General features: G+C 37.2%; 1 protein-coding gene across 1 annotated transcript; it reads right to left on the reverse strand.

The window, feature by feature from the left end:
• Nucleotides 1-30,619: 30,619 nt before the first annotated feature.
• LOC115452227 (protein tiptop) lies at nucleotides 30,620-37,222 on the reverse strand. Its single transcript, XM_030180699.2, has 2 exons — nucleotides 36,827-37,222; nucleotides 30,620-35,029 (listed from the first exon to the last, which is right to left on the reverse strand). Exons 1-2 carry the CDS (start codon nucleotides 36,850-36,852, stop codon nucleotides 32,026-32,028), a joined length of 3,030 nt encoding a protein of 1,009 aa, XP_030036559.2. The 5' UTR covers nucleotides 36,853-37,222; the 3' UTR covers nucleotides 30,620-32,025.
• Nucleotides 37,223-72,089: the final 34,867 nt, after the last annotated feature.

Consider the following 72,089-nt stretch of genomic DNA (forward strand, 5'->3'; position numbering starts at 1 on the left):
GCAATTACTTTAATGCATCATTATAAGTATTTTTATGCGAATAACAGCAATATATTATACGTTTAAATATATATATTCAAAATACTTATCGAAAACCAAACTTATAAGAACTTAAAAATAACCTTATTAAGACTATTTCTTTGCTCCAAAACAAATTCTCAGTCGCTACCTCTCATAACTCACGCACAGACATCTGTCGGATCGAATTATTGAGTAAACACGTAACATAATCGCGAGATCGTTTCATTTAGACACAAAATGCAAGGGCATCGAAGAAATATTACGCGTGCCATTTCTAATAAACACTGCCATGCGATAGTAATGGGATTTTGTATCAAAAAGACATATTTTTTTTACCAGTTTGTAAAGGTAACAGCTGCTTCGGTTGCAAAGCCCCGATATTTGCTTATATGTGTAAATTGATTCAATAGAACTAATGAAAATACAAATGATCCTTTTACTGAGTATTTTCATCAGTTTTTACAAAATATGGTTTCATTGTATTGATACTATTTAAATAATATGTGAAAGTTTAGGTAAAATCCAAGTGAATGCTGCAATTAGGACAACAGTTTGTATTCGTTGTCTGTAATCTGTATGATTAACAAGGCAATTCGCTTGCTTGATAATTAATAAGAAGTTTTCTTACTAAGTACCGCATGTTATTGTATACCACTTGTCACCCTCTAACATTAAATGTTGACTCCACCATCACATATGGTAAATAGTTGAGAAGCTCTCAAGTGCCTACACCTGAATCCAATCGTAATATCGTAAAAAAGAAATAAAAATTATTTTTATAAGTTCTCACCGCCTTAGTGCTATGTAACCGTGCGAGGATATTTTTCCAAAAATTGGCAATGCAGTCGAACCACAGACTTATTTACATAACAAAATACAATGACAGACACAATTTATTAGTGCACAAAGCGCGCAAATACGTCAAAAAGTAAAAAATCCAGTTTCACAGAACGCATATTGCTCTTGTGCGCGTCTAATGTCATGTTGTTACTGACAAATTGATTTATGTAGTTAGGGGAAGCGCACTTGGCCCGCCAGCCGGCAACTTCGCAATCGGACGGATCTCGCGCGCGCCCGCCGCATGCTTTTTACGAATATTGGTGAAATTTTAGTTTACACTTATACAGTTTTCGTGCTAATCTTACTGATCTATAATCAATTTTTATTTCGGGATAATAAATTAGTAATAATATACTAAGTCATAATAACTTAAATTGCTAAAATTTAAGTATAATTATTTATAAGTATGTCGTGAAGTAAACAATATTTAAAAAAAACTAACCTAGGCTACTTTTTCATATTAGTATTTTTTCTAACATAGACAGTTACAGTGAATAAAAGACTTATCAAAATCAATCCAGCTGTTAGGTATTATAAAAGAAACAGACGAAAAAAAAACAAAAAATATTTGGCACATTAATTATCTTACAAAATAATCATGAAATAAAACTATTTTACGGATTTTATCGCGTTTTTATATTATAACTTTCTCACAACGTCTCGAAGACTGCAGCCTTCGTGTACAAGACGGAATAAGACGTTGATCATCCGAAAAGTCAAAGTTACAATATCTACCTACATTGTACAATTATACGATATTATTAAATTTTGGCTGTTGGTGGTCCGATTTACCCAGAATGAGCTCACAGTGTCTACCAGACTTCACGGCACTGTGAGCTCATTCTGCGTAGATCGGACCATTGGAATTGTCGACATCCATGAGCAACGGTGATCACCAAACATCAGGTGGGCCAATAGGTTTGTTGTCTTGGTTGCCCCTACATACTCCTTCGGGGATAAATGCGTAATGTTGTGTGTGTGTGTGTGTACTTTCGTAGGAAATAAAATAAAATCTGACACTGGACGCTACTTTGTGACATATTTAGATTTTCTTCATAATATAGTCTACCCATACCAAGATAAAAATAAAAGTTTACCTCTCCATCCAAAAAAATCAATCCTATATCATTTAATTGTCCGTCTCCTATTTTATTCCCGAACAATTGACACCTCAAAATTTTACGGCCCAAGACACCATAAAGTTGGTGTTCAATAAAAACGCTGGATTTAGTGCACGTCTTCCAATAGCGTGACATTTGGTTTATGGCCCTGGACCATACGGATTGCGTCACCAATCGGAGATTCTGTCAGTCATAAAGTAGACAAATAATGTGTTTTTTTTTTTTATTTATAGGATGCGGCGTTGTTCTTAGACTGTTTATGTCGTAAATAAACTGATAGATAAGTTTTTTTTTGTGAATTAATTATGGATTTTTAACTTTGCCGCATTGTAATGGAATGAGATCTGAGTATCGCACACAGGTTTAAATCGAGCATCAAAATCATTGCCCTCTAAGTTCTTGTAAATTCGCATCATGTACAGGTACGAAAGTAACTGAATGGACAAATTTAAATCGCCTTTAAACTTTTCTGTTCTTATCAACTATTGATTTTTCTCCACTAACGTAAACTTCAAAAGACGTCATTTATTTGATATAAAAAAAAACTAACATTTCGGTTGAAGTTAATGCGTAAAAGCGTATTGAATTTGATCGACTACTTTTGTTGTTGACTGTACATGCTCGCCTCGTCGCAACCACGACGGTGGCATAAAATCAGTAAAAATACCTTCCCGAACTTCCAATTACAAAATCTGCATAGCTAAAAAGGACATTATGTTTCCTTTTCTGTTTAATTTAGGTTATATAATGAGGCTGGCACACTCTTCTGGATTAAAAGCCTCTAAACTTATATATTAAAAAGGATTAAAAAAAAACTGCGTGGAACTGCACTGAGCTCGAGAGTCGCGTCACTAAATTAATTTCTAATTTACATAATTACCAGTAATAACATTAGCTAAATAGAATGTTGAACCGTAGAACAATAGCTACACACGTAATTCTTCAAATGACGGGAATGCAGTTTCAACTTTAGGCAGTTCATGGACAGGAGTGATTTTTTATCCACCTACTCTTTACCTTCCACTATAAAAAAAGAAAAAATGACCAACCGTTCCATTTTCAAAAATCATAAATACAGAGTAAAGGACTTAACCCTCCACCGTTACATGGAAACCTAATGAAAAATGTTACAGTATTTCAATATTTCAATAACCAATTTCTGATGCATTCGTTTCATTTAAAATTACATATAACACGACGTACGGTGCCGTAACATTGTCCGAATTATGCCACTAATACAAAAAACAATGGCTCGGTCGGTTTGACCCCGTCTGCCCAATATCCAACCTTACACCCCATATTTAAAGTCGAAATTAATAATCTTCATCCAACATGCATCGGATGAATAAGTTTTTACAATTAAAAAATGACTTATTTTATCGATTTCCATTCAAATTAATTTATATTTTAATTCAATTAATATAGAGTCGATTTTCCATTGCGCGGATGTTAACGTATAACCTTGCAAAATTGAAAAGGTTATCCACGAAAATGTTAATATAATAGTTGCTTCAGTACTAAGGGGTTTTGTTAGCGTGAAAACATAAATCAATTTTATAGCCCCATCTAAATCAAACGTGTTTTAATGGGCGGCCCGCGTCATATCATAGCAGAGTATGATAATTTACTGCTACTATGTGACGAATGTTAGAAATAAAGGTCCCTCTGCTCGCCCCCCGGGCCCTGGCCCCCCTGGCCGTGTCCCCCAGTGGTAGGGATTAGTTTTATGCCCTACACCGACGTCGTAAATATGTCAACGCGGCTGGAAGGGCGTTTGGAGATAATTTTTGGATTCTTAGTTACGCTGTTTGATTGTGGCGCGGGAAGGTTGAGGAACTTTTTAATAAAATCGAAGATCTTGACTTATGTTTGGAGGTCTGACTTCGAATTCCGGGAAGGGTAGTCAGTTTTCGATTCTATTTAGGTTAATTTGTGACATTTAGGCCGCATTGTGGATGGTCTTGATGCATCTCTGCCTACCTCTACGGGTTACGGGTGTAAGCATGACAGATGGCTGTTATGAATTTTACAATTAATTTTATTTCTCTACTAAGCTATAGTTTATTGGATTTATGGACTACTGAATACATACGTACAAAAGCTCAATCCTTAATCTTGGTTGGTTTATGCTCTGATGAAACTTGTGATCAACGTGCCGTCATATATAATGTAGTGGCGAACCTATACTAAATGAACAAATTCGGGGCAACTTGTACGTCTCATGCACAATTTGTTTTAAAACTCGAAACCAAATCTTTATACCAGTGTCCAGTACACTAATATCAACAAATTGATAATTTACTGGATTTTTCTTCCATTAATATAAATAAAGGTCAAGAGGCATTAAGTTGACGTCTTCATAGTTTACACACCTGTCATTTTAACCAAGAATTTGACAGTAAAACCATCAAGAGGAATCGTGGATTCGATCCTACTCCTATGGCGATTATTTCTGACTTTCCAACTAACGTATGTATTGTTAACGTATTACAGCATCATAGATTTAAGATACTTCCCCGAGCAAATGGCCTTGAGCATTTCCATACGTTTTCAGCGCACAATTTACAGCGGGCATATGCTAAGTTTTACGAATAAATTATTTAAAAAATCAATTTCAGTTCTTTTTTGGAAACGAACACAATATGCTTTACGAAATTGTCTATTTACTAGTGTTGGTTGCAAATTAAATATCCAAATTATAAAAATATTTAACTACCGAAATTAAAACAACATATTGTAGAAATATGAAGCGTAATGTTTATCAATATTTTTTATAAATTTCGAATAGATAGCTTCCGAAAATTCAACTAGCGCGCCGTTTTGCTGTGGGGCACACCTTTATATGTAACGTCACAGGATAACAAGTGCATTACCACGCACTGGTTATTGTGATTTATTCTCTTGGGTAGCGTTGCATATTATGTTTATAGAGAGATGCGCTGCAAGCCTTATAGGAAAGAAAAAAAGGAGAAAGAAAAGATTTGATGGCGTTTCGCTTCTGGATATCTCACCCGATTTCGGCATATAGATGGGAAGTGGACCACCGGGGCTAGTATTAACTGACGAGTGATTATCATTCCCCGTCAGTCGACACAATTATGCCGGCTTGTTTGAAACAGTGCAGTAAGCAACAGTTACGTGGCCACTATAACAGTATTACACTTTGAAAACGGCGTACTGTGGTTGCTATCTGGACGTATACATCCTACCACCAGTAAAGCAAGGTATCCATGAAGCATAGTGACAAGTACCATCAGAAGCCAGTTCAGTCGTTCACCTCCCACCAATTTTAAAGGTCACAGTAGAAATATGGTATTCTACACATAATTTAAGTCTCTCATATTATTAAAATTTGCCGAATTCGTGACTTTTTTATTGTTAGACATAAATCCTCACCACTTAGCACGATATTTCCAAATTTATAGTCTTTCGAATCCATAAAGGAAACTAATTTACGTAAAATGATAAATATTTGTTTCAAAGTTGAAGTTAAGTTAATTCTTCGTCGAAACTTTAATGATATCATTTCATTTTTTAAAATGTTGAATACCTAGTATACTGAATAGAAAATGGGAAATTTTGAGTATTGTAAAATTCTGGAAGAATACTGGAGGGTAACTTAGGGATTTGCTGCCTTTGAGATTTTTTTATGATAGCTAGTTTGATTATAGGTTTTAAAACTTACCATGTTTTAAACACCTTTCTCACTTCCTTCAAACTGTCACAGAAGTACGTAAATAAATTCAAAATTCAAAACGCTTTTACCCATTAACTACAATCAAAATATTGTTTTTCTGTATCTAAAATAAAGTAAATACTTTGAAGTCTATTTTAGTGAAGAAATAAACTATTTTTCATACGGACACAATAGTTTAAAGGCGTTTTGAAATTTTGATTTACTACTTTTGTAGCCTGTACAAGTCAGTATACCAAATCCTTAAAAATTATGACGTGAAATGATATAATTCCTATGCAACCATAGAATGTTAAAGATTATTTTTCACTCCTAGATACCACCGTTTCGGAAAGTAGTTGAGATATACATACGTGATAAAGAATTAAGTTTATGTACATCAACAATGTCCTTCAAACTGGAAGATATAATTAAATCCATTTTTGGCGACAAAAGGTATCAACATAGAACTTTCCTATACCATACCACGTTTTCCTCCAACATAATTATCAATTTAATTTCTTCAATAACAGTGCTTGTTACATTTTTTTTCCACTTGGAACCGAACCCACTCATCGGCGGAGATGAGAGGCTTTTACCACCTTATCTAGAGCGATAAGGGCGTCACTGTCTCATGTTAAATATTTAGGGCGAGTCAAAAAAGTTATGACCGACGTCGTGTAGCTCACAATCTATTTTAGGTTCTGTATGTTTTATTAGGTTTTTTGCTGTCCCTCGTGTGCATATATTATACTTGAAAAGTCCGAGGTTTGTTATCCAGCGAAATCCCAGCTCTATCAGATGTTTGTGGAGGAGTTATGGCTTGTTTTGATTTTAAAATTAGCGCATGGACTACTGGAAATTACCGTATGTTATTATATATCTTATTCTATAACCTATCAATATGCTAGCAACGAGTCCTGAGTTATTTTGGCCACATCGCCCGGAGACAGGCAGATTACTTCAACAAATTGCTGGTTGTAGGGAAAGAAGAACACGTGGGTGATCACTTACTAGCTGATCTGATCAAATAAAAAGTATAACGGGACTACCTATAACCAGTGGAGGAAAGCCGCGGACAGAAGGGTTTGAAATAGCTCGTCATCGACTCCATCAAGATGTTTCAAGACGGGCACGACTTTCAGTGTTGAAGAATATGATCAAGAAGAAAATAACATATCTTACAGCATTTGACATAAGGGACAGTGTCCTAATCAGTAAGACGACCAAAACTTTAAACTTTTTTTTCACTTAGGGGGTGAGTGGAACGGTAATGTTGGCTTCACCTTCACTTCACCGGTCTCTTGGCCCAATGTCGACACTCGAGAGTACATCATCCGAGCGAGCATTGGACCGAGTCCCTAACCCAATGTAGACAGAAATCTGCGAACTCGCCTCTAAAACTAAAGGTATAAAGTATAATGTAATTCTAAGTCAGGTTTGGGTCCGATCTATCGACGACGGACCCCAAAGCCCAATGACCTCATTCGTCCGTTTTTCGTGTACCACATAATAATATAGAAACACATAAAATTTATGTGAACACATAAATTTCATTAATTACCTTCGTTTCGATGATTTATGGCCGCTGCCACGTTGTATATTTAACGTATGTTGTAATTTTATGAAAATAATAACTTACATTATAACGGATTAATTAGTTTGATTGGACATTGTTTTTTGTAACATATGTTTTGGATGTTCTGGATGTTTCGCTGGCCTCTCGTCTGTTTAGTCGTGTTTGTAGTGTTAGATTCGTTGAGTAAAATGTTTTATAAGATCTCTTTTCTAGTACTTAGTAGTGGAGTTTTGGGTTTCTGGTTAAAATGTAAGAGCATTCTTATGTTCCGGTTTGAACGACATTAATTTCCTTGTAACACTATTTTAATGTTTATTTAACCGTTAAATAATATTCATAACTTAACATACCACCCCCTAAAGATTTCCAAAATATCCTATTGAAAATGATATGTATCCAACCTCTTCCTGCAACCTTTATAAGGCGGTCTTCACTTACCATATGGACATCAAATGCGCATGACTCGAATTTCTACATATTCAAAAACGTTGACTTTGTTTTCGAGTTATGATAATATAATTATTAATTTTGACGCAAAACAGGCCCTATTTATGAGTGGAAAAGAACCCAAATTGGCAGATTTAGGTCGATACAGTAAATCCACTTGATGAGGACAAAAAAACAACTATAATTTATCATTGCGATAAATACAACCATGTATGGCGAGTCGTATTAAAATTAGACCGTTCTGTCTTTATATGCCTTTATTGATTGATTTAATTACTCCAAAAATAAAAACAATTAAATCTCAGTAAACAGGAATTGCACAAGAGCGCAATTTAAACTGGTTGTTGCGTCATGTGTTTTTACAAGTCGATGACGACGAGCGAGATGCTCGTCTGATGAGTGATCTATAAACAATATAACTTTACCTAGAACTTTGATTTAAGAATACTCGATATGTGGATGGAAGAGCCGGTAGGGGTCGACCGCACCGAAACTTCGAATGTCAGATACCTTACATTCTTAGTAAAGGCCAGGTCAAGAGTACTCTGAACCGGCGGGAATGCATGAAAAGATTGATGAAGGTGGAGGAAGAGAGAGAAGAATGCCAGAATCGTGTACTGACAATCCACAGTCTCTGCCAACCCCTATGGAATAGAGGCGTGATACTATGTATTTACGATATGCATACGTGTTCTGAAGTGGAGAGCGCGTCTTGGCAAACATAGCGTGGGACGCTTTCATGCCAGATGGCGGGACGACTTACACAAGAGGGCCGGCAGCGACTGGATGCATAATGTAGCAGACCAGACTCTGTGGCATACCTTGGCAGAGGCCTATGTCCAGCAATAGACTGCAACGAGCTGATGATGATGATGATATAGATAGCATCCGTCATTTGGAATTATTTAAGTCTTATAACGCCAATAGTAGCTAGTATTCACACTGGCTACAAACTTCAAACCAGAACATAACTATATTAGAACACCATTCAGCACCAATTATATGAAAGTAGTAAAGGAAACCCGTGCTCAGCAGCTGAACATACGAGACTGATATTATATTAACACTATAATATTAACAAAAATATATTCCAAAACAGCCCGCGTAAAACAGTTGAAGCAACAGCCCTTAACAAAAACGTAGTAAATAACATCCAAGAGCCGACATCACCAAGCAGCCATAATTCACCACCCTCGACCCCGGCCCGACCCCCCGGCCCCCCAACGGCCCCCAACCTTCATATTTCCATCACACGTTGGCAACACACAAGCTTTCTTTCATTATCGCTACGGTGCATCGAGGAGGGTGATTCATATACAATAAATCAATTGGGTGGGTAATAGGCCAAATATTGGGTGTTTGGACTCGAATGTGCTTTTGGGAATTAGATTCGGTTTTAGGTTAGATGAGTATTTTTGAGCCTGCGTAGTCTTTTCGCAAGTTAAAAGTAGCCTAATGCCAACCGATCAAAGCTTGGTTTTATCCAAATGTCTTCACAAAATCTCACATATTGGGGAGCAAGTCTGCAGTCTGCAGTGGCGAAAGGTGAGGTTTTCCAAAAAGGAACCCGACTTATATGCATAAATGCGGTCGTCAAATCGTTCTGTTAATAATTAGACTCAACATCAATTCCAATTACAGGGACCCTTCACTACTGATAGACTGCTACTAGTACAAATGAGGACTTTACCATCGCTTCTTCAATACCTAATCCTTTGCTTTAAAACAGAGATTTTTCTAAAATTGAGAATGTTTAGTGCAGAAAGGTAACACGTGACGTAACTTCCATCCCGACCTATAAAAAATTCGCACCAATTACTCACAAAACCAGAAAGTTATCTATCAATAAAACCAATAATTTCATCGTAATTAATCAAAAATACTGTTATTAAATTAATACCCAAGCCGCTGGCGACACGACATTTGTCGCCGTCAGTGTCACGACACCGATGACAGATGTCGTCTGTCGCGGCGACCTTTGCGTTTAATTTGACAACAAAATTGTAAACATTGGAAAATGTCCCCGATAATTAGTATTGGTTATGCAATGGATGTAATCGCGGAATTAATTGCATGTTCTAGGCCTGTTAAATTACAGGTTTAAAGTAAATTATTCAATAAAGAAAAAAAATGTAACCAATTTATTCAATTGTAAGCAGCTTGTGTAGCGTATCAAACGTTTTGAATCCTTTTATTCTTAGCTGTGGACTTATTTTGAAATTTAAAATAATTAAAACATGATTTTATTAACATTTTATGTAAATTTTTCAATAGATATTAGTACCTTCGTTTTAAAAATCTCCCACAGATTTCTCTTTGTAAATCAAAGTGACAGTGTTCCACTGATTATCACCACTTTTTTGATCTAATTTGACGTCTACTCACAGGCTGCAAGCCGCTTGATAGACCCTACCAGTATGTCTACTCTTCCGAATAGCAATACAACACAATAAATATATCGATTGTATACACTTTCGAAAGACATTGAAACTATAAATATCTAGACTATTGGAGACTTTTTAATCTCTCGTAGTAATACTCATTACATCATTACATTTAAGTAAAATATGTAAGTTTTATAGAAGATAATGTTATTGATTTGTTGTCAAACCCTTAATAATCATATCCCTTTATCTTAGCCATATTTTTAACCACAAAACAGTATACTAGCAATTACTTGCATTCTCGCACATTCAAAACAAAACGGCATCCCATATAAAAAGCTAAGTAAGTACCAAATTGACATTTTATTCAATGGCCCGTCCGATTGACTGACGCGCGTCACAGATACCATCGCGCCGACAACTGACGAAGGATCGCCGATCGACAATTGCAGATACGCGTCAGTTTGATCGACGTCAGACGTCAGGGATTTTATTTAATTTCAGAGACGCGGTTGATTGAAAGCGGCTCAGAAGAGCCATTGGTATTGCTTAACGAATTGTAAGGGTTTAATTTTTGGGAGTCAATTAGGGTTTTTAGGTTTGCTTTCGAAATGTTTCACAGATTTATTTTTGACAGATGTCGATTTTCTCCAATCGAATTGATATTATTAACGAACATTTTAATGGACAGAAGATGTTCTAGAAGGAAGAGTATAACTATACAGGGATGTCATGTCATTTCCGGACAGCCTTGCCATATCTCAGCTATCAATGATCGGAACTGTTCTAGAATGATAACCTATATAACGATGTCATGTCAGTTCTAGGCAGCAACTGCGTTCCCATATCTCAGCCTCTCAATGATGATTCGGATAGCAATCACAGTACACAAGATGTTCATACCCGCCGAAGCGGCCTGTGTGTCGCGTTCCGGGATCAGCCTGTGTATATCCAGTTCAAACAGGCCGGCATAATTATGTCGATTAGTAAGGGGTAATCATCTCTTGTCAGTGTCAGTGCGTTTTGCTGTGCCCGTTTAAAAAAAACAAGACAATGTCATATGTCTTTGATTTTAAGGTTTATAATCAAATAGCAAGGCAGTATAAATATATTTAACAAAGTTCTTCATAATCCCGCTGTAAACACCAATATAAAGGACTTGAAAATATATGTGACAATATTTTTTAAATATTTTTAAATAATTGCTACCCAAAATCCATGTCACACTTATTGCATAAAGAATTTGCTAAACCAAGACGACTCTAAGATTGTATCAATCGATATTATCAATTGATAAAATCGTTTTAAATGCCAAATGTGTATTAAAAACGTTTTACTTATACCCTGATAATAGTCTAGATTAATTTATTATTAGATATCGTGTAATTTTGGCAGGCATTTGGGTGCAGCGGTCTACGAGAGGTTACAAGTTTGACCGCTCAAATACTTAAGTGATTGTACGTACATATTTACCTTGGATTTAGTTGTGGAATCAAAATCCCTCATAGCCATGGTATGAAATGACTTGCATTATAGACGTCCCACAGTGCAGTTATTCTTACATTTATTACTCACTACTGTGCTACACCCTTATTTATATGCTGTTGAGTGTTTTATTTTGTGTAAAAGATACCAACACCATACTATCCATAAGTTGAAATAATTTTATTAAGCATCGAGATAGGGAGCCAAACTAATTACCAACGATGACATCACACCAAATATTACTATTCTAAAAAACATCAAAACGCGTTCCTTTTTCAAAAACTGGCCAGTCACGTCAACACCATTTGAAAAAAGAACAAACAGTTCCAAAAAGTCCATTCACAGCGCCTTCTGACATTTGTCAATCATCCCCCCTCGGCTGTCAGATGTCAATGACAATTAATGGCGTCCCATACAAAGTTTTATGGAGTTTATTGCTGTGTATTGTGTGTAATGATTAATGTAATCACTAATGCAAATCCCCGGGTTTCGGGCACGGCTCGTATTGTAGTTTTGTATAAAAATTGATTTATTGATGTAGTTTCTGTAGTTAACGACCGTGGGCGGAATGCGTGCTTTTTGCGAATTTTGGGATGTTCTATTTTGTAATTGTGCCGAGTGTAGATCTTTTCGATAATTAGGTTTCTGTGGACGTTCCAAATTGTGTAAAAAATTGGAAATGCAAGTATATGTTTGAATTTTTCTTTTCCAAAACGAGTAAACGAGATAGTACCTCGTTTGTGCAAAAACCGTGACATTGTAAACTCATAATTGAAAATTACATAGCACTGCGTTTAGTTCTTCATCCATGGCATTTGTAATCTTACTATACCGACCTAAACCCAACGCTTACATAAAGCAGCAGCACAAATAGACAATGCAACAGTACCCAAACGGACTCTCACATGAAAGCCCTTTCATTATCGAAATCACATATCGATTGTACTTACCATGAATTGCACTGTGCAGTGTGATTTTATTCTGCCAGTATAAAAATCTAACCAAACCATTTACGATACCTTAGAAACAATAAAAACATAAAAGTCCTCATTAAGTATTTCTTTATAAATAATTCCACTGAAAGTCACACCGTATTCCTTATAATAGGTAAGACTGGAAAAATGTAGAGAAATTAAATTAACAAACGTCTAGTGATGATAATTAGTATCGATTTCAAGATATGGCGACTGAGTTGCTCCATTTAAGATTCGATTCAAGTTAGGAGAGTATAGCGGTATTAATAAAAAGTTTACTACATAACAGGCGACATAATCGGAGTTAGGAGAGCGGTATTTCAAAATTAAAATTTTTACAAAATAAAAGGCGACATTATTCGAGAATTTTTTCATTGAAGGAAATGGTTCGTTCTTACTACTTAATGACGAGAACAACATTGAATTATAACATTAAATGATATAGTTCTACGCTTCACACCCTGATATACGAGGATATTTGATATTCTACCAAAAGATCCTCAATAACTTGAAATGCAATGAACATAGCTTGGCCAAATAAGTAAAAAAGTTGGTAATAGTTACACAGCGTACACACTTGTATATATAAAAGGGGCATTATAGAAACTGTAGATTCGTGCATCGCCCCATCTCTTTAGATAGAAAACAATTTTAAAATATTGTATCAAGTTAAAATAATAAATCCGCCATATGCTTATACATTGCGTTCGGCCTCACCGTCACAATTTCATTAGGAGCGAGATCGCGCGTCACGTCAATGTCACGTCAGTGTCACGTCGCGTCACTTCGCGTCACGTCGCGTGTCGCGCGTCACTTACCGCCCCCGTTGGAGTGACAATTCGTTAATTGTAATATAAGGTAACGCCGACATTGTGCGGTTAGTGATAAGAGAAATATTAATGTTTTTGTATGAAAAGTGATAAGCGTGGGTGGATTGTGATTGTGAGGTTTCGGGTTTGATTAACAGGGAAATGGAGTGCGTGGGTTAATGAGGAAATTGTTAGAGTATATGTTTTGTTTGGAATATTATAACCCTTTATTATGTAGTGAACTGAAATGGTTTGAGAAAGTGGAATCACTGCAATAGTACTTAAACTTTTAAAGGAACATGCTGTTTTTGTTTTAGAAGAAAATAGATTTCGCTACAAAAATTAAGTAATTATTGTTCGAACACAATTTTTTGTAATGGTATTCTTATGTTAACCCAAATCCTAAACATTACTATAAAATCATTTCGTCCTTTTTATGTAACGATTTTTGCAGACCTAGTACTAAGTAGTAATTTCTAAACACTGAAATTTAGGCCAAATAATCATTGGTTTTCACACTGTCACCCTTCACTGTCATTTCATTTGACGCGCGACATTCCGTCAATGTCGCGTCATGTCGCGCGCCATCCATCATACGCCCCTCACCTGCCACGGCCAGACACATTGTTAATTGTACATTACTTCGAGGTATTGTTTTAACGGACTTTCAGTATCAGGTAATTCATTCTGGTAATAAGTATTGAGAAATAAAATAAAAATCTTTATTATGACAGGACGAAATATAAAAAATATGTAATTAAGGCGATACCTCAAGGTCCATTTTCATACTTTTTGTTTCGCCTTTAATCTGGGTAACTAAACAAGTATTGGCAAGTAAAGAATTTAAATTCACGTCTAGTTAGTGATTAGTTCTCGCAGTTGAAAGAAAAATGTAAAAATAATTAATAATCATGGATATTTCTGCCTTTAAAATTTCGTCATATTAAATTGTTGACATGTGAATACATTTTGAATCCTATTCCGATTTTGATTTATGGTATTTTGTTTCTCACAGTTCGCTTGAAGGGTGAAGCATGGTGGCAAATACTGAGAAGTGATCGTTTTGCAAAATCCTTGCTCTTCTGAAACTCGTTGAGTGACTGTGCTGAATTTTTCTGTTTCAAACAGGCCGGCATAATTGCGTTGACTGGCGAGGGGGAACCATCTCACGTCAGTCAATACTCTATCTGGACTCTACTCGTCTTATCATAAAATGCTGTAGAGTCACTTTGTCATGCCTGCATGAAAAAATCAATGTTTCCGCTTCTTTCTGTCATTATTTTTATTAAATAATCTATTTGTCAAAAACTTTCGTTACCAGTGTCTATAAATTACTGTCGATTCTGGCTCATTGGATTTGAAATGATTTTTGTGTCACTATGACTTTCTTTCTATTCATTTTTTATAGTTGTGTGATCCATAACGTTTAATGAAATGAGGATTAAATAATATATATGAAGGTTATTTGAGGTACCTAGTAACATCTGATTCTTACTCAATTATACTAGACTTATACCTCTTTCACAATATGTGAAAACGCTACTCGTCATGTAAATGTAAACCGACCAAATACAAAAATCAAACTCTATGCTACCAAATATACGGTAATCAAATTAATGCTATCTACATTAGCTATTTAATTCTATAACTGACAAATAAAATTTACTTATAACTTGTAAAATATGCCTTAACCATATGAAAATAAAGCTCTACAATAAGTTCTAAAATGTACTATATAAATAAACTAGAACAATGACAAACATGTTTACATTACAAAAATATGTAAATATAGTTATTTTTTTGCTGAGTCTCACTCCCGCTGACTTGTCGCGACTATTTCAGTTTTTCGTGATGTATCGCCCTCTTTACTGCTTTGGATTGATGAATAAAAACACTGAGAGCTGGGATTAGGTAAATATAATTGGAGAGGCGACAGGATATTTTTTCCTTTTCCAAATGATTCGAAACAGGTTAAGTATATTTTCGCTTAAAATTTACAATATCATATCAAATGTACAATTGGAACGTCGGTGGGGGTAAAGTGCTGTTTGATACCTAGCTCACCCTGCGATAGAGTTGTTTGGTTATAAACAATAACCCAACTATATTATACTAGTTTTGGTTGCAGGTCTATTTCGGCTCTATCGCGAAACAGGCTTAAAGTGGGGAGAGAATCGAGAAATAGGCCTGGAGCTGTGCCTAGCGGACTTTGTCTTTTATTAGTTCGCCGTCCTGTCAATTCCAGCACCCGCGAAGAGTCAATTCCTGATGTAAATTGTTTGTAGCAGACAAATATAAGTCTGCTCTTTAGGTAAGTGTTTTGAGAATCAATCATTTGGAGGTAAACACCTACATACAAGCCAGAATCAATGTAATACTAAATAATATGAATTATTAGACACTCCTTGCACTCCAGTGTGGAGTCGACGTAACATACTTCGTCAATCATGTTACAAGAATAATTTGGCTTAGCTTTTAACCTAACCTGCCTAACCGACTTTAATCTCATCTGAAGAGTCCAATTTGAAGCAAGTACTATCTGGTATATTGCAACAAGATACCCGAGTCCGTCTTGTATGCGCCCAAGAAGGCCACCACGGATTTTGGTTGGTATGCTGGTTTACATAGTATTGGGGACAAGATCCAATGCTTCCTCGGATGATGCTACACTCTCGAGTGTCGACATTGGCCCGTAAGACCGATGAAACCAACAAAACCAATCCACTCATAACTCAGTGGTGGTAGCAACAACACGTTTTTTCCCCGCGAAAAGAAATTATTACTTTTAGTTAAAGTACTGAAAGTGTTGCACCATTTGTGATGTTTAATTCTCGTTTATTTTTCAACGCAAACCATGACCTAAACCTCTTTAACCATCAAACCAATACGTAACATCTACTCTATTCAATTCTTTGGCCTCTACAAGAGCGGGCGAGCGCGGGTGCGTGGCGGGCGCGGAGGAGCGCACAGATGCGCCCGCGCAGCCGCCACTGTGACGAGACTTGACGGACATAAATCAATTGTCAAAAGATGCTGCGCGGTAATCTCGCGAGAGTAATGGCGCAAGATAGCGACGTGTGGACGTGCCTTGCCCTACATTCGATTATAAGTATATATTATTGTATCTCAAAAGTATGGAAGACCTCATAAATTAGTTTAAAAAGACTAAATATGTTCTTAAAATGGTAATTCGATTACACAGAGACGTTGACAAATTCGGTCAACTTGAAATTTAACTCAAAGAAAATGAATAATTCGGCTGTAAGATTTTAAAATTATGGTTCCTTTTTTATTTTATGAACGTTCCATAGGTTCTGAACATGTTATTCGTAGAACAGCTGGACACGAAGCGAACTATGTGGGCCTTTGTATATTTTGTATATCATTATTATCCAGTGAACATAAAATGAAGACACCGGATTTAAACTCAATGGCATACAAGTAATTATAAAAGGGTACAATTAATTATAGTCTACTGTTTCAGTTACTCATATTTAATTTACTATGAGGACACATTCTAAAAGACAATATGAGACAAAATTATGAGACTGTCATCAGATAATTGAAAAATCAGCCCTATGTCACTCGTAAATAAAGATCTGGTAGATTAATAAACGATAAAAAATGGATAATTGACATCTCAACTAGAAAATCTAAGCTACTGATTTACGGTCAAGGACCTTAATTTCTTATATCACCTTTTTGCGTATGGATTAGGTTTTTTTAAGTTTGCGTCATTCGTTCTATTTATAGTTTTTTATAACAAAATTAAGAGACAAGCTTGGCTAACTTCCTAAATACTTAATATCACTCAGAATTTCAAATTAAAAGTACTAGATAATAATAGATAAATGCTACGATATTGGACAACAAGTCGCATAAGGTTCATTAAAATACTGAATTCTGTATTCAAGCTTTGAAATCGGAACATAGTAGTAGGGCTTGTACACTGTTGAAAGCAGTTAACATAGTAATCTTTTAACTGCCTAAATAGTCGTATATGATACTAGGTGTTGTTTGCGACTTCGCCCGTGTGAAAAGCCTTCCTTGCTACAAAAAAACTTACCTAAAACACTGTTCGGTGCCAGCGCCATCTATTTCAAACATAAATAAAAAATTCCATTATTTTACATAGAAACAAATTACTGAGATAAAAGTTAGCCCATATGTTAATCCAGGATATCACCTACTCTTGTGCCAAATTCCATCCTAATACATTCAGTTGTTTTTGCGTTTAGTTCTAACAAACATACAAACATCCAAAAGTCTTACACACTTAGTATACGTATTTATAATATTAATAAGATAATATATACTTTTATATTACAAAGTTACGTGCGTATTGTTTATCACTTATCCTTCGCTTTACCGATGTAGGAAAACTCCGTGAGGAAACGTAAATACCTGAGAATTTTCCATAAGAATTTCGGAAGGTTCAATGAACAATATATAATACAAGGCTCTTTTTTCATGGGGAAATAATGCTTTCATCACTTGGAGCGTAAGTGGAAGGATTTTTTTTCCCCTATGGTTCGATATACAGTCATTCTCTATTACAGTTCTTTGATTCGCATAGGCTGAGGGGGGGGTGAGATTCCGCTACTTGATACATAGTTTGCCCCGAGTGGAATGGTTACGTTGGTTTTACCGATCTTACGGCACGTATATAAAACAGGCCTGGTATTATTATTGCAGTAATTACTAGGGATTGTAAATCACTACATAGTATAAAACAAAGTCGCTTTCTCTGTCCCTATGTATGCTTAAATCTTTAAAACTACGCAACGGATTTTGATGCGGTTTTTTTAATACATAGAGTGATTCAAGAGGAAGGTTTATATGTATAATAATAACATCCATTAAATAGTGGAGAAATACTGTTATTTTGTTATGTTATACCCGTGCGAAGCCATAGCGGGCCGCTATGTTTTTATATACAACGTTCACAGTTTTTCTGTAGCGTATTTAGTATCAGCATTGCACCCGTGCGAAGCCGGGGCGGGTCGCTGTAAATGTATACATCCGAAATCTCCAACCTATATTTGAGTTATTCTTCAGACTGTCGTATCCATATTTCTCAACCTACAATTATCAACCGAGCACCGCTTAATAAGTCCAAGTGGCGGCACAAAAACCGTTCTGCTCGTGGGAGCCGATCGATTGTCACATGCCCTACACGTGGGGTGGCGCTTTATGGCAATTGTGGTCTCTAATGGAGAATATGTTGATTTGAAAGTTATTAGTTATAAGGTCGTAGAGCCATTGTAGCTCTTTTTTTGTACAGCGAAGAGGCCAAGATGATTTTTTTTATTAGGCGTTCCTGCAATCGTCTTCGGAAACCTGGGATACTGGAAGCCTCCGCTTTAGCGACAGCAGAGGAGAGTTGGGAGGAAATAATTAGAGGAGGGAGTGTGAAGGAAGGATAGGAACTCTCTTTAGGATGAGCGGAGAGGAAAAGTAGGGGAAATGTTCGCGGAGCCCTTATAGGCCTTGATGTGAATTATCAACCATGAAGTATACATTGAACTGTGTGCCTAGGGCCGCGACAAATGTCCCCCCGTGCATGAGCGTGCATTTGGTCTACATAGAAATATTGTTTTTTGCGGTCTTTGCGGCGATAAATTATATTCATTTTTGTTCTCGCCGTTTCGAAGACTGCAGCCTTCATGGTCACGAGAGGCACTATGAAGTAATTTTATTATTTAAAGAAGACAGAAAGGAAGAAAGAAGTTTATTGTTAGAACAAAGATAAAAAATTTAAAACACAAAACCCTACATAACAAACAATTATTGTACCAACAATGGGCCTCCCATTCAGCTATATACTCCAATACCACGTATTTAATACTGCAGCGCTGGTTTTCAATGAGATGCCCGTGTGACGTACAGACATCAAATCGGTATACGGTAGTAGTATTTCAAACATTCACGTAAACTAACAAATTAATATACTTTTCAAACTGATACGCTTATTTGAAATTTAAACGATAATCCTAACAAATTAAATACTCGGTTAATATCCATTAGAATAATCAATTATTTGAAAATTAATACCAAAGGAGTTTGGCCGCTGCGCGCTGAGTTTACTTTTAGCCAAGCCACGCTTGGTAGATCAAGTCATAAGCGTATGCGGTTATAATAGATTGATAACAGCTGACCCTTTAATAATTGGGATTTATTATTTGCTCGTAACGAGTGAACTATGCGCAAAGCCAAAATTAAGGGTAAATTACAGAATTTTATTGTTATTCAAATTTATTATTGCTTTAAAACTAACTCCCTTTTTGACGGGCTATTTTTTAAAACGTAGCTAATCCAAAATAGCTTTAAATCTTAGCATTGAAGTTAGGCGCAACTGGTGCTCTCTACCAAACATATTCCTACATGGAGACGGGGTTACCGTCATTTAAGACGCAAATTCCAATCGCAGACGATTTTAGGCAAATGTTAAACATTTTGAAACATAACCCAGTAACCATGGAAGCAGCAAATTTCTTACAAACTTAAAAACATCGCCATAATATTTAAAAAAGTAGTAAACTCCACAAGCGGTGTTACCCGCTCCCGCTACCTCTCCCACCATATTCCCCTGTCCCACCGCACCCCAGTCCGTGCACACGTCAGTCAGCAGCCATCAATCACTCGCCGGCGACTGCCACTCATATTTCAGGGGTCGCCAACACGCACTCAACGACGGATTACAAACATTTGGACTCTACCTTATGGGAGTTTTTCACGATACTCTATTAAAATGAGGAAATAAATCACTTGAGTGGTCACTTAATTAAATATTTCTAGTACAATATTTGGGGTGTAAGTATTGAGTTAGGTTTGATGCCAGGTTGGGACATATTTATCCGTATGAGTATCGATTATTCTCGTATTGCGTGGGCGATTTCTGCTTTGAGGTCTAGGGTTCGAATCACGAGTTAAGCAAAGTGATAACCAGTTTTCTTGTCAATATCAGCCCGTCGTCCGGAATATATGCTAGATATAGCAACAGGATCGCCAGCTATCACATCGAAATGTCCTAGCTGTGACTAGGGCACCCACTTGCGATGTGCGCTCCTTCCGCTCCTCGTCTACCTATCCCTTAGTGGATAAAGGTGTGATGAGTAGTTCGTTTTGTGAATATCGATTTGAAAAAACACCTCACTTACTTTAGATATATTGAGGCACTGAACCAACTGCCTCGTCGGAGTTCACCTTAGTCCCGGAGACCAAGTATCGTTGATGTACGCTGTTGAAAATCCCACGAGGAAAAGCGCCCTACATTCATAATTTCTTGTTATTGAACGCGGAAGTATGTCAAGGTCATCCTAACTAAGTTACCTTTAAAATAAGTTCATTATAAAGTTAATATTGAAAATAATGGATTAAGTAACAACGATGTAAGTGTGTCGGGATCAGCCTATATATATGAGGTTCCAACAGGCCGGCATAATTGTGTCGACTGCCGAGGGGTAATCATCTCTCGTCAGTCGACATTCTTGGACCCTACTCCAGTTACTAACAAGTGCAGTTGGCTCACTATGCCATGTGTGAAAAAAAACATGAATATATTATGCCTAATATAGTTCTTAGAGGTCTCTTGCTATTTCTCTGTGTAGGTATCGCTTTGTCTAATGTCACCGCCGACCAATATAGCATGGTTCTTTGTCCAATAAAAAGCTACATCCAATGTAATTTTGACAATTAACATCTGACGATGTAATGCAAAACTTAGTTATTCACAATTCAGTGTTGTTGCTCAAGTTTATCCATAAAATTCTGCTCAAAATGCTTGACATCGTGAGCCAGTTCCTCACTACAATGCGCTATAAAAAAAAAGTTTGCCCTTTTCTCTGCTACATAAAAAATCGCACTGAAAAAAAAGTTAGTCCACTTGATTTGTACCCAAAAAAAAACAAAATGGTTTAAATCATATTACGATGTTACCTATATTATAAACAACAAATTGTTACCTAGTCTAGGATTCAAAGCCTCGAGCGCCTTCTTGGTCAGAATTACCACCGCATCTACCTTACGATACAAAATACAAGCTTCGTTCTGCTAAAACTGACTCACAAGTTATTGATTATATGACGCAACACGAAATAAATGAACGCGGCGTGACGTCACGCGTCAGGCATCAATCACGCGTCAATCAGTCGACGCGACGCGGCGCGACGTCCATAATGAATTTGTGTATTAATGCTCGGTAATTATTGTAATGTTTTGTTGCTTATAACTTCATTTTTATATATGTGTCTTGTATCTTAGTTTAAATAGCTTGTATGTAACCATAATTATATTGTTTACTAGTTTTGCTCGCGGCTTCGCCTGCTTTAAAAGGCTTTCCTGGGATAAAAGTAACATGTCCTTTCCCAGGGCATCTATATCCATACCAAACTGAATCGAAATAGGCTGAGTGATTCAGCTGTGAGAGCTCAATATACAGACAGATTTACTCTCGCATTTATAATAAGCAAATATAAACAAATCAATGTTTAAACGCTTTCTACATTAGATACATTATTTAATAAATATTTTCATTGTAAGATGTAAATTTGTAAGTTAATTTGTTACACTTGTAAGTACTGGGCCGAATATTCAAAAATAACATATAAAAAGCTAACCTATCCCTCAGTAATATGGGCTACTTTTCGTTTTTTGATTCTTCCAGCAAACTTAGCACATGCAAAAATAGTACATTACTCTCCTCGCCTAATTGATTTATTTCACATCGCTTTTTTTTATAATTAATACAAAGCCAGTGATATTTATAACCCGGGACGTCAAAAAATATAGATGAAAAGTATGACGCAACGAGTAATGAAGGAAACGTGACGTCACGCGTCACACATCAATCACGCGTCAACCGCGCAGGACACCTCGATAATGAATTTGTGTATATATATCTTTAACTATAGGGGAAACGACCATAGTATTTTTTATTGCAATTGGAAGAGCAAACCCCTTGTCTGATGGTAAGCGATACGACCGCTCAAACAGTACCTAGCACTAAAGACAGTTAAAAACCCGCTATTGGTTTCTTGTGTATAATAATATCAGCCCTGTATTATACTGTCCCACTGTTGGGCACGGGCCTCCTCTACTACTGAGAGGGATTAGGCCTTAATCCACCACGCTGGCCTAGTGCGGATTGGTAGACTTCACACACCCTCGAAAATTCCTATAGAGAATTTCTCAGGTATGCAAGTTTCCTCACAATGTTTTCCTTCACCGTTAAAGCAAGCGATAATTCACAAAGAATATACACATAATTTTTTAGAAAAGTCAGAGATGTGTGCCCTTGGGATTTGAACCTGCGGACATTCGTCTCGGCAGTCCGTTCCACAACCAACTAGCCTATCGCTGCTTTTTGGTTTCTTGTATGAGGTAAAGTAATTCTCTATTTACTTATTTTTTACAATTTATGTTGCCACTTTAAGTGTTGTAAATAAACTTGACGATTTACATCTGTGAAAAAGATCTTAATGCTATTTAAATAAGGTTATAAATATTGATATTATCAATATTTCAAAGTAACAAAAACTATTACAAAATGATTAACCTTCCTCAGTTAAAAAAGTAACCTCGTTACGTGACGAGTATCCGTCAATATTCTGATGACATTTACATTGTTATAAGTAAATGAAGAAAAAAATCTTTTGGCCAAAAGCAAAGAACAAACCGTTAAGTATTTATTTATCAGTATTTTCATTTAAAAAGGTAATAATAAAAATATGGTTAATAAATATTAATTCAATGTTATTACTCAGGTATATTGTAGCTTGATATTAATTAAATAACTTCTTCAGGATTGGTTCTAAAATTAGTGTTGATCCAAAATTGGAGTCTACAATCTATCCAAACAGCAAAGCACTACAGTTTTACCGAAAACAATGACGCCGTTCGAAAATACGAGCGGCCATTTCATGCAACCCGTCAACGTCGCGGTGGATTGATAGACATGAATATATCTGGACGGGTCTTGCGGGCCCACCCCACCCGCGGAAGTGCGCGTCCGTCTGTCATCCGTCATCGTCAAACCGAGCACAGTGGTGCGTGAACCGCGGACAACGTTGGTATCGATTTAAAATTGAAATCGTAGCGATTTTATCGTGGTGTGACGCTTTGGCTGTACAGAGTCGGTTTTAGTTTTATGTTGAATTATTTTTTTAAAGTTTTAGCGTGCCTGGTACAGATTCAACTATTTTTTTAATCGTAATATTATTTAAATCATTGAATATAATTCGTCACATTGATGTATTTTTAACGTATTACAAAACTTTATAATAGATACACTGTAATACACCCATTAAATAAAAAGACATTCGCCTCGTGTAAGCAGATTTATTAAGCATATTTTAGGCTGTTTGAACATCTGGCAAAGAAAAACTAATTTAATTCCGACCTCAATATTTTACTGTGAATCATTGGCATAGTGTAGAAGTCGAAATTTGTTGAACATAATAGAATATTTTAGTAATTACTTATATTTGCAAATGCGACCTGGTTACGACAGGTATAAGAAAAAATCGAATGATCCAGATAAAACTTTTAGGCATTTTAGATTCATACATTAAACCGAAAAGAAAGTCATTTCTATTAATGATTTAACTACACGCCATTAGTCCAGTTATAGTAAGTGTGTATTTTCAAAAAAAAAACAATTTCCTCCCTTCTGCAATACAAAAAAATTTATGACCGAAATTTATTGCACTTGGCCAAATCGCATAATTTGATAAATGACGGTGTCAATTTCACACATTTTTTTCCCGCGTCTTTGTCCATGCAGGAGCAGTGTGCGCCCGATAATGGACACATGTCCCGTCATCCATCAGGCCGACAGATGCCGCCGAGTGGCCGTTTGTTGCGACAAGCTATGAGTGCGATACAGATTCCACGCGGAGTTGATAGTGGCTATTAGTGGCTTCAATAAAAAAATGCTGACAATGTTTCGATTTTCTGTGACGTCACAGGCAAATTGATGTCATTAAGTCATTATGATACATCTTACCAACTTTGTACGAAGCAATTGAAGCAATGAAAGAAAAATTAAAAGATAAAAAAAAGGTTTTTTTTACTAAGAAAAACAGCAACCCCCACTTCATACAACTTGTTACACCAAATGAAACAGTAAAAACGTCTCCCAATCTCGAATGGGAGACAAACGACCGGCCGCCGACTCGCATCACTCCACTTATTACCGCGACCTGAACTAAATCATTTATTGTTCACAATCTTGGCTATTTACTCAACGACCGGGGTCGCGGCGAGCCATCACTCAGCGCCGCCGTTGACGGGTTGCTTTCTATAGTTTTTGGGAAATGTTAGTGTTTGGTCCAGTGACTTATGAGCCTAATGAAGCGTTGAGTTTCACTTGAAAGTCATTGCATTATTTTTAAAAGAGGTTTTTTATCTATTTCTGGATTAAAATTAAAATTTAATATCATTTCGGGCACAAAATAATTACATATTTTTGATCCGACAATTGAAACTAAAGTTTCTTTGTTGTTCCTAATACTCTCGAAACAAGGATTATATATTTGGGGATCAGGAATTATATGACTGTTCCATACATTACAAACTCAATATAAAACAAAATAACAGTTTCATAAATTATATTTAATACGAATAGTTCATTTTCGTTAATGTATAACTCTATAAACTATGTTAAAGACTTATTATAATTTATATTATAAAGTAGCAGTACTGTGTAAACGAGAAAGGTCCTAATTATACAAAATATAACGCGATATCAACGTATTTCTATATACAAATGGCTAGAACAATTAGCAATTCATAACACATGAACCAATAAAAAAAATATTATGAGTATGGCATACACTGCATCTAATTAATGATATCACTTCCAGATACAGTATGGATTAGGAAAAGTCCCGTACCATTACAAATTATTATGCCGGCTCGAATCCATAAGAGAAATCATTGCGTTGTTACTTTTTCAAGTAAAAATTAAGGCTTCATAGATCCCCAAGTCTGGCAATACAGCAAGCGATAGCTTCATTATATCATTATATCATAAATATATAGTTGCAAAAGTTCACGTCTACCCAGAGCCTTAATATCTTCACTGGCACGCCAGAGCTTAACGCTTCTCACAGAATACAGGAACAAGGTCAAGAGCAACTTTAAGTTACCGCACTAGTTAACTTTAACGGAAAATTCATAGTTTGATGTTGAATTAAGTGGCTTATTTAACCCACAAGTTTACACAACATAACTAGTAACCATAGATGGAAGTACGTTATAGCCAGTGTAACTAAAGGACATAACACAACATCTCATGTCTCAGGACGGCTTAGTGGAATACCAAACAATACTTTGTAATTCAAGGTGTTGGATGGTGTTTCTACTGTTTATGGGCGGTCGTATCGCTTACCATCAGGCGATAGACCAGCTCGTCTCGTCATTCAAAGCAAAAAAAACTCACTAAGTTCTGTACAGCACAGTTTTGTACCCGAAGCAGATAAGACTACCTACTACTAATTATGTATTTACAATATCTATAAATTAAATAAATCAATCCAGAATAAAACTGCTCGCATAAAACTCAGCGTGATATAGACAAAGCGGTAGTACTGACACGTGACCTACCAGTGACCATTAGTGATTGATATTTAAATTGTACGAAGCAGGGTCAGGTCGCTAGTAAAGTAATATTCGACCGTGCGGGTCAAGGACACTGCATCGGTATTTTAAGGTTATAAATTCCATTTTGTCGTATATCAAAGCGCCCACGTCAAAATTCCGAGTTATGTGATATTTTATTAATAATAAATATTAATATTTGGTACCATTTGAACACTATTAAAATTTAGTACCAATTAAATAACTTAATTATGTAAATGCGTTGTTTTGGTACGTTAAAAATCAAATGGAACTAAAGTGATCAATTTTGCGTCAAGCTCGATCGTTAACACAAAATCAATACTCATAAAGATATTTATTTTATTTAATATTATGGATTTTTAAATAATAGAGCAGATCAATTTGTATTATCCGATGAGATCCTTTATTTTTAGATCTTATTTTAACAACCGGCTAAGGCATAAATATTTTAAAACTTTATAAGTAGTACATAAAAATAAATAGTTTGACATTTATGTCAGTGCTATAATGTAGTTACAGTGTCAATTATAGTAACAATGCATCGAATAACATTTTAAAATCAAATGCGAAAACATAACTGGCAATATATAACCTCAAAAATAAAAACTATAATTAAAATAAATAAAAACAACAAGGTACTATTTCGTTCTGCCATAAAAAGATGATGGAGTGGAAGTAAATCAAACTATCCATCTAGGGTGGGTCGTAAATCGCGGGAACGGCCTCCCCCGGTTGTGGTCACCATTAATTTGATGGTATAAAACAAACCGTCACTTTAATTAGTCGCCATTATTAGATGCAATGACAGAACGTTGGCGGCTTTGGCCGTTTGTCTTGTTCAAATGTTGCGCGGGTTGCGAAATACCACATGTCATCATTTTGTATTTGGACGTCGCGTTTTTATTTTAATATTATTGTGTACACGTTACTTTTTTATAGGATTAAAATGCACGCACGGACGTATATAGTGCAATGTTACATAAGACTTTTTATTTTATTTTTTTAATCTTAATTCTACAAATAAAATAAATGGATAAGTTTTCTCAGCTAAAATCCTTGCAACACACTCCTAAGAGATTTATCATACGTTACTCTATTTGTCAAGTCAAATATTCAAACACCATTACTATGAATATATTCCATAATTCGTTTTTATTATTATAATATCAAATATATTACTAAAGTCGTAATTTCGGCATATAAAAGGCGACATTGTGTAACGTTCCACTTTGAATGCGTGCGTAAGATGTATGTATTCAGTAGCCTTTTATGTTAATTATGTATGTTATGCGCACGTGTTTGTATATTAATATGACGGGTTTATTAATAAAGGTACGTTTTAAAGTTCGAAAATATAAATCTTATATTACTTTTTAAGGGCACAAATATACTAAAATACTAAGCCAAATGAAACGTACACGTATATATATTCAATCATATCAGCATTTTAAATTATCATTTTGATTTTAGAATCTAATGTTTAAATAAACTTAGAAATTAAAAATAGAATAGCAGAATAGTTTATGTATAAATATATTCTAAAAGCCATGTTTAGTTTAGAAATAATTTAAAAATATCTGGGTGCACGTCTGAAATATCTTCCCGTGAATTTCCATTACCTGTAGCGACGAGCGCTTTACAAGAGTTTGACTGACGACCCGTCCTTCACTCCTTCCCTCACCCGCATTCGACTATAACCCTTCGCACCCATCCATCGATGCTTTTCAACCGCAGGCGTTTCCCTTACACATACCAACTCATCAATGTACACTGTTCTATCAAACTGTCGATGTAAACGTACATTGGTAGGAAAAGCGCGTAAACGACGACAGATGACGTCATTAGAATGATTAAGGGCAGGTTTTAGGGAGTTAAGACGTGTCTTTAGGCATTGAGGCACTGATTTAAGCTGCGGTGGTGAGGTATTGGGATCATGGTTTGTAAGCCCTTTGTTGTTCTTCATATTGACGCTGCGTGTGCTGTGGCCATATCTGCAGATCTAATAGGAAGTTCTATATGTACTTCTGTATAATGTATTGAGAAATACGGAGATTTTTTTATGGATTTGTGAGTCCATAACTCAGTCGTTGAGTCTTAAAGTACGTTCCATAGATGAATTTAAGTTTTTAAAGTAATCGTTTATTTACTGCATATTTGATAATGATTTTACACAAATGTATGTTGCCATGTCGATTTAACGATGGTGGTACTCGATACTGATACCTTAATGATTAGATTAAATTCTCCATTTTCCCAAATATTATAAAAGAAACTTTATTGAAATAAAGCTCTCGGATATCATCTTTTGCAAAACAATCCCATCTAACCATGATGTTTGGAAGAAATCGCCCAGAGCATACCCTGATCTATTTAATACTCTAATTTCTATTCTATTTCTTTAATAATACCTCATTAGATTAAGTTTTGCCTTCTTGATTAAGTCTTGAACTATGAGTTTGAAACCCTGGTCTGGTAAAACTTAGTGTATTTTTTAATCCATTTACCAGCGGAATGTTTGCCGGCAAACATTCTGATGAAAAATGGTTTAATACCTACAATTTGGCCATGGGATGCCTTTAGAGAAGCTGATGTCACTGGTGGCCATTTCTAAAAATTAAGCATAATTATTTCCTTAACATGCTTGAAAATGATGTTCCGCCAACCCCGCAGGGAGGCAGGATACTGCATCTAATTAGGATGAAAATCAAACCATCGAGTTTTGCATGTAGCATGCAGTTCTTCCTAAATCAAGGAAGGTTTGCTAAGTTTCCTGATGGTAGGATATATTTTATATCCGCCCGGATAGCGACCACCGTACACAAGGTGGTGTAAGCCGCCATAGTAACCCACGTCGATGTGTCACGTTCCGGAATCAGCCTGTATATCCGGTCCGAACAGGCCGGCATAATTGTGTCGACTGCTGAATCATCTTTCATCAGTAGAGATTCTATCGGACCCCACTCCACTTACCATCAGGTGCATTGACTTACTTTGTCGTGCACAAAAAAAGGGAATTACATGCTTTAGCTTCCACTTACCATTTATTTTTGGCAAATATTATGTCTATGTGTCATGTTGCTCTGATACCATAGTAGTGAGATTACTAGGTAATTTCCTTGTATGGTAGTCACTCGGGTGTCCCCAGTAGGTGTATACCACTCAGCAATGCGAATATTGTAATTTATATATATTTGTAGTCAAAGTCACTAGTGATTTGTCAGTGTGCAATGCCATAAAAAACACAGTATAATATATTATATAATAAGAACCTATTTTGTTTGAAGTCGGTTATATTGTTTTGAGTGCTGTTAGTAGTGTTTAGGCGTTTACTATCAATTGAACGGATTGATGATCGTTTATGTCATCCCTTGTTCAGTGACCCAAAGAAACGCTTGTGATATTTATATCTGCCGGGATAGCGATCCGCAGAGGTAAAACCCGCCAAAGTGACCCTGGAAACTGTATTGCAGGGATCATGTGAATATCTAGTTGCAAATATAACCTTATAGCTGGCGATGGATCTCTCATCTGAGACTCCACCTGGAGGACCCTTCGCTTACCATTGGGTTCACTGTCATTTTCTCGTGCACTTGGAAAAAGTTCGATATAGGCTCGTCCCCTATCACATCATGGGACGGAACACACTTGGCGAAAACTGGGTGCCCTGGTTGCGCCTCTGCATACCCCTTCGGGGATAAATGCGTGATGTGTGTGTGTAAAAAAAGTCACAACCAGAGATTGACCCAACTACCTCTGCCATAAAATGCGCCTTTCTCGATCCAGAATTATAGGTGTTGCAGAATTAGATGTAAGGATTAAACACAAACAATACTCAATGTTTGTATTACAGGCTCTAGATTAGTATATTATGGTTTAAGATGTATTGTTTGTATATGCTTTATTTGAGTGGTATTTTGCTGCACGGGAATTGAATCACCATTGCAATATGAACAATAGTCGGTTATAGTTAAGACTTAATTTAATTTAAAAGGTCTGTTGTACAAATAGTATATTTTATTTATCAGTAATAGTTTTAAACAGCTAATGTAGATAGTACTCATTTTATTACCATTTGGCAACAAGACTACAGTGACTGTGTTTGGTCGACTTAAGATTCATGTGACAATGTCAGAACTTATGAAATAGGCTCTAATAGTCTAAATAGAGCTGCTATTTAGCTATTTGGCGACTTATTGTTTTTCAGTTTAATAAAGAATAGCTATGTATAATAATGTCTTGTTTATTTTTTCAGTTAAAATGCATAAAGATGTATTTTCAACTGCACAGTTTTGCAATTCTAGTATTTTTCCAATTCTTACCACCAGGCTAGGTCTTTAGTGATTTCAATCGAATTTTTGGTAAGAGCCATTTTATATGTATTTGCAACAATTGTAAATCAATGTAGATATTTGATGTAATGTGGCATGCAGTATATGGGAGTGTTATTAGATATAAAGGGTTCAAATAAATAAAAGAAGCGTTTAAAGTATGTAACATATATATTTCTTTGAGCTTTTAATTGCATTTTGAAATACAACATAAAATATTAAATAAGATTATTAAATTTGGTAAAATCAATATTTCAACACCATTTTTTATTTTCCTTAAGAATGAGCAAAAAGTCCCTCATCGGAGCTAGCGTATACATAATATTTGTCCTGTCTCAACATTCATTCGTTAAAATGATATTTTTCATCATTTAAAATTTTTGTTGTTCATTTTATTTCTTAAATTAATATTCGTAACATCATTTTAAAATAAATATTTGAGAATATTAACTAAACATTTTTCAAAATAACAAAATGAATATTCGAATTTCAAAATTCAGCGTTTTATTAAAATACATCGTGAAAGGTTACTAAAAATGATGTTACAAATATTGAGTTCACAATCATTTCACGAGTTTCATGATATTTGAAACTTACTTTAGAGACAGTTTATGTTATTATTATTATTTTTCATTATCATTAAATATAAAAGAGTTTTTCACTCGCAAGTACCGTATATACATCATCGTATATCTGTTGTTACAAATTGGAAGATATTTCAGTATATTAAACGTATACTTCATTAAGTCGTTCATTTTCAAAGAAAAAGAGACTGTATAACATATTATCACTTTTTTTTAAATATAAGGTTGGTTGTACAACCGATTAATGCGCTGTTACAATGGTATACATAGGTTCACAGACGTAGTCGCCTAAAATTATGTACTTAACACTAAATAATAAATAGCATCGTCCACGCCTGTAGCGATCTACAGCGAAATTTACACTAAGGAGATTTATAATATTGCATCCTATGTCATAGTCGTATGTACAACGAGAGCCGAAACGTACGAGATTGGATCTCCGAGATTATAGGCATCGACGGATCTCTGAACAAATACAATAGACAGTACCTTCAAAATATACATAAACTAAAACACCACATTACACACTAATTCAGATTTACATAAAAATAATAATTAAGTAACGCGAAAGTGTTGGATATTGCAACGATTTAGTCGAAACGCAAATACTGAGGCGACTCGGGCGCAGCCGCGCGAACACTCCACGACCAATCGAACATTACGTTTTAATTGATTTTCAAACGTCTTGTAGAATCATTAGCAAAATAATAATATATACATTTTACAAAGAGATCGAATCGCAATTTCAGGACTTAACGTGTTTTGTTATATTTACAAATATCGAAATGGAATTACAAGGTAGTGTGGAAGAGGAGAGCGGCGGGGAGGAGCGCCCGAGCCTCCGGGGCCCAGAGCCCCGAGCGACCCACAGGCCAGGGGCCCGGGCGACTCCGCCGCCCGCCGCCGATCACCTATAGGCAATGTTTCACAAAATATTCACTTAACCCTACAATGAACGTAAAACGTTTGGCGTATACTTAAATAGCTACTCATCAATTACTCTATCCGAACTATGCGGTGTTCACTAATCGTACGATTACCTAAATAATAAAATTGGCAAAGAGTTTCAAAATACTTAGCGTCGCCGCGGCGACCTAACCCTAGCAAGGTTTAACGTAGCAGGATATGGTATGATCACAAGTGCCGGCCGCGAGGACCCTTACACGTACTTGCTGGAGAGCTGCTTGGCCAGTTCCGTGTACTTGAGGAACTTGGAGTGTGGGCTCTCGTCGAACGGCTGCGAGGGACTGCGCGGGTCCTGGGGCGAAGGAGCGGCCGAGGCAGCTTTGTGAGCGCCCGGGGAAGCCGCGCCAACCGACCCCGAGGCGGCCTTCAGAGGCACTGGCTCCGGCAAGGCGCCGTCCTTCACGAAGTGCATCTTGGATAAGTGATGCCGATACGCGCCCTTTGATATAAAAGGCGTGTCGCAGAGCGCACATTTCATGACAGAGTCAGTGACCACGGCGTCGTTGCACGCCCAGCTGAAGGTTAGGATGCTGGGCGGTCCGGCTGGCGACTGTGCCGGCGCGGGCGCTCGGGACGGAGTAGTCTCCGTCTTGTCGCACAGCTTCTGCAGCGCAGCCAGTGGGTGGCTGCCACCTCGGCGGGATGAGCTCGGTTCACTAGAAGACCCACCTCCGGCTAGGCTATCAAACATAGAAGACAATGCACCCAAGCTAGAAGCTGGCTTCCTCTCTGCGCCTGGAGTGTTTCCTGAGCGATCACTACCAGGGCTCCGGGGACTAGCGGCTGGACTGGGGCCCTCACTTTCACGCTTGGGCATCACTGGTTTTATGTCTTCGTCAGCAGTGCTGCTAGGACGAGGCGGTTCCTCTTCATCATCTACCTCAGTCTTGACACGCACAGGTTGGTTGCTCAAGTCCACACCGTTTTCGCGCTGGTCTTCCTCTTCAACTTCTCTCTTTATCCGGACCTCGGGACGGTCTTCGGATGCGGGAGTTTGAGAGCCACGCGTATCCGGCGTGGTGCGCGGAGTCATGTGATACGCGTCCAGCTTTCTGTCGGGAGTGAGAGATTCAACTCTGCTGCCACCCCGCTCGGACATGGAGCTAGATTCACTGCCGCTGCGCTCGCGGCGCCCGTATCCCTGCTGATGATGGTAGTTCCTCAACATGCTCATGGTTTGCGGGTCTACCAGCGGTTTAGTGTAGTCTACGCTCTCATCTATGCCTAATCTCTTGAGAATACTAGAGCCAATTGGGGCGTGAGAGGCGCCCCCCGGCATGCCCGGCACCGAATGTCGCGACCGAGTATCGAAACTTTTTTCTATCAATTGTTCTATGGCGTTGAGAACCGAAGGCGACGAGCTTTTGTCGTTACTCGCGTTGGGATCTTTGGAACTCGGGGAAGAATCGTTCACGGAGGAGGGGGAGCGGTGATGAGCGGAGCCCGGGGAGGGAAGCTCTTCGTTGATGCTCTTACGACCGTCACGGCTAGTAGGGGTAACGTGGCCAGGCACATCAGGGGGAATAATATTGTTGGAAAGCAATGCACTTTTCAGGAAGTTTCTCTGACTGTTGGACATGGGCGCCCCGATGCACTGTCGGATGTGCTCGACAAATACGGCAGTCTCTATTTTATCGCCACATTTCTCGCAGGTTATCCGACTGCCAGCGCCAAAGTCTCTGATGGGCTTGCTCATTGGCACACCATTACCCTCCCCGTTCTTAAATTCATGTTGTGCTCGCTCTATTTCCAGAAGCTTTCTGACCGGCAGTGACTTCTTTCGTTTCTCGCGTGTCTGACGTCTCCTGCCTCCACTTTCAGTAATCGAGCGCATAATGTGCTCTTTGTAGTGAGAATTCTTAACCATATGATTGCTCAATTCTTTCAAGGAACTAAATGCTTGGTCACAAACCTTGCAAGTAAGCACGGCGCTAACATGGCTACTGGTGCCGGTGTTAGGCGGCGCCGGGTTGTTAGCGCCCGGTGCGCTTGCGTTGGAACTTTTTCCTTCCTCTGAAGACTTCCACGAGATTATCTGTTCCTGAGATATTATATTGGTGTAGTGCTGCGTGCGCTGCATGTGGCTGGTCATCTCCGCTAGCGATCGGAAACTCTCCGCGCACCACATACATTTTAATATTTGCCTAGTCTGTTCCGCGCCTTTGCCTAACCACACGTCCTGGCCTCTTACTAACTTTCTAGGTATAGGCATGTTTTCCTTTATCAACATGTTCAAATCGTTCTGATTTGGTTTGGATGAACCGCTGGAGGAAGACGAGTTGTGCGAAGGTGCGGATGGGGAACTAGTGGGAGGTTGTAATGAAGGGGGGATAGGAGCCCCTCCTGGCGGCGGCACCGGAACGTTAACGCCGCAATGCTTTGCTTCTTTCATGTGAACAGTCAGATCAGCTATAGAATTAAAACTCTTCTTACACCAGACGCATTTAAGCACTTCTTTCGTTTGGTCGGCGCCTTTGTTAAGCCAATGTGATTGCCAGGCAGAGTGGCGCGCAGCTGCGTTAGGAGCTAGCCCTGCGCCCAGCGCAGCCGACTGCACTGAACGGAACAACTCCTCTCCACCTAACCTACTGAGCTCGCTCATTTTTTCTAAGGCTTTAGTAGCATCGCTGGGCGTCGGCGCACCATGCTTAAGTTTACCGTTCCAGTCGGCGGGGACGCCGCCCTTCGGAGACAAGCTGGCTGCGACAGCAGCTGCGAAGTAGGGCAGATGCGGCGCCACAGGCGTCGACCACGGGGACGGCGTCGGTTTAAACTCCGCCGTCCTAGAGCTTTTCCTACTCGGCACCGGGGACGGTGAGTCCTCCGGCCCTCTCTTTCTCGTCCCGACCGACAAATCAAGAGGACCATTCTCGTTTTTACTGAGATTGACGGCATCGTCAGGGTCGTCGTCGTCGTGTGGCGAATCGCCACGTTTAGTGCTGAAGTCGAGTGCGTCAGTACGTTCGTCGGCGAGGTCCTCCTGACAGGACATGAGCAGACGTTGCTGCGCCGCAGCAGCAGCGGCTCCGAGGTACGCGGCGACAGCAGCGGAGTGCGGCGGCAGCAGGGCGGCTGGCAGCGCGGCCGTCAGCGCCGCTGGTAGAGATAGTGCCGCGCTGCGTCCCGAGTACACAGAGTCGTTGGAGGGACAACGCGGCGCGCCCGACGACTCCCGTGACAGACATCTCGGGCTCTCCCTGTAGACAAACGAAACAAAGTATTAATTAAATTAAATATTTAAAATGGTGTAATTTGTTGTATGCTACGTTGCAGGTAGCATTTGCGACATACAATTGTTTGTTGGGGTACCTCTGGAAATTCTAGTATTAAGGATCATAGCTTTATATACATTTATTTAAAGTAGAACGAAGTACTTTTTTCCGATAAGGATTTTAACTTCAATGTTTAACATGTTTAGTGCATTTCAAGTATATATAATTATTGAAAAATCATTTTCCTTCGTTTATATAATACTACCTGATGAACCATTTAGGATAAGTATGTACCTATTACCAAGTATGTACTTGGGTCACCATTCTACAAGACTATCACAGATCGGCGAGTAAGCACGTGGGTCTGATCGTAAATGTTTGATAATATAAAATTCATGATTTCCCATTTAAGTGTAGAAAAAAAGATAACATTTTAAGGGTTGCTGTAATTTCTATTTCTGGATTATGCCCTCGTGACGCTATCACAACAGACCCAGAGGATAGGCCTTATTTCAATATCAAAACTCAACGGAGCCTCAAACCGGTCGACAACCGGTTATCAGATATTGATGTATACGCCATTGCAGGAGTTTTTTTGTTTTATTTATAACTAGCTCTTGCTCTTGGTTCCGCCTGCATGAAAATCCTTAATTAGAACCTTGGAATTGTATTCAACGGTTTAAAGATTCACTACTAAACATCGGAACATCGTCTTAAACTTTCTAATTTATAACAATAGTAGGATTAACACTACACTACAATAAAATAGGCACGAACGTAAATTTCTATAAATTTGGGTACCTGTAAATACTGCGACTTCTAACTGACCAGTTAATCATCAATAATAAGAAAAATTATATCTAGGCATCGAACAGCTTGTTCAAGATTAAAACCATAAAGATTTTCACATTAGATGTGATCGATACCCACAAAAACAGGACATGTGGCTAATCATCAAAATGTATCAGAAAAAAATCAAAACAGCAAAAGACACAGCGATGGCTAATTTAATAAATTACGAGAGAGAGAAATGAGCACTAGCTAGTCTCGCATAGACAAACAAACGACCAAACGAGTTCAAAGAAACATTAACAACACCAATAAAACATACGAGCCAGCGTTTTATTGCGAACGGAGTGGATTATAATACTAAATCAATAATACAAAAACAATTATTCAAGGAATCAAGATAATAATCTTGTGATAAAGTGTATTCGTACAATGACACACCGGCCATCATCAAAACTATTATTTACGACGCGATAAACCACATAAAGAAAAACTTGTTTTCGACGGAACAGTGAAAGACTTAAGACGTATTAAAGAAAATTAATATAAATTGTAATAACCCACTTTCCGTAACGTATGTCATTTTGATGAGATTTTTTGAGTCGAAAAAAAACTTCTTTCGCGTGATAATGATGTTCAATGTTCTTCTAAAATAACAATGCACTAACAATCTGATTAGCATTTTGTTGATGTAGCCAATAATTTAAGATGTTTTTTTTATTTTATTAGATACCGACCGAACAATTTATTACCTTGGTCGGTATCCAATTGTTGAATTGGAACAGATTTGATGTTTGTAAAGATAGTTGTGGAAAATAATTATTATGCACTAATATCAAGTTACTTGACGAAGAATATTAAATCAAGTTGGTAATAAATTAAAATTCTTGTAAAAGAAACGATGAATCAGGAAAACAGGCTAATTCAACAAAACTAAACAAGGTGGGATCAGATTTTGGAAAAAGTAACAGTTGAATAAACGCCGGGGCTTACCTCACGTGGTCGGGCTCCACGATCATTCTGGACGTAATCTTTTCAGTTTAGCTCGCTCATCGAACGAGACAACTCCGCCATCCATCAACAACACAAACTAACACTGGCTTTAAACAACAGCAAAGACTTCCCAAAAAATGTTTGATGTAAACACGAGACGCGGCGCGATGTCGGCTGTCGGACAGTCGGGCGGGAAGTGCGCGGAGCCTGCGGCAGCGACGGCGGTCCCGCGTGGAATGAGACGCCGCGTGATTTACGACTACGGCCCGCCTGCAGCGCCCTCCCCGCACGCCCCTCGCGAGAGCGAGACCACCGCTGCAGGGTCGGCGCGCGCCGTACGAGCGACAGAGACGGCTAGCCGTATCAGAGTTCGGGGGGTGGCGCTGCGTAATGCAAGCGTGCGTGCGATGCGCGAGGTGGATGGACGTGCAGTGACGATCGTTTCGTTGACAGCGGTCTGACGGACGCCTGACGAGTCGCGCGCGACTATCGTCGGTCGTGGCTGAGTCACGGCCGCGATGCGCTGCGATAGGACGCCGATTGACGGCCAGTAGGCGATGGGCACTGACATTCCCATCTGACTGACTACACGTAGGCTTACTGCGGACGCTGACAAGGAAATAGCGCGTTAACAAAACGCTGAGACGAGTCCTTTTAACGTGTCCGCCGCAGACAGGGGACGCGACGGATTTACTCGTATCACCAACAGATTTCCGCTTTGACAAAGGAAAATATTTCTTTTTGTCCGCTTTGTTTATTTACCGTGTTGGGACGTTTGATATATTGTAAGACTATGCGGTGGACAATGACATTATTGTTTTCAATAAAACTAAACAATAAGACAGTCTTACTTTGATTTACACGAGATTACTGTACTCTCAATTTCAAAATTTGGCACAAAAAACTAGCAGAGAGCGTATAAAATCCGTATTATTGTCGGCCCATCGAAACCCACTTTTTAATATAATAACAGTATATTATCTTTGGTCTTTATCTGCAATTATTTATGATCATGATTTGGCAATAGACGATCGTTGAATAGTTCCGGAACGCTGTTAATATTTTATCTTCAATCCGAATGAGCAATGGGATGGATAGAGTTAATCACCAAGTGGGATTGTGCCCTTATCGACGTAATTGAACGTTCGATACGACCTGTCTAGTTTCACGATTATTTGCCTTAGTAACGTAATGTACTGATCAAGGAAAACATTTTTGTTTATCAATTATAAATCATGTCGGATTTGTCAATAACTTCATTAATATTGGCTGAGTTTTTTGTATTCCAGTTTTCCGTAAGTGTTGGAAGTACCACGAAAAAATAATACAATAATACTTGCCAAATGTATTATAACCGTGAAACATTAGACAACATAGAAGCATATAACGTAACTACAATAATTTATTGTTAATAATTTATTTGAGGAATGTTGGATGTCATTTTTTAATATAAATTTTAATTGACTTCCAAAATACTCAATCCGCGTGGTTGTTTAATATTTCCGAAAACTTTCATACTTTCAATATAATTTAATCAAATTGCAACATAAATACATTTAAAACGCGCTTTAAATAAATTTTGATATTTAATCTGGCTGATTTTAAAATCTTCAAATAACATCTGTCAGAAAAATAACTTTATAATCATGAAATATTTTACATTATCTGTCAAAATTAATCCACCGATAAAAATTATCGGACAATTAAATACATTTTAACTATCAACGAGATCTGCTTGGACTTTGAACAGTATTTCAACCAATTCTAACAATTGCTTTGCAAATTATAATTAGTGTATACAAAACGAATAAATTTTACGTAAAAGTTTCTACTAACCCTGCTGCACTGAATACAATTACAACTAATCAAGAACCGATCCAGCATCTGCCTTTCGAACAGGCCGACATAATTGTGTCGACTGGCGAGGGTTAATCTCTCGTCAGACGATACTCTGATCAAGTGTAGTGGAGTCACTCTCGTAAAATAACTAATGCTTAAACTAATTAATCACAAATGGTATATATGTCCTTGTTGACAGTTGTGTGGTATAAATACGTCAACCCTTTTACAAAGACATGTAGATTAGAATTATATTGGGTCAAAAATCTAGCAGATTTTTTGCCACCAGGACCACTCCATGAGACGGTAAGAGAAAAATGACACCTAACACAAATTTTAATCTGAATCCATGATGAGTAATTAATTGAATTTTGACATGCTATCATATAAGCCTTTCGAAAGTATTTATAAACATACTTTTTGCTACAAACTACAAATATTAATTATTTGAATATTTATATAAACGCTATTTAAGTCGACATGTCAAATTATAATATACTAAAAGTAATTTGTAATTTTGGACCAGTAGTTCTTGAGATTAGCGCGTTCAATCAAACAAACAACTCTTCAATATTATATATTAATATATAGATCTAATTTGAGAACCTATAGCAATTATTTTCAGTACCTTTTATATTACAATAAAAATTATTTCATTTAATTTTATTCTAAACCTTTTATTATCGAAAAATCAGCAAATCTCATCGCGTCTAGTATTCTAGCACATTCTATTGAACCTGACTGCACAGGCAGACAGATCTTTACTATTTAGTACCGTTATAAAATTAACATTCATAACTGATAGCGAAAAGTCGTAAAGTGACGAGACGTCACTGGCAACCATCAAGCAGAGGAATTGTGCGGGCGACGCATGAGGGCTGACTGACATACATTGCATTGACAACTACTTTACTTTGGTGTTCGCGTCGCCGTCTGTATGTTGTATTATATATAATGAACGTAAAAGTCATATTTACTTATGAAACTCATCAAAATGGGTGAAGTTAAGGGAATAACACAATATCACGATTTTACAATTTACATCTTATTCAGGAATATTCTGCATTAATTGCCTACAATGAAATTTACAATCGAACATTCATAAAGTAGGTATTCTTGATTTATACTTTATATTTGGCTGTAATATAAAATGCGGATAGCATAGTTCCCATCACTGCCAACACCTGATCAGTCTAGAGAAGGGTGTTTACATTTTCCAAATGACGCAATCGATATCCTCGTATAAGATTTAAAGGTGATCTCATTACCATATAAATGTTAGCGCAATTCAAAGTAATTCGTTTACTTAATAATAAATACATAAACGGTTTCGTAGAAGGAAATAGCATTCAAATATACCACACGCTGCTCCACAAACACCTTCCCATATCATCATCATCAGCCACATAAAGTCCACTGCTGAACATAGACCTCCTCTATAGATTTCCAGAAGGATTTGTCAAAAACGGCCTGCATTCAGCGTGCTCCTGAGAGCTTTGTTAATTCCTCTACATACATATACATTTTGCCAAACAACAAGCTCATACACACAAACTATTGTCACAGAAACTTACTGCTGATCATGTTATATTTCATCTCATTTCTACTATCTGATTAATATTATTAGTGGTTAATGGTGGTAAGTCTCTCATATGTTAAAGTCCACCTGGGTAAGTACTGCCGCAATGTCTATTTCTGCCACCAAGCAGCAGTGTGTTGTCAATGTTGTGTTTCAGTTTGAAGGACGTTGTAGCCAGTGCAACTACTGGACAAAATAAGACTTAACATATCATGTCTCAGGATGGCGAGCGCAGTGGAATACCAAACAATACTTTGTAATTCAAGGTGTTGGATGGTGTTTCTACTGTTTATGGGCGGTCGTATCGCTTACCATCAGGCGAACGGCAAGCTCGTCTCGTCATTCAAAGCAATAAAATATATATTTAGCTCATATTTAAGTACTATAAATTGAACTGTTTCCTGCTTGCGGCAAATCTGTTATAGTAACTTTTATTATGGTAGCCCAAAATGCAAGCGTAGCTTACTGTGGGTGCCACCATAGTAGCCCACGTGTGTCGCATTCCGGGATCAGCCTGTGTAAATCCGGTTCCAACAAGCCGGCATAATTGTGTCGACTGCAGAGGGGTAATCATCTCTCGTCAATCGACGTTTTATTGGACCCCACTCCGCTTACCATCAGGTGCAGTGGGAAGACGTTGCCGTGCCCGGATAAAAAAACATTATTAGGGGAAGATACCATCACATTAACCGACTGTAATAATATAACATTTTCGAATATCGTCTAAGAAATTAATGCTATGATTTGCGATTTCTACGTTGTTAATAATCACGGAACTGTTTCGTATAAGCAGATAACATCGTAATCAATTACAGCAAATACACGTATTACATTAAACAATCAAAAAGATTGATGTCTCACCTGACAACGTCAATTACACGATAAAAAAAGAAATATTAGTAATCCATCGAATTATTTCACAACGTTAATTAAATTCCTTTTAATTAAAGTTTAGTTATATATTTTGTACCACACTTTAGGGAGTAGAAACAAACAAGGACCCCGCTTCATTTTCCATCAGGTAAAGTCACTTTGCAGTGCCCTTAAAAGTTGTTATAAATTCGAAATATTACATAGTGTAGAAAATTATGATCACGCTAGGTACAAGGTAGGTACATCTACAAATGGAGAAATAAATAATTTAAGTAATAACATATATTATTTTAAAAATGTATATATTATAGAATGATTCAAAATATATATACATTACATAAGAATAAGATAAATAAATATACTACAAATCATAATGGAAATTCTTCAGTAGTATCCAGCAGCAGTTTTCTAACTCTTATTTTAAATATCGACCTCGTGGTGGACCTTATTATTATGAACTATTTTAACATTATCAATAACAGTTGTTAAAATAAGGGCGATTTTCCAATAACGAAACAAAAATCAATGACAATTTATAACCAAAATATTACTTGAAGTATTGGATTCATATCACAAAATTTTAATCAAGCCGGCACAATTGTAACGACTGGCGAGGGATAATCAGATAATCACCTCTCGTCAGTCGACAAGGGGCCCCACTTCGCTTACCATCAGGTAAAAACACTGCAGTATCCATAAGAGTTGTAATAAATTCGAAATATGTATGAGTGTCGAAAATTATGATCACGCTATTCTTGATAAGGTGGGCAGTGCGCGTGCACCCAACGTGCCAAGATAATTTCCGTCCACAGTAAGTACTAGAACATTTTCATATCATTATTGTGTCTGCTAAACAATGTAACGTACACGATTTCTTGATTAACGTAAACTATACTTGATTTACAAGCATTTCGCTCGATAAATGAACACAATTGTATAAAGAATACATACACAAACTTCATGCCTTTATCCTCTAAATGGTGGACAGATGCAATCAAGACGCCTATATTTCACGTTGTGTGTGTGTCTATTGCCATATAAGGCACAAATTCCAGACTCTTGGCCGATACTGAGCAGAAACTCAACATTACTGCCCAACCCTAGATTCAAACCCAGGGCATTATTACAAAGAAAGAAAATTCTCTAAATAATCTGATACCTGAACGCGTAGCTGGATCAAGCCATTTTGACAAAACAAAGTTTTTACGGGCCGATATTCCTGTGATAAAAGTTAATAAAATTTATCGTTTTGATATATTTGCAAGGAGCTCTCCGCAGGAGTGTATAACATAGGCGTACACTAACAATTTTTTTTTGGAAATCCATCCTTAAAGGGACAACATTAAATGGGACAGGACTAAAATAATATGAAATCTAAACTAAACAATGCTGCGCCAACGTGTCGAAGGAGTCAGTCTACGGCGTATGATTGATATGGTCTTTTCACTGCAGCTAATTGACAGTGATTGAACAGGCCAGCGACTCGCAAAACCACCACACGAAACACCACCCTATCCAGACAATGATAAAGTTGGGAATACAGGAGATGGAGCAAAGGGACGCGATGCACCGGACGTGAAACAAAAAAATGCATATCTTCGAGTGAAATAACAGATTTCATGGTTAATTAAGAAAATTTAATTAGGTGCCGTTCAGTCATGGTCGGGTCGGGGTTTTGTTGGACTTTTGTACAATGCGGAACTTGCATGAGATTGAGCCGTCAAAATAAGACAAGTTTAAAGAACTAAGAATTCTTGTAATAAATGACGTAGGCAGGTCCGACTGACGGTAATCGCACTTCGGACCATAATGTTATTTATCCATAACATAGAAAAAAGAGTACACTGAAATGACCAGTCATTCTAATTCGTAGGTCATTAAGAGTCTATGTCATCACGTGTGAAATGTTCTGTTTGTTAAAAGGACAAGCTTATACAAAAATCACGCTGTCAACTATGTGTACAATTAGATGGTAATCAATTGATTGCGATTTACTTTATTTAAGTTCTGGAGAAAAAATACAAAATTGGCTTGACAAATGTGAAATAAGCCGTACGTCATAACGAAGTATTGGGTAGTCCATTTTTTTAAAAATACATTCAAAATTATAAGTATGTCCTGCGAAATCGAACGGGATTTTTTTTCAAAATCCACGGAACAATAAATAATTTATAAAGCTTTGAAATTTAGTGTAGGTATGAAGTAGTTGTCAATTAACAGTGACAGCAAATTGACGTCACCGTCCATAACGCTGCATGCGTGGGAAAGAGATAGCCCATCACGCTCCCACTTTTGCCCACAACTATATTTCAAATATGGATAACTAGTATATTTTTCAACCAATTTTAATGCCGATTTCACAAATTATTTCGTTTTCACATTATTTTATATTATATTATTATGACCTATTTTACATAACATAATATACAAAATGAAACGTAGGGAGCCTCCCTATTAAATAAGCTACGATGTCCATCAAAGAGTTTTAAATTAGGTTCGAAATTTAATATTTTCCTTAAAGGTGGACAACACTCCTCTATAGGCAATCAGTTACCATCAGACGCCCTACTTACCTGTCCTTAAATGTTATTCTAGATAAACTTAAATATGATTTATAGCGCTGATTGGATCACGTGTAAATGTAGACTTAATAACACTTGAGTCGATAGACAGTGCCTTTGTCACGACTGATTAATGACCACAAAATAAACACCATAAGAATACAACGCGACGTGTGACCAAGTTTGTGAAGTTATTTTGCCTTAAGTAAATATTTTATTGGGATTTTGAAATTATTCATTATGATTTATAGTCAATTCTTTTTTTACTGCTTTGGTAGCGTAGTTGTACTACCGTACGACGGCAGTGCTTAGGTCTCGGGTTTGATTCTGGACCGGGCAATGTGATATTGTGTTTTCCTACTCATCAAGTCCTGTGTCTGGAATTTGTGGCCGATATGGCGATAGGCTCGCCTATCACATAATGTGACCTAATACACACGGTGGAAAGTGGGTGCACCCGTTGTGCCTCCGCCTTTGGGATAAAAGGTGTGAGTGCCTGTGCAAGATTTAGATTTAAACATTCAAGCAATGAGACGCGTAAATAGCTCTTCTAATAGTACGCGGCTCACCTACCCACAAATAGTAGCAACACCGCCTAGAACTTTGTTATCGTACATGGTACTAAACTATATGCTTCCAATAGGTCGATCTGCAAATCTTTGGGGGGGGGGGGGGGGGACATGTTCAGCAGTGGACAGCCTTTGGCTGATGATGATGGTACTAAACTGAACTCATCTTAACACACTGAATTTTGTCTTGCAATGTACAATGAGTATACCATGATATATTCCTATTGTATATGGGCGGACGTATCTTACCATCAGGCGAGTGGCATGCTAGTCTCGTCATTGAATTTTAATAAAAAGTATACACGCTAAGTTCTTTCAAGGCTTTTACTGGTCTCAAGTCACCATCAGAAATACCTTTATCTTCAGTGAATAAGACATTACGTTAGTTACTAACGTCATGTTGTTATTAAGTATTTTTATCAATCAATCAATCAAGCAATGCGCCAAATTCACATCCGTTTCAGATACGATTATATCATAATTAATCAGTACATTAATTATATTACCAATTAGACAATGATAGGACTGAGTAACTTAGTTTTTAAAATTGAATGGAAAGAGTTTAATTCGTAGTCATAATAAAGATGTGTGATGGTGTTAGAAGTAAAAGAAGTAACCGTTTTTAATATTACAAGACAAAAACCGCTGAACTGATTTGGATAAAGTATAGCTTTAACTTTGTGACGAAAAAGTGCAAAATAGGACTGATAATAATATAATCAGCTCTATACTATAATGACGTAATGAAGGGTATGTAGTTTCCTCTACTACAAAAGATATATTCGCGTATCCATTCAGGTTTAACTGGTATAAATGACTGCTGCAATCACAAAGAAAAGCAAAGTACTAATATTATGAATGCTCTCGTCGTTTTGAGGCCTAAGTTTTTATGTTTCATATCTATACTTTTATACTAAATATAAAGTTCAATATAATTCAATTTTTAAATTGTGGCTCCATCGTTGGAAATATAAAGTTAAAGCTCGATGTTTATTTGAACGCGTAATCCTCTCAAACTACTGTTTTAATTGTGATTATTTTTTCATTAATAACTTAAGCTTTAGTCCTTCGTCGTTGTTTCTATATTGTGACAGGAGGCAATCAATATCGGAGGCAATTTTTAATTCCTGCAACTCACGTTTTAAAACAATATGACACAAATATACGGTAATGGGAACTAAATCTTCTATGTATATTTATTACTAGAACAATAAGCAAAATAACAAGTAATTGAAACTGATTACATCAAAAACAAAATCATTGTCCATCCTCCTACATATTTAAACGGAACTATTTCACAATACATTAGTCACACAAATTGACACAAAACTGATATTTCCTCTATCTAAGAACCATTAATTCTCTGACGCCATCATTAACTGACCTTCGGACAAACGAGGTACCTTCATCAAGCAGGTTCAGGAGTAAGTGGACGGACAGGTGGCGTCAGAACAATGGTGCAGTTAGAGTGGTGATGCCGGACCACCAAGACAATGCCGTTATGGGCGCATTGTGTTGAAATACTTTGTCGCGTGCGGCCATGAAGGCAATGATGACTTGAATTTTGCTGGTACTCGAAAGTCACGGGACAAGGTCTCCCTTGAATGTATCAAAAGCCATAGACAACTTTCCTATACCTCGAACCATAACACTGAGGACATTGCTTCGACATCAATCCTTAAATGTTATAATAGCCAGTAATTACATACAATAGTGCTCGCATACTCTTGCTTGGCGAATTGAATTAAATGACAGTAGTTTCTAATGTTAACTAGTCCTAAGTTCAAAAGGTTACCTATTACCGAGAATGCTATCCGTCCGAAAGATAGAGAATTATATGAGACACTTACCTCTCAGCATTGGGATCCTGTATCAGCGTCGCGGGGATGCTGTGCTCGATGTCATCCCGCTCGTCTGCGGGAGAGGCCCGGGACGCAGGGGAGGCGGGGGAGGCGTCCTCCTCCCCACGTTCCCCCCGCTCGGGCCTCTCCCCCCTTTCGCTTCGTTCCTTCACACCGCTCTCTGGGCTGGTCTCTTCTTCTGTGGACAAAGAGAAGGTGCCGTTAGTAATGGGAACTGTGGGTTGAAATGTAAAGAATAAGAGGTTTAAAATGGTAAGTACTAATATTATGCTGTTTTGGGAAGTTTTGAAAATAGAACTGATGCTAAAGACGCGCAAAGTTTCTCGACAGCATATTATAGTCAAGTACGTAACATCTTAGATTATAAATAAAAAACTATGATATCCTATGGAGGTCTGCAGTATGACGCACTCAGCATAAAAGCTCCTTTCAAGCCAGACGTGATGCCACAATGGCGTATTGTAAAATGTCATAATGGAAAGGTAAAACAAAAGCTGATAGATAATATATGGGTTATCTTTATTATAGCCCTCATCACAGGACCGATTAATAGTATATTCAAGGACGTAAAAGACTATACCTATATGTTGCATGAAGATTTGAGGCATAGAGAAAAGAAAATAAAATATATTGATTGATTGGGTTCTTATTCCAGGTATCATTCTAAAACTTGGAACAAAAACGTAGTAAGTAGCTTGTTCTCCCCTCAAAACAATCTCTAGGAGTTAATTTTATTTCGCGTTATTATTTGAGTATTAGAGAATTTTATATTATCATTAATAACTGTTTATTAATTGAATGAATCCCTCCCAGCAGAATTTCATCCACTGCGGCCAATCTCAAAAGCGAGGCAGTCAGGTAAGCAGGAGATATAGTGAGATGGCAATCCAACTTCACCGGAGAGATTTCAGACGCAGGAGCAACGGCATAGTTATGGCTTTCATAAATGCAACTATATTCGCCTACGACTAATATATATTTTTATTAAGCAACATTGACAGGAATAACAGACATGGTTTTATTGGACCCATAAACAATTCATATGCTCATAAATAAATATTCATATATTATAAAATCATATCGATAAGAATCGATTAACGAGGTGTCATTCGTAAAAATCCCCGGTCGCAACATCTCGATAAAAATATGAGGGCACAAAACAATTAATCAAGATAAAATAGACATATTAAACCTATTTAAGTTGTGGTGAAGAAAATTTATATGATGGTGATATAAGGGTCGACATGTTTGTCGATTTTAATATAATATCACATTTCGTCGCATATATCCGTCCCATTGTGTGAGAGCGAGACTATCGCCACATAAGAGTTTAAATCTGAAGGAACTGCTCTAAACAACAATAAAAAAAAACAATTGTATTTTCTTTTTTTCTCTGTGTCATGTATTGTAGTTTATAAGCTAAGGTATACCTTAAACTGATTTTGAAAAGAGCAACACCAGAGTTTCTTGCCCGTTCTTTGGTGAGAACTGCGCGAACTGGTGGTAGAGTTAATATTGACTGAATCCAAACAATATATAACATTTTACAGATTCAAGTAAATCATTTCAATTCCAAAAACACAAACAAAAAATACTTTATAAAATCCAAAACTTCAGGAAAACCTATAACCTAATCTCCACGATAAAACAATATGATAAAAAAGAGGGACCATTCGACATAGTGTTGCGCAAATAGTATGATTGATGTGTAGACACGGCGGATCAATTATTCACAGTTTAGTTATCAACTGACATAATTCTTGGCGATAAATTGTTTGATGTTATCGACGTTTTATCGCTTCGGAGCACATAATTAGAGCGCGCGATTGCCGCGAGGATAGCGTGCGTTGCTAAGGGTTTTGCTTTGTGACTGAAAGATGCGTACACGCGTGAGTTAATTGTTTGTCTCTAAATATGTTTAAATCCTTTGGGGCTCTAATTTAAACCCCCACGAGGTTTTTTTTATTACTTTGAATGACGAGACGAGCTTGCCGTTCGATGGTAAGCGATATGACCGCCCATAAACAGTAGAACACCATCCAGCACATTGAATTACAAAGTATTGTTTAGTATTCCACTGCATTCGCCATTTTGACACATGAGATGTTAAGTCCTATTATGACTAAGGACTGAATGTCGTTTATTAATTAATTGACTTACAATTATGACGTCAATTGAAATAATTATTAATATCTATATAAATGTTGCCTCGGGTGTCCGAACACCGAAAAGCCGATCAGTAGTACGTCGGATGGCTGCGCCTTTGATCCCAATCGGGCTCATTGAAACGTTGCGGATGCGGCTACACCGTCGCCCCTACAATTTCATCCCTTACTGATCGCCCCTTATTCACTATTGGTTTCAATGTAATGGGGGCTAAATTTTGCTTGATATTGACTATTATATGATATTTGCTGGTGGTAGGATGTACTTTATATTCGGCTGGATAGCGACCACCTTTCACCAGGTGTTAAAACCCGCCAAAGTCACGTAATTATGTCTGGGATCTGCCTGTGTATATCAGGTTCCAACACGCCGGCATAATTGTGTCGACTGCCGAGGAGTAATCATCTCTCGTTAGTCAGTATTCTATTGGACCCCACTCCACTTACCATCAGATGTAGTGGAGTCAATTTCTGTGCACGTTTTAAAATAATACTATAATATATTACCTTTTCACGCTGAAACCGCTGAACTTATTTCGATGACATTTGGTATTAAGATAGTTTGAGACACTGGGAAGGAGATAGGTTACTTTCGATCCCAGAAAAATATATGTTAGGACTTATATCCCGGAAAAGCTATATCATCCGTGCTGAACCGCGAAAAAAACTTGTAAAATATAACATCAAAAATATTGGCAGAAGGAAGTTATGCGATTTTAAACTTCTCAGAGTTAATTTTAGAGTTAAGAATGAAGCAGTGGGACTTACTTCCTATTTCTGGTGGAAAGAAAGTTGTTTAAAAGTTAACTTTTCCGTGTCTTCAAGTTAAACTTACAGTTACTTAACTTATAACTAACTTTCAACACCTTTAACGTAGCTAACCGAAGCTCAATCAATATGATCACATATTTCGAACTTTTTAATAATCAAAAGTATTGCTTTTGACATTCAGAATAAAAGGACACGCTAACTCCGATACAAAACAAAGGGCGAATAACTAAGGGCGATCACACAGGGGCGAGCGTGTTCCGGACTCGGCAGCGGCGCCGCGGGCGGATGCGCCGGCATAACACGTCTTTACCGTCCAAAACGGATTGACACGCTGCGTTTTAATCAATTAGCGAATAGCAACGTGGTTTACGGCCCACTGGACAGTGAAATAAACCGATCGCGGCCCACCGGCGCTGGTTTCGGCGCTCTCCGGTTTCACTAAAAAAACGTTACCGGCTTTTCGGATAACTTCATAATCGGAGCGAAAGTGGTGTTCTTTTTATCGCGAATTTTTAGTTTCGGTCAAACGGCGGCTTTGTGCGCACTTTGGATTGAATTTGACTTTTTAGAGACTCTTTGATTTGTTTTGACTGCATATTTCTAGTTATGGTATTGAAAGATATTTTTTTTTTTACTTCTCTATGACATGACGTTATTAATTGACCTTAAAATAAATCTTTGTGTGATGGAAAAAAAAACGTTGTGTTAAATATTTTTCAAACACAATTTATTAACCGTAACATTTTTTAGACAAAGTTAATCACTAGGAAAATAAGCTGCTAGTAGAATGTTAGAATTTTGCATTGAGATTGTTCTTTATCGTCTTTTTTTTTACAGGCACGCCAAAGTGATGGTAATTGGAGTGGTGTCCAATAGAATGTCGACTGCCGAGTGATGATTACCTCTCGGCAGTCGACACAATTATGCCTGTTGGAGCCTGATATACACAGTTTGGTCCCGGAGTGCTGCACACAAGGGCCAGTATGACGGGTTTTAACACTTTGTATATGGTCGCTATCCAGGCGGAGATAAAATATATCCTACCAAGCAAAATTTAACAAATACAATCACCAACACTACGAACCTGTCTAAAACAGTCCTTAAACCAACCATCGACCTAACTATTGAATAAAAATCAGTACATCTCAGCGTGAATTAGTATTTCTTTAACCGCTAAGCTTCATTAAAATAAGCATTATAGTTCACGACAAGGAATGACGATCATCTTCCGAACAAAGGCCAGATTTCAACCAAACTGACCGAACAAAAGAACAAACGACATTCTGAATCGATTGGATGCGTTCTAAAAACTCGAATACAGATCAATATCGAGACGTAACTAAATAGTTTGATAATATCACTATTTCAACTTGATTAAGGAAACTTATTTACGGTTTTATATTGTTGACAATGTCTTTTGTTAGAATTTGCGGCCTACATTTATAAGAGCTAGTATTATTGTAAGAGAAAGTGTGAGGCTTTGTCTAGTTCTGTCGACAGGCTATGTCTTTTAATAAGAATTGTTTAATCTCTATATTAATCTGTCACGTCTCAAAGGGAACAACAGTGCATGGATTGCTGATCAGATATGGACAATGCTTCTACCTAGACGCGATACGTGAGCATAACCAGCTAGCAACGTTAGTAATTTATGTCCATCATGATTGTGATTAAATATAATTAATTAATTTTCAATTGGTGATATCGAACAGTATCTAAATAAATTAATCACTTCTATTTTCTAATCAATAATTTCAAAAAGCATTACGAGATGTCTTAACGGATTTTACATTTTTAGAAAAAACAATGGCGTGTTTTTATTTTTACGCCTTATTTATATAATCATATAACAGAGAAATGTATTTCCTTTTACAGAATTTTTTGATGTATCCACTAACGCCTGCCTCGCTCTATAATTATTAATTAAACAACTTAATGTTGCTCTCCGTTTCGCATGAAACCGATATAAAATTTTCATTAAGTTCTTCTCTTATCAAAATTAGCCTCTATGTCATCCAGAACACGGTATCTATTCGCCAATTGTTATCCAGATTTGTTCAACAATTTTCTCGTACACTTCAAACATCTACCTTTCGCATTAATATTAAGATACAACGCCACCGAGTCAGGACTGTTTAACACCCTTATCAAATAATAAAACAAAGAGTTGTGTAACATGTTATCAGTGTGATATGCCTGGATTACCCACCACATGTCCTGCAGGAGATAACGATCCGCGATACATAATCTTGTTGCTCTATTTTACTATAATACTAGCACAATTTACTTACAGTTTAACGTATATTTCTATATAAAATTTGAAAAACGAACGTACTTTATTCAAATTTTGTTTTTTTTTTTCATTCTGCTTGAAGGATGAGACGAGCTTGCCGTTTGCCTGATGGTTAGCGATACGACCGCCCATAAACAGTAGAAACACCATCCAACACCTTGAATTAAAATTATTGTTTGGTATTCCACTGCGTTCGTCATCCTGAGACATGAGATGTTAAGTAGCTACACTGTCTCCAATGTTCTTCAAACCGGAATATAACAGCGACTAAACACTGCTGCTTGGCGGCAGAAATAGACATTGCGGTGGTACCTACCCAGGCGGACTCTCACAACCAAAATGTATAATGTTTAATGAAGATGTATATAGCACAAAAACGTGTTATTTGTTATTGTAGAGGTAATATTTAATGGATAATGATGTACTTCCTGCAAGGACAGAAGACGCGATAAAGGTTGCAAGAAGTCGCTACAACAGATCACTTCCAACAGTTAAGTTTGCCTTAGTAAATACTTTTCTGGGACTGCTTAACAAAAGCGTAATGGAATCACTGTCACGCAATAAAAAAAAAATTGAGGCTGGGGAAAGATCTCTTTAAAATTGAACAGATTCTTGCAATATTAGAATATTATAAATAGTCTACATAATTTCGATTAAAAAAAGAGCTTCGCAAAGTTGCGAGCAAAAGCTAAATAACCGTCACATATCAAAATTGCCGAGAGTTCCCGACCCTCCGACATTAGGGCTTGACACGCAAGCAACAAGTACCGCTCTCTAACTGTGCCACTTTGTTATCTGTCAATTGTTCAAGCCAGTATACGAGGTAATGAAAAAACATTTCTAATACATATTACAATTAAGTTGAAAAGTGATTAAATAACGTAGCGAAGTATCCAACATTATTTCCTATAACATGTATTAGGATAATGTCATAAATTAGTTATTGAAACATACATAACTAGTGGATTCAAACCCGAGTACGTCTCTGCAGTCCATTCCACCCTCGCTACACTATCGAATTAGATTAGAGGTTAAATAAATAAAACCCTTATCATAAAGACCGAAGAGCTCTTTTAAGTTTCTAGCTATAAATATTCTCCGTTCCAAGTCACTCTTTTTACGCACACATTGTAAATCTATTTCACAATATAAAGCTGGGTGCACAATAAATTATTCAAGTAAGGCTGGCTAATAACTCTAGGCGACGCTATCGGTAGGCCGTGTGCACCTCTCAGTTATCAGTGGGGGCAACACAGGCGCCGCGGACAGCCACCTATCAGCAGCCTAATAAATCACCATGGAAAATCTAAATACATTTTTACATGCGCTACAACTGGAATCAATTAAAATGTGCTGATTAATTCGCGTTTATTTGCATACTCTATTGTTTTTATTTACGGTACAATCCATGTGTATATTTAGAATTTTAATATTTTCACATCGATAACTCGAGATTAACATAGATGGTTCGACGTTTACATTATGTACATTTTTTTAAATACAGTGTCATTTTTAATTCGCCTTACTAAATGAAACCACATACTTATCTACTTGGAAATAACATTTTACAATAAATTACTTAAGCCATAGATGTAAAATAAAGAAATGTAAGTTTCGAACAAAATAAATATTAATAAAAAGTCATTTTAATTTTACGCGCCTTAAAGCCACTACTACTACTCTAAGAGAATTAGTTGCAGTGGCAACATTATACTTTCAGTCAGAAATAGACCCACGCATACGCCATATTTGCATTAAAGTAATAAAATATATAAATATCAGAAAACTTAAAGCAAGATTTTTGTTAAAAATATTCGTTATTAATGGATGATTTTTGGCACAATGTCAGCAAAGATAAAGACGAGTATGTGGTTTCATTTAGTAACGCAATGTCAAAATGACCCTGTATATAATTGATTTTGGTTTGAGGTTATACCGCTGTTGAATCGTCAACGAGTCCATTTCCTAGCGTATCGCGTCGCGTCGTGCGCCGGACGGCACAAAGAACGCCACCCTTTGTCGAGCGTCGAGCAGGCCGAGAAATTGAATCGCTATGAACTTTTTAAATTATTGATAGCAGTGAACGGTTTCATTAGCATCGTGTTTGTTGTGACTGGCCGTTTGGGTTTTAATAACTGATGTACAGACTTAAAATCGATTGATGAGTGTAATGTCGAGTCTGGAATTCGAAGTTTGAGTGATAATGCAACTTACGGCTTATCAATTTGATGATTGCTGTAATCATTGTTTAATCTATTTTTATTTCGATCAGCACGCAGTACTTCACGGCAGTTGATTTGTGATGTTAAAACCTTAACGTAGGAATGATATTATTTTTTTAAAGATAACACGGATCGATTATGTCAAGTTATTGATCAATTGCCAATTATTGTTGTATCATGATTTTTTACATTTACGCGAATGTCAGACTCATTTTTGCCCAACGTTTTTGTCGACCAAACCCCCCCCCCCCTCCTCCGCGACCATGAAAGCTGCAGTCTTCGAAACGTCGGGAGAGTTAAAATAAGGAAAATAGTTTTATTTAAATATTATTGTATCTTTGTTCAAATTACATTTTTTTTTTATTGTGTCATTTGCTCGAGTGACACATTTTTCCAGAATTGTTAAATACTTTTGCGGGACAAATATGTTCCGACTGATTGGGGTAAAAACCGCTTATAGAAAACCGTTGAGACGGAACAGCAAATTGCAATAGATATGGCAAGAACCCCGACTCCTCAAACAACCCATCACCCTTCTCTATTGCCTATTTTCTTTGAGGCCATCATATTTTTTGTTCCACCCAGGCTTGGCACGGGTTACACTAATTACAGCCAGATGATTTCTGGTGAAGTGCTACTAAACATCATAGGACGCTGGACTAATCTGAAGATAATTTTAGATTTGCATTAGGATCGCTCCAGCCATTTTACTTTCTATAAAGATTAGGACATCAAGAAACCCGATCAAGCTTATGAAAACAACAATCAGTTTAATACAGGTTTTGAAGAACAATGAGCATAAACAAAGCATTTGTCGTGTCGTAAGCATTACGTGGACGTCACGATGTCGTGTCGGATGCCGGGGGTAAAGACAGTTACAAATTGTTACTTGTTGCACGCAAAGCGCCAAGTGAAGAGATTTTTATTCGGCGAGTCTTGAATTAAGGTTTTATGAGTTATGTATTTGTAACTTTGAGTTCTTGACGGGCTTGGGTATGACTGTTGACTAAGATTGAACAAAGTTATAGATGTGATTATGTTAGCTTTGATACTCTGTAGGGTCCATATTTAAGAACTTGTGTCAAAACACAGAGATTATTTATTTTGCGGGTCCATTTAGTAGTCCATCCGTCCATATTTTTTAATTAATACAATTTGATAAACTACATCAATTGACATGTTAACAAATTATTCAGTGTTTTTAATAATAAATTTTTTGTCTCTACCTAATATTAAATTTCAGATGCAAATATGTACGCTTATCAGTGGTAATTTTTTATCGGTATGACCAAAAGTATCTATTCAACATAAGATTTAAAAAGCTGCCTTGGTGGCGTATTTGTGTTGTGGCATTTGTGGGATGACTTCCGCTCTAGTGCCGCAGGTTCGAATCCCGGGTCGGGCAGTAATCGTTTTTACACTATCAGTCTTAAATTTGTGCACGATTAGCCGATATGACTAATCATTTAAGCGGTTTGCGAGTGACCGCCGCTACGGATTGCAAACTTATATACCACTACAGACCTAAATATCTCTACGAATGAGGTATAATTCAAAATTGTCTGAATCTATATCTAAAGATATCCCTCTCAGTGGTAGAGGAGGCCCGTGCCCAACAGTGGGACGGTATATAATACCGTCGACGGTACCTGATATTATATTATATATACCTAAAGCTTGGTCATTTAAAGGACATGGTACATACGGGTAACAAACATCTAATATCTGAAGAATCTTTCGACACCGGCCTTCCAGATAAGAAAAGGATATTTTTCATTACAATAAATTTATAATAAATTGTTTTCTTGATTTTGCGTGTCTTATCACCTGATTATCATTATGATTGCTATAATTACCACTGGAAATGTCTATTTATAATTGTTATTTCATATTTATCAGTAAACGCGTATTAATAAATGCGTTCACTCAAAAACAGGTAATAATGATATTAATAAATTTATTATATTCTCGGGGCCAGGAAGGCTATGTATTGAGTATATAGAAATTCCTGGAAACAGCTTTATTTATAATTTTTCTATTATACTTTTTAATATCAACATAGTACAACGGAACAATATGGATCTCTAGTAAAGTAATTAACGTTAGAATTAGACTGAAACGTTTGAAGACAATGCCGGTACTAATATCTAAAAATACATACAAGATAGTATTTTTAGAGCATTATATTAATACCTACTGTCTTAATAAGGGTTTGGCCTTTAGGCAATCATAAAATTAAAAAGCTCTTTGTAACATATTTTCAACGAGACGAACCTGTTTTATGACTAACTCATACAGAAGCTTACGCATTAATCGAAGCGTTAGTCATCACATTTTTTCACTCAAAACGTACCACTATATCGAGCAGTAAGATAATTGGTACCTAAATACATAAGTAAAACATCAAGGTAGAGCTTTAAGAGCTTTCTAACGTAATCAAACCTAATATTAATAATAGGAAAGCTAAGCTTTTTGAATCAAAAGCTTCTTACATTAAACCTCGTACATATTTCAATGAACCAATACATTAATACATAATTAAAACATCAAGACAGAGATTTATGAGCTTTCTAAATAACCTAATATTTAATAATAATAGGAAAGCTAAGCTTTTTGAATCAAAAGCTTACAATAAACGTAGTACAAATTTCAATGACCCAATACATTATAGATAAAGTTTCGCCAAACAATAAAAGCCAAGCTATAGCTTTTTGAGCCAATAGCTTACATTAAAAGCTGGTATATTTGAAAGTCCTAACACTTTGTATATCGTAGTTAAGGCGATATCAGAGGAGCCAACGTGTCGGCCACCATTGATACTAATAAATCAATCGATATGGGACACCGGTAACAATATCTTATACAGCGTGTTCGAAATAATATTGGAAATAATTAGCAAAAAGAAAAATATGTTGAAGATTGATTATTAGATACAATATTAAATTATGTATTTCGAATGTCAAATTTTTTAAAAGTTTAAATAAGTTGCTTGGCGTTTAATTTTTTATGAGACCCGTTCTTAATACTGCGTTACTTTTTAATCTAAGTATATGATATTTAATTTTAACGTCAACAAATATTAAGTTTAATTTATAAAAAATAAAACTATAAATCAAATTTAAGTGCAAATATAAAATTACATTAAAACAAAGCTAAATTTATTTAATTATAATTAAAAACAAAGTCCCCCAACCATCAACCTCAAAAATTATAAAAGCACAAGCCCAAGCACCCTGTACACGATAGCGCCCGAGGCCGAAACGTAATTACGTACTATAATATCATAAATATCGATCAACGTCAACGTTCAAGTTAAATTAATACCTCAGCCAGTCGTTTGTCGTCGAATCAATCAGCCGCCGGCATTGATTGATTGGTCATGTCAGTTTCGTGACGATATCATGCATCCATCATGCGAATCACTCGGGACGTTATGCCCTGTACTTTAATTAGTAATTTGCGTCGGGATTGTGTCTATGACACTTTGTGAGCGTGTCGTGTAAGTTGCGAAGCTTTTTGTAAAGCCATTATGTGTAACATAAACCTTTTGTTCCTCCAATGATATAGCAATATACCTGTTGTGTTAATTGTATGCAATATAAAAATATATCTAAATAAATTTTGAAAGGTAATTAGACATCCTTATTATACATACTATACTGCGTTAAACAATAACGTCTTCTTGATATCAGTTATCAAAGCCCTTCAAAATGAATGGTCGATGACCCTAATAGTATGAAGCATGTGATATCTCTACTGTAAAGAAGAAAGGTTTGTGAGTTTGTTTGTTTTTAGATTTGTAAGAGATAATCTCTGGAAGTACTGAACATTATGAAAATTCTTCTAATAATAGGAAGCTACATTACTTCTGAGTGTTAGGGTACTTTTTATCCCTTGAAAATATTTATCCAGGAAACGCTGCTTCACGCAGGCGGTGCTGCGGGCAAATGCTAGTTAATAAATATCACTATCACTCATAGTCCTGACTACACATTACTTGTTAATCGGTAGGTCATTATTAGCGGAGACTTTAAGCCCTTCAACATGGACCTTAAATTATGTTATTGTTGGTTAATTCTAGCTACCGTAAGGTGCTGACAGTGCAGCACCGAGGCGCCCGACCATGACCAAGGACTTTTCTTTTTTATGAATTTTGTGTGAAATCTGCTAATCTCCTCTTAGTAGAGGAGGCCCGTGTCCACCGGGACAGTATATATACAGGGCTGACATTATTTATTCCTCACATTTTCAAATAGCGATAATTAACTATAACAAAAAGAGTTATTTTTTACACAAACATCCATTGACCGACAGTGACGTGACATTTAGAAGAATTTATAACATTTAAATGTTATCGCTGATTGTTATCAATTGTTTTAACAATAGCGCTGTGACCTTGGACAGTGACTGGCAGTTGGCAGGTTCGGTCATCAGTAGGTCTTTAAATAAATTAACATGCCAAATTACATGTTCTTATGTAAATATGATTTCCTGGTACGTAAAATGAAATAAACATTTCTTTTATACAAATTTGGATGGTTCTCACGGCTCTTCGTTTGAAAATGATTTGATTAATTTGTGTTGTAAAATGTCATTTAAATCCAATGGCTTTCGTGTATTCTAATTGACATCGAAGGTCAGTTAGAATGTATAGTCAATGCTGGTTATAGGATATTTTTTATATCCGCCAGGATAGCGACCACCGTACACAAGGTATTAAAACCCGCCATAGTGACCTACGTAAGTGTCGCGTTCTGGGATTAGCCTGTGTATATCCGGTTCGAACAGGCCGGCATAATTATGTCGACTGCCGAGGGGTAATCATCACTCGTCAGTCGACATTCTATTGGACACCTCTCCACTTACCATCAGGTACAGTGAGTTACTTTGCTGTGCCCTATAAAATGGTTCCATAGAAATGTATTTGTTTCTCATAAACAGTGGTAACACCTCTCAAAATTATTAATTACATAGTCCATTGCTCTGCGCTTTTCCCATAACGTCAAGGCCTTATTATCTACGACAGTGTAAAATCATAACACGACTAAGTTAGGTTATCATCCTGAAATTAACGTGGAATGGTATTCTGTATGCCAAATTCTAATGTAAACGCGACGCGGTGCGTAACATTGTTACTGCCAAAATAACGTGCAGCATAAACAATAAGATTCCAGGTGCTGCCATGACACCCACAAATTACACTGAATATACTTTATAACTATAACACCAATGCTTGACAGCAGATATACACAAAGCATATACTAGCCCATGCCTTGCAAGTAACCGCCATTTTCAATAAACAATCTTAATAGCTTTTTTCGATCTATCTCAAAAATGCACCAATCAGAACTAAGCTTATTTTGACATGGTTACAACTGAGTTATATTATTATTGGATCAGATTGAAGATTGAGATTCGGATCGTTTATTAAAAATGGCTATAAATGAATAAAACATACAGTTCAATAATAAAATAATCAATCAATGATACACAATCGATAATTAAAACAGAAAGATATATCTTAGAATTTAAGGATATTTGGATTCTTAATTAGAGAGAGATAGCAAGACATTGATATATCATTACATTTTATTTACGAGATGGAGATAGATGACTATGGAAATACTTCAAATGATTACATCAATTTACCAATAGATTTTCCGGTGACCAAAATGTTTTACAAAACAAATGGATTATGAAATTCAAATACAGTCATCTTTGGTAGAAGCAAACATATAAACAGCTAAATAAATTTGGATGATTTTCGCCGCACATATACTATTTATTCTTAATGTACTAAAAGCTTAATTTACGTTAGAAAAATACGTAGTGATCCTTTCATTCCAAGAATAGTGTTCAACACGTGTGGATCCTCGTGACAAAATTAGTATTTAATATTGAACACGCTTAAATAATGATTTGCGATAACAATAAGGGCCAGATTACAGTTATAAATAATAGAAGTGCGTATGACTGATAAGCGAAGATACAACGTAGTATTCTTTATACAACATATTCTTTGGGCATCACTTCGCTTAACACCAGGTACAGTGGAGCCACTATGCCGAGCTACGAAAAAAAATAGTTATCAAAAATGCGCAAATTGATTGATGATTATTTGAATTACAACACAAAACACAATTTGTACTTTTGAAGAAAAAAGTTCAAATTGATAAGAGAAGCTCGCACGTCGGTAGAGAGGAGTTTGAACTTTGTATTACAGACGCTGACATGACATACTGTAGAATATGGCTTCATAAATCCTGTAACAAGATTTGAATCTTGATCTTACACTGGGTTTACGAAATTTACAAAATTATACACACACAACACGCTTTTCTCCACGAAGAGGTATGCAGAGGCGCAACTAGTGCACCTACATTTCGCCAACTGTTACAAAATTATAATTACCTACAATTGTGGTACTGTTCGAAAATCCCTTTGCAAAATCACGCTAAGATCATAAATCGAAAGTGTTGTTCAGGCAGAGCGATGCTAATAATGACGCGACTCGCTCAGGTAAGGTTAGTTTGGGTTAGAAAAAAACAAAAAATAAACATTAAAAACCGTCACATCGTGAATTAACACTAAAACACCGCCAAAAATCCATCGGTCTCTTAGACCCCGATAATCCGGGTCGAACGTGAGATATCCGCGGACGGTGTCCGGGCCGGCGCGATCCGTAAGTGTCAACGCGCGGACGTACGAACATAATTTTCATTAGCCGGCCGACGCCGCTCCATTTGTACTAATGTTTTGCTAAGATGCCCCGGGGTCGGGTGTATCCGTCTGGATTTTTTTGTCGCGTTTTAGGGTTGGGTCGGATTGAATAATTATTGAGAGCCGTTTTTTTTAAACAACGTATATGTACTGTGTGTTAACATGACAAAGATATTAAGAAACTTATTGTATTTAAAATAAAGTGTGTCATTTATGCAAAATACAAAATATATAACTGCATACCTAATGAATATTATTTACATATTTAGTCTTTTTTAACTCTAAATATGGTTAACTCATGTATTTGTAACTTAATAATTGTTCAAATATTATAGTGTATACAGTGTTCAGAATATATTATTTCACAAACATGGAGTCCATTATCACCACACAAACGACACTGGTACCAGCACATAAATCAACCTTTCCGAATTACGACACCGTCTTTATAAAAATATATAAATAAACATTAAAAACCCATTAACCCATATTACATAAAACTATATAATAATTTAATGATGGCGATTAATTTTTATATTATCTAGTATTATTTTTCCATTTTGATGGGTATTCACGATAAATTTGAGACGGTAGCTAAGGGCGTGTTCACACAAGGCCAGTATTGTGTTTAAGAGGTCAGAGTACATTAACAAGAGGCACTGTTATTAATTAAATATATTTATGGGGTTAATTGAAACGGTTTGAATTAATGTAATTAATTATGCTAAATAGGATTTGAAAAATCAAATCATAAATAACATAATGTAATGTTATAATATATTTTAATTGTAAAAGACACAATTTACAAATTCAAATATGAATTTGTATTTTTAAACGTTATAAATTGATCTATAAAACGTGTGTCGCTTTCCGGTTTCAGCCTGTGTAGGTATATCCGGTTCGAATAGGCCGGCATAATTGTGTCGACTGTCGAGGACTCATCTCTCATCAGTCGACATTTTATTAAACCCATTCCACTTACCATCAGGTGCAGTTGGGTCGGGATTCCGTGCCATAATAAAACAAGACTGATACTATCATCCCTACGTAAGCCAGTATCACTGGCTCGTGTGAAACGACCATTAACAAAAAGAAATGAACTCCTAACGACATTTTGAGACGAAGGTGTACCTATCATCCAATCAGGGTAATAAAGTGTGTGTTTTACGATTTCTCATTGTAGAGGTCATGTGTTATGTTAATTGTTGTGTTGTCAGTCTGTATTGAGATTAGAATGCATTGTGGTACATATTATCAAAGGTATGTTTATTGTGTTTTCCCGGCGATAGCCTAGTTGGTGGTGGAAAGGACTGCCGAGACGAATGTCCGCAGGTTCAAAGCCTAAGGGCACACATCTGACTTTTCTAAAGTTATGTGTACGGTAGTCGCTATCCTGGCGGATATAAAATACATCCAACTACTATCAAAAACCGTTTTCCTGACCTAATTGGTGGTCAACGCAAAACTTATCTAAGCATGTGACAAAGTCTGCCTTTTTTTACGATCATTCTGCATCGAACCTCTCTAGACGTTTTTTAAAGTAAAGCAGTCATCGTTGAACAGATTCAGATGAAATTGAATATACATATAGACCAAATATTGGAGTCTAATCCTGAGTTCTAATGATTATAATTAGATTTAATATGCAGAAATCGGGTTATACGCACCTTTCACCACTGTTAAACATATTGGGATTATCGGAAAAGGCGGAGTCAGCGCCACCTAGTAAATAATGCAATCTTGACATTAACTCGTCAAACGAGACAAATACTGAACTCTCGTTACTGACATCACAATTGATACAATTCTACCTGCTCTAAGGCCGGAGGCGGGGCCGCGTTACGCCAATGATCATGCGCCGTGCGGGCAAAACTAATTATACTGATTTATGCCTCCATTGTGCATTGTTGTATGTCTATAACGTATGTTGATATATCTGCGTTTCGTTTGGTCGGTAATTAGCGCAGGTTCGATTTCGGGTTGGATTTTTTTTGTGTTTTTAATATTTTGTCTTATGGGATGGTTTGTGTATTTTACTTTTATTTGCTAATTGCCTGAAGAAACTTCATCAATTGAAATATTATGATGACCAATTATACTGAAAAAATTTCTCATTTCGAAAAAAAACTTGACATGAGAATCTAACCTAAAAACTTGTGATCTACAAACCACTCCACAACCACAGGCCTAAAGGTACGACATGTAACCTACATAAATTTAACATTTAACATATTATGTCATGAGGAAAAACCTTTGTGCGTTAATAAACAATTATTTATAGCTTATTTCAATTAAATATTAATTAGTTAATCAAATAAAACTAAGAAATTAATTTTATATACATTATTAATTATTAATGTTTAGTTTGTTAACATTCTTACAACATTGTTAAAATCATCTTGTATCATAATGGGTGTCGTAAACAAACCTATAAACTTCATAATTCAGCATTTAACTAATCACTTTTAACTTCTCATTAATGACAATTTGAATCAAGAACATAAAAGACTGATTTGGTTAATCATTGATTAAAAATTTTAAGGGCCATAATTTGACATTCCAAAACTCTAACTAGGGTAAGAGATAGTTATTAAAATAAACACCAAATAGGTAAATTAATTTATGTAACATGTAAAGGCGTTTCTTATTAAATCGTCATGCATGTTGATAATAGGCTAAGGCATTCACCGTACAGCCTTGTCACACATAAATGTACGGAAAGACAGCCCATGTCCTTTCTTTGGACGGATAGGTTTGCACCATAAAGAAAAACAAAACCTTCATTAATGTAGACATTCACACATTACAGTCAAAATTGTCACCAAAGTATATCAATATTTTATTAAAAATCCGGCAAAACAAGCAAATCGGCGCTGCGTGAGCGCAGCTGCCCTCGCATTCACCTGTCGCCGAGACGCGTGGGCGGGGCCGGGAATGCTTCCCGAGCCTTTTTCCATTTTTACCACCGCGGCCACCGGAATTCGGGTGCGATATTTTCTTTGGATGGAATCCCAAGTCCGTACCGGGACAGATTTCACAGTCAATGGTTTTAGATTTACGATATATATTCGTTGTTTTTTACGCGATTTATTGGTTTTAATCCTGACAGAGCCTTAGATTTGACCCTCGCATGCGGCCGGGAGCGCGTTCGTGTTAAATTCTATTTTGAAAATGCAAAGTGATGCGTTTGAAGGCAGCTCGTTGCAATAACAATGACGCTTTGCAAGTCAAGTACTGCCGCGTATGGCGCGGGTCTCACCGCCAAGTGTCAAAGTTATGCGTTGACATTTGCAAAATGCTTTTTTTATGTTTATTCAATTATCTTGACGCGAAACAATGGACGGCTAAATAGTATTTGAGCTCGTATCGGTAGTAACAAGTAATGAAGAGACGTCAGATGTCTGAAGTCACGCGATGGGTTCCGTAATATGCGTAATATTTAACAGATGTTATCGGAATGTTATAAATTCTTTCCTGTTATGAAAGTTCATGCACTAAAATTGGTAAGTTGTATGAATTTATCAGACTGGTGTCCCTTATGACGTATATTTAGGATGAATATTTATATAGTTATAAGTATCGAATCAGTCCACATTTTATTTAAATAATTACACATAATTCTTGTGATTACACTGATGCATACCAACATTTGATTCGGGGCCTACTGCGAGTTGTACCCGCAGTCTGTTGTTTCATAGTCGACTCATTACCAATTTATATATCAAAACATATACTAAATAATTTTAAATTAACACAACACAGGAAGCCAATAATGACCAAAATCAATCCAATTTCACACATAATGCTTGAGCAAATAAAAGTCATATTAAAACGTGTCGCTAATCGCGTGCGATTAGAGATGTAGGTCGGGCCGGCACCGCCGACAACGGTCACTTATCAGTCAAAAAATAAACAACAATAATAGCCAAAATAGGGGAATCGGGGCGAGGTTGAGTGGCTTCCGTCGACAACGCAAGATTGATTGGTGTATCGCAATTATGAAAAATGATTTTTGTGCCGCGAGCCGGTCGGAGCGACCGCCGCGCGCGGTGGCGGGTTGACGTAATTAAATGTTAATTAATATGACAAATATCGGACTATTTGTTATAGGACCTGTTTTACTGGATACTCTTTTATTGATGGACAAGTATCTCACCTGATAGGTACCACGGCAAATAAATAAAAGCAACACTAGAATTTAATATTAATAACTGCAAGCCACTTATCTCATTACCGTACATTTCAATGCAGGAGCCGTACATGTATTTTCAACGCGATATTTCGATAGTGCGCAAAAGTATTCTTAATTTAGTCTCAGTATAAGAGACATCATATGTTAAGTTTAATGGTGGTATGTCTCTCACTTGTAAGAGTCCGCCTGTGTAGCACCTACCACCGTAGAACATTGTAGCCAGTGTAACTACTAGGCATAATAAGACTTAACATCTCACGTCTCAGTATGGCGAGCGCAGTGGAATACCAAACAATACTTTGTAATTCAAGGTATTGGATTGTGTTTTTACTGTTTATGGGCGGTGATATCGCTTACCATCAGGCGAACGGCAAGCTCGTCTCGTCATTTAAAGCAATTAAAAAAATGTCTTAGCTTATTCGTGTAATCCCAGCCTCGTTAGTAAATAAATTCCGTGCCCACCAGTGGGATAGAATATAAACTGTTTTTTTTTATTCCGCCTATGCTTTACACCACAATCCTTCGTGACGTTACCCACTATTAAGTTCTTTTTACTGCCACTTTTGAAACTCAAGGGTTCGTAATACGGATTTATCATTACTCATATTGAAGTGGTAAGGTCACGCTGTAGACTTTTTGTCCACACGAATGGCCTCGACCGGGAAGTACCACAGTAAAAAACCAACGTAAAGTGACAACTTGCTGAATCATCTCTGAGTCACGGATGTTAATAAGTCCATGTTTCGTTGTCCGTCTAATCCGGGAAACGCGAGTGACATTGACAAACTGTATGGCGGCCGATAACTTAATAAAAATAGATCTCTGTCGCCCCTCCATCTTCCTCGCCAGTGTTGGAATTTGAATAACACGAGATTAGTTTGTGAGAAAACCTAAAGTGACTTAGATTGGAGATGTCTGAACGAAACTGAATGAATTAGGATGACAGAAATGTTACAGATTATAGTTGTAAACCAATAAATCGAATAAATATAATTTCTTTACTAGTTAGTCTTCTTCTTGCTTCGATGTCCTCAATGCTGAGGGTCGTGACCCCCTACACGGATCATTTTATTCCGGACTATACTGCGCCAATGGTGCCGGTCTTCTGCAACGCGGATTGCTTCGTACATGTTGCTGTCAAGAGCGGAGCGGATTTGGTCCGACCAGCTCATAGGATTTCGCCCTCGAGATCTTTTACCTTGGACTTTGCCGGTAATAACGATCTTTTCAAGATTGTCACCATTCTTCCGGGCAATATGGCCGAAATACTCAAGGACTCGTTTCAGGCAGATGGTCGAAAGCCTAGTTGAAATCCTTAGCTCCTTGAGTATCGACACATTAGTACGTTTGGCTGTCCAGGGGATGCGTAACATTCTTCTCCAGCACCACATCTCAAAGGCGTCAATGCGTTTCCGGTCATTAGCTCTGAGCGTCCATGTTTCGGCTCCGTATAGAAATATGGAGAATACTAATGTTCGAACCAGTTGTTGTTTGGTCTTATTTCGGATGTTCCTGTCTTTCCATATTCCCTTTAGTTGGCCCATAGCGCCTTTTGCCATTCCAATTCTACGTCGGATTTCTGACTAACAAGTACCGGTGTTAGATATACTGGAGCCCAAGTAAATAAATTGGTCCACTTTTTCAATATTTAGCGCCCCGGTGAACTGCAGTTCCTGTGTCCGATCAACCACCATCAATTTGGTCTTGTTCCTGTTTATTTGTAAGCCAAGTTCTTCCAATTATAGGCATGTACTAGTTAGTACATGCCTATAATTCCTCTTCATTCTCTTATGATGTTAACTTTCAGTTGAATTCTATTCCTTCTCTAAAGATCTTAAATTCTACGAATTCTAGTCTAGAATTTAACTAGCTATGGATCTAACCGCATCAATATTTCCGAAAAAATAACATTTTCCGAAAAAGCCTATATCACGCGCCGTTATACATCTTTAACACAAATTATTAACTCGATATCTTGCCCTATTTAAAGAAGGGTAAGCAAATAAACAAACATGATATAATAATTCTTATAAACACCCTTAATCTTTTCGAAAAATTTAGAACTTAGCATAGAAAGATGAAGGTCGACTTTCATATTCCAAATAATAAGATAAATAATAGTGCAAATCAAATGTCGTCTGAAGTATTCACGTATATAAGCATGTGCTAAATATTAGCCAGTCGGTGGTCACAGCATCCAATTTGGGATTCGATCTTATTAGCATAAACCGAGTGCAGTGTCGGGCAGCGCGGTTTGCGACCGACACACGGGTGTGGAGGACGACGAACTTGGGAAAGGTTATTGAAGGAACGTAGTTACGATATTTATAAAGAGTTTTATATCAAAGCAAATTCATGATTTTTTTAGACAATATTGATGTTATAAAAGAATGCTTTATAAATCAATATTTATTTCTTAACATAGGGATGGATTTTTTGATTAATACAAAATTAATTTCATATAACTTTACTTATTGAAACAATATGTCATATTAATTTGCTCTCAAATCTCTTGATTTAGTTGACTTGATGTTGAAACTAGAAAATTCTTAAGCACTAAACTGATTCAGAATCTTAAATAATATAAAATCTACCATATTAAAATAAACTCATAATATTTACAAAGCATTGTCCTTTGCTCAATAAATCCTTCCCTCTTACTAATCACAATACATATCCCACTTTCCAAACCCTACTTCTCCTTCAACACGCACTCCAACATTTTACGGGCATAAAGAAAAAGTTGAAGACACAGTTAATACACTGCCTCCCTATAAAATCCCACATTCAAAGCCAACAAGCTCGCCGCACTCCCCGCCCGTGTGTCCGCACAGACACCAATAACTCGGCTATTTTATATAGTATTTAGATGCGCATTAAGAGGCATCTTTAACCGGCGATGTACCGATCGGATTTCATTACCATATCGTAAGGAGTCTGCCCACGACTCGACTAGATCGTGTGCCGACGTGTGATATGCACAATAGTGTTTAAGGCCAATGAAAAACGCGTGGAATTTTTGTAATGTATTTTTTGTTCAATAAAAGGTTTTTGAATTTGGCCATTTTTGGAATACTTTAAATATAAATTTCTATCGAAGATGAGGTTTTAGTTTTGGTCTTTGAAAAGCACGAATTAAGTGTTATTATTTCCGTTTCCTTGTGACGAATCTGAATTGATGCATTCTTTTAAACAATAACTATATTTTGAAGGTTTAATTTTATATTTTCTGTAAATATCAATATTTAAATTTGATTGAACTGCAAACTTACAAATTACCGCTTAAATATAATACTTATCAGTCCTGTACCTATTAGCCCACTCTTGGTCCTAAGCCTTCTCTACCACTGAGAGTCCAGCCCTTTCTTACAAGATTAGATAGACTAAACACCAAACTTAAATTGCCTAACAGATTTCCGCCCAAACGAGCAATCGTACGAAATCTCTGCACGAGATTGTATCCGCACTTTGTCTGGTGGGGGGGAGCTACCATTCCATTAACCTTAAAACGAGTAAATAATTAAAGGGGAACAAAAGCCGTCTGGACAGAGGTGTGGCGTGTAAGGATGCTCCGATTCTGAGAGCTGGGCCTTTTCCGTTCGTAGGGTTGGCACGCGGCTGTTTTTACAATGTTTTGAGTTTTCAAATGATCTTATGGTAGGTAATATGTCTCTGTATTTGGTGTTTTTAATAGTATTTCAAGTAAAGAGGCAAATTACTCTTACATAGAAATAAATGTAGATACCGATTCAAAGTGGTGTTAAAGCTCTACTTCTCACATAATAATTATATTCAAAGATTGCATTATAAAAAATGAATACCAAACTGCAATGTGAAAAATATTAAAATTGTTACTATCTTCTGTGTTCTCTCATTAGAGAAACATCTGTTATATTCATTAGAACACACCCACTAGACAATAAACGATGTTCTAGAAGGCCATCATCATACCAACGAGAATTCCAAATGAAAAACTAATACGTGACAGCCCTACAAGCGAATTTTATCTCACAAGTAATGATCTCGAACGGTTGCGGTAATGAGAGCCCCTCTCCGCCAATAACGTATTTATGAAACCATCGGCCGGCTAATGCGGCGCGTCACCCTTCGGAATGGACGGCAGCGACCGAAGAATATAGCTCGAGGTATGTGCTTTAATATTGTGAGCGTCATTTCTTTATATGTAGTTTTCTGATTAACAAAATTAAGGAAATGGTTAGGAGAATTAATAACGTATAACTCCTTCGATGATTGGTAGGATCATGTCCATCTCAGCCAAGACGTATATAAATCATGTAAGGTTTCAATAGTTTTACATCCCAAAACTTTACTTTTATCGAAAGTATCAAGCGCCACTATCCAAGAGATACATTAAAGATGTCAAGATACAACAATGTAAAGACAAAGGGTTCAAAATATATTCCCAAGGCATAATCAATTGACCCGCAGTGCGCGCGTAACTCGCGGCCGGGTCGCGCCGAGCCACTCGTCCAGTTCTAAAAGGCAAAGCACAAAAGCGGATCGCATGTCGCGCACGCAGAATGCGACTCGTTAACTCGGCACGGATTTAAGAGACAACTTCTAAATATCCAGTGGCAGTGCGCATGCGTCCCGAGATGTGTATCGCGCCGCGCCGTACGGAGCGGAGCGCGTCACGACGGCACCAGAAATATGGACGGCACCGTCCACCGGTCCGCTTGTTTTATGTTAATGCGCCGCATAAACGGCCGACGACGGCCCGTGATGGAATACCAGATACCGGCGACGCTCGCGATCTGCGATGAGTTCAATTAGGGCGGCCATTGTCTCTGCCCACGAGGAAGAAGTAATTAAACGCGTCGTGCGCGTCTCGTCCACGCACCGGCATCGTCCCGGCATCGGACGCTATCGCCGCTGTCGATCTACACTCGCAGAAATTCCGATACCTAATAAGTCCCGGCCAAGTCTCATTTGTGTGAGGAGTAAAAAAGGCACAACACGCAGCGCGATAAAGGAGGAGGGCCGATAATTTAGGGTCATTGTTTCGTTTAATTTATGGAGTGCGGCCGCGGGATTGATTTGTGGGATTCCGCGTCCGCGATGTTTTAAATTTTACGCGGCCTTATCGCACTGGCAGCGTCAGAATAGTGTTGAAACGTACATAAATGACAAACGTTAACGTTAATGTAAAATTTGAATTTCGAATCAACATAATGCAAAAATGTTTTGTATACTGTAAGCCCGTCAGTGCTCGAGTGTTGGCACGAAGGCGATAGTGTGCGTCAAGGCTTGCATTACGCAGCGTCGTGGCGCGGCATGACGCGCGTCAAGGAGTCAATTTATTCAGTCCCGCATCCGATATACATACAATGAGCTGAGGCATTTTAAATTCGCGATAGGATTGGCCGGTGGCGGCAGGCGCGGCCATCTCGGTCCATATACGCGCCGGTCGTGATTCACATATTAACTTGGCCTGTACATGGTGGCGAGTGACTCGTGAGCCTCCGAGAGGGCACAATGGGAGGTGCTCAGCCCGAGTTATGAATGCCCCCGGGAGTAGTGTTATATTAAATGGCGGGAGGTGGTTGACTTAAATTATCGGGGCCATGATGTCATAAGAACTCGTGTACACATTTTACTTTGTCTAACGTCTTAGCCTGATTTTGGTTGTGGGAGTAGCCGGCGTTAGATATCATGTTATGAGGACTTGCATCAAAGGTAAATGCAGCTAGAATTTAACCAACTGTAATGAGAAATGGTTGAGATGACAATGTCTCACAAATAAAATGATTACAATCATATTCCAATGCTAAAGGATGATTGTGGCAAACTATTCGTCAACCATAAAGTATAAACGAAAAGCTTACTAAATGTCTTTCGATGTTTTATTCCTTTGATCCCATATTCAAATTTGGCGTAGAAATAAAGACAAAGACAGAGATAATTTAAAATGCTTAGAAACGTTTATTGCTAAGGAGGAAAAACACATTTTATACTAATTTTGTGACTAGTAAAATACAAAAACATTTGAAAAACATGACTTCATAAGAATGCGATTACAGACTGTTAGAAACGCTTCAAGTCCCAACCCTCGCAATCGTACCAAGTCCACATTCCCCCGAGAAAGAGGCGCTCAGCTATTTCCACTGCACGTTATTTACATAGTTCCCTCCCTCTCATCAGATATCCAGCCTCCCGCATTAATTGGAACGCCTGCCGATCTCCGTCGAGCAGATTTCACTTCTATAAATGGCGCGAAACTTTATGGTATCGCGTGGTGCGTTGTTGCCGTCAACTGTGCGCGTGCGCACGCTTGTAATTGGTCGGCCGCCGGTTGACATTTACATGCTGCCAAGATGGCTGCCAGATCCGATACGGCGACGAATTGACAAATAGACCTTTTGGTTTTTGTCCAATAATTGGTAGGACGTTGGGAATTTTATGTAAAATTGACGGGCGGAATAATTGTGCGGGAATTTTAGGAATGTTTTCAATGTGTTTAAATAACATTGTCATGTAATGGGCATTTTGAGACTTAACATTAATCTTTTTTTCAATAAATGAATTATTCTAACTAATCACTTTCTTGCCATTTTGAGGCGTAGATTGACTGAATACTAGTCGGCTCTCGATTCGATTCCCAGGTCATCTTACATACGTTTTAACACGAGCCAAAAATTGCTTCCCCCACAGAAGGTACATGTCAGACTGGCAACCGGACATAAAAATTAAGCCATATTTGAAGAATCAGAGACAACAAGAAAGATATTATGATTTAAATGATATGAACTCACTTCTCCGGCTTAGCGTTAGTTTATGCGGCTTATGAATCGTAAAGTTTTGGATTCGATTCCCAAACCGTGAAACCAAAAGAGAAATTTTGGATTAGAAAAAACATACCACAGTCGCCTGGGTTTGGAATTTATGCAAAATACGACAGCCACGTCACCTTACACATCACGAAATGCAACCGATTACACCTCTGCCTCTCCTATCAAGGATAAAGGCAACAAACAACCATATCCAACCATAAACTCGTTAACACCTGCATTATTAGCCTGTATAGATAACCAAATTAATATATTATCTAGTTATCGATTTGCTAACGAACTCATAATGCGACCAAACCAGTCGTAACTTATTACCTTTGCATACAATCGATTACAAACTCCATATCGATTGTAAAATCGAACACGCCCGAACTGGCGAAATATTCATCAAAATTTATAATGGTCAGACAGACCGTCCGAGCGTTAAAAGGGTTTTTGATTGATCAAGACGTCACCCGGCGGTGTGCGGCGGGGTACAGCGGTGCGCGGGGGGAGCGGAGCGGTGCGCCGACGGTGACAACGGTGACGGATGTCCCGCGCCAGACAATCGCCCGATCCATCATAGCGTCGCTACAGTGTGGTCTCCACTTTAGCGGTGCTCTATTGTTTTATATAAAAACGTTAATACCACTTCTAAATGGTATATTGTGCCCGTGAATATCTATGATTATGATAGATATGGCAAAGGGGCTGTACATGTGAAAATTAAATGACAGATGCATGAAACGTGACATGTCGCACTATATTGGGACGACCTACTATTTTAATTGTATTGTAGCACGAAATATGCAAATACATTATACATATA

The sequence above is a fragment of the Manduca sexta genome, chromosome 17, assembly GCF_014839805.1.
Source record: "Manduca sexta isolate Smith_Timp_Sample1 chromosome 17, JHU_Msex_v1.0, whole genome shotgun sequence".
Classification (NCBI taxonomy): Eukaryota; Metazoa; Arthropoda; class Insecta; order Lepidoptera; family Sphingidae; genus Manduca; species Manduca sexta.

Excerpts from the sequence above, each read along its gene's own strand:
- LOC115452227 (XM_030180699.2), bottom strand. The coding sequence starts at position 36,852 with ATGATCGTGGAGCCCGACCACGTGAG. Across the intron at positions 35,030-36,826 it reads GTGGAGCCCGACCACGTGAG|GGAGAGCCCGAGATGTCTGT; the intron begins GTAAGCCCCGGC and ends GTTTGTCTACAG.